At 39.7% G+C, this 72,089-nt stretch overlaps 2 protein-coding genes across 3 annotated transcripts; one reads left to right on the top strand and one right to left on the bottom strand.

Annotated features, from left to right (window-relative positions):
* The first annotated feature begins 11,486 nt into the window (after window positions 1-11,486).
* On the top strand, window positions 11,487-12,754 carry SMIM32 (small integral membrane protein 32). The gene has a single exon (XM_088134771.1). It carries the CDS (start codon window positions 12,087-12,089, stop codon window positions 12,465-12,467), a length of 381 nt encoding a protein of 126 aa, XP_087990897.1. The 5' UTR covers window positions 11,487-12,086; the 3' UTR covers window positions 12,468-12,754.
* Window positions 12,755-32,013: 19,259 nt separating this feature from the next.
* SMAD5 (SMAD family member 5) lies at window positions 32,014-44,905 on the bottom strand. 2 transcript variants are annotated; one of them, XM_007424731.3, is made up of 8 exons: window positions 44,803-44,902; window positions 43,867-43,980; window positions 42,015-42,536; window positions 40,705-40,956; window positions 39,966-40,085; window positions 38,657-38,878; window positions 37,227-37,483; window positions 32,014-36,424 (listed from the first exon to the last, which is right to left on the bottom strand). In XM_007424731.3, the coding sequence occupies exons 3-8, from the start codon at window positions 42,415-42,417 to the stop codon at window positions 36,281-36,283; spliced, it is 1,398 nt and encodes a 465-aa protein (XP_007424793.1). In that variant the 5' UTR covers window positions 42,418-42,536; window positions 43,867-43,980; window positions 44,803-44,902; the 3' UTR covers window positions 32,014-36,280. The 2 variants fall into 2 exon arrangements, with proteins under 2 accessions (XP_007424793.1, XP_007424794.1); XM_007424732.3 differs by lacking the exon at window positions 43,867-43,980 and having other exon boundaries at window positions 44,803-44,905.
* Window positions 44,906-72,089: the final 27,184 nt, after the last annotated feature.

Here is a 72,089-nt window from a genome sequence, read left to right as displayed (position 1 = left end):
ATGCTGTTTATTTGTTATCAACATCTCTTATCTCCCAGATGTGTTGAACTATGATTCTCACATCATTCCTAGCCAGAAATGCCAATGGCAACATTGACTGGGAATTGTGAAAGTTATAGTCCAACAACAGGTGGAAGAAGGACTGCACTGGCTATTTCTTAAGTTGGATATAGATGCTACAGCTTGCTGAATACAAAATAAATTTGAATAAATATTTGAATAAAAACATTCATAGGAATTCACACTTAGGAAAGACTTTATAATGGTTAGACTCCATGCAGATAAGAGTATCACAAATCAAGAAAATTCAGTTTTTTTTTTTACTTCCAACCATAGAATAAATTATTTATATAACCTTATTTATTTTCTATTTATTTGTTAAATGTACAGCCTGCTTTTCATGAGAACTACAGTACTCCTAAATTAAGGATCCAAATCAGAATCATCTCCCCCCACTAAAACCATAAAAGTACATAAGCTGTTATCTATTCATTTGCTACCTTTCTATCATTCATATTATCTCTTCTAAAGCAGCTCTAAAATCACAACATACTCATACTATTATAACAGTAATATTTAAACATGACACATCTAAAGCATCAGCAGAATGAAAGAGTCCTAGAATCCTTCAAAGGATGACTAGAATGAACAGAAATTAAAAATGCATTATCTGCTGAGGAAGAAAATTCCACTACTCCCTGGCCCCCACATCTTCAGTTGGGCTTTAAATGAACAGAGATAGGAAACTAATGTATCTGGTTTAGAAGGAATTGAAATGATCAGAATGCTGAACAACTACCTGTGTTCTTATTGTCAGGTCGGAAAAGGAAGGCAGTGTGATACATAATGTGATGCCAGTGGCTTCATCATCTGTCACATGCAACAACCTATTGGTGGCACATTCAGGTTGACTAGATGTATCCTCTTATTGCCATAGGCTCTTCATTCTGCACCTATCAAGATTATATCTTCTTCTTGGCAAAACATCAGTCAAACCCCAGAATAGATATGTGTTGGGCCTTTAAGGCTTTAACACCATCTATTAAAGAGGTAGAAATTCTTCTAATGACATACGTGGACCAAAGAGTTGCTTTGTATTACTTGGGCAGCTATATAAATGTGATAGATGATAGATAGATAGATAGATAGATAGATAGATAGATAGATAGATAGATAGATAGATAGATAGAATCCAATATTAATAACATGGCACTCTGGAGAAAAACTATCTTTTAGATGGAAGATGAATGATAGGTTGCTACTCCATGACACAGTAAAGAAGCAAAGTTCTTCTTCAAAGGAAATAGGACACCAGCAATCTCTTACGCTATCATTTGGGAAACAGGTAAAGCATATATAGGGGCCTTTTCATTAAGCTAGCAGCAAAACAAAAAGACAAATGATGAAAGAATTGCAAGAAACTAAACAATTGCATTTACTAGAAATGGAAGAACTACAAAAGAAAATAAAATTTGCCAAACAAAAAACTTTGAATGCGTAAATAAACCAGGAAACTTCCTAGCCTATCAGCTTAGAAAAAAGAAACACAGACAATATCAGCCATCAAAAAGGAACTAAATTGTTACGCTCAAGATCATAAATAATAGAAGAATTGGCAGTCTTTTTTAAAAAAATGATATTCCCTTGCTAATATTGATGAAGCTGCCATGAACAAATATATTGAAAAGTCTGTTTTCAAAGAATGTATTGACCAACAAAGACAAAGACAAAGTAAATCTATAACTATTCAAGAAACAAAAGAGGCCATTAAAAAAAAAAACAGACTTGGGAAAGCACCAGGTCCAGATGGGCTGACAGCTCAATATCAGGCTGAAGGAACATTCCGCCATATGTTGTACACATGTAAAACAAAAAACAAAAAAACCCAAAGTATTGGAAAGGCATGCACAGCACCATTCAGAAAATTTTAGGGGACAAATTCGAAATGAAACCACATTTGTTTTAACTAGGTATAATTCCAGAACACATCAACTAAAAATGCCACAACTTATTAAGATACATGCTTACAGCTATAAGGACAGACTTTGTACAATGCTGGAAAAAAGGGCTAGTAACGACAATATCTGATTAGAAACTTACTCTTGGAGAACATGCAGCAATGGTGACACTAACAGTACATATACATAACTGAGGTTTAACTAAACTTAAGCAAGTATGGCTTCTGTATATATTATGTATTATGCAGCAAGGTAAATACAAGCACTTAGAGCAGTGTTGCTCAACCTTGGCAACTTTAAGATGTGTGGACTTCAACTCCCAGAATTCCCCAGCCAGCATTAATTGTATAATTGTCCATCTGTAGATGATTTCTTCTTTAGAAAATACATTTTTGTCTTAAATAAAAATTAAAAAAGAAAAGAAAACCATAATAAAGCTGAAGAAGTTAATTGACTGGGGAAAAAAACGTCCAGCTCCACGCACATTGCATTACAGATGGGAAGTATCCAAGATACATGATCTGATCATTTTATACTTCTATAAAAAGTACTAAATCCAGAAATACTCCCAAGCTGTATGCCTGGTACAGTATTGTAACAGGAATGCATTTCCATTGAAGCCCAGATGAAGAAAAGTCTGAGATAATGATGAGGATAAGGATGATGAGGATGATGATTGCAATTATAATTTTTTGCAATTAATTTTTGCAAAAATTTTTGCAATTGATTGACAAAATCACCATCAGTCAATTGCAAAAGGCAGCTTTACTTGGAACAGCTTACATCCTGCGATGACACCTTTAATACCATCAAACAACATCTGCCTATCCCAGGTCCTTGGGAAGGACTCTATAGGTGGATAAAAATGCCAAACCCAGCCTAAACATCTGGCTGACTATGCAACCAACCATCATCATCATCATCATCATCATCATCATCATCATCATCATTATTATTATTATTATTATTATTATTATTATTATTATTATTTATGCCACCTGACTCCCAGTGACTCTCCTTCAAGTTGAGCTCAGCTCCTAGCACCTTCATGGAAATGTCCTTGCAATTCTCTTGGTAATAGTATGAAAGTAGTTGGCCACTGCCTTCTTCTGGAATGTTTTTCAGCTTACAGTCAAGATCATAACCCTACCCAGAGCAGTGTATTCCTCAGTTGTGCCCATATGGGGAGGATTTTCTAAAAAGTAAAACAGAATGCTCTTTTATAGCATCTTCTGGATCCTATCCTCTAAATAAGACTGAAACCAGTAAAAAAAAAACTAAGCCTCTGAACCCTAAATGAGAAAACAAGGCCAGAAGAAGATCATAACTCATGGTACCGGCTGCTACTGAGTGGTCCAGGAGAACTTACAGGGTTTCCAATGCCCCCCACCACCACCACTACCACCAAAAAAAAGGAAGGCCTCTTTAGCAAAAACATCTTCCAGGCTGCCTTACTCACAAGAAGGTTACAACTAAAAAGACAAGCAAGTGGCAAAAATTCACTCTCTTCATTTCTTCCATTCTGAATCGATGATCTCTGGTCTATTCCCTTCCACTGCTCGTGCAGAATATTAGCAATGTTAATCTTAATTGCCTTGACACTGGTTTCTATATGCTAAATTTTTCATTCAGTGAATTTTTGTAGTAACTTACATTAGAAATATCCATGGATTAATCCTGAAGGATTCAAAAATTCTGCAAATGAAGTGTACCTCTCATGTAGTTTGGGGTCCTTACTTATCAGGCTAGGCTGAGAAAAGTTTCTTTATCAGTTGCATAATATTACAACAAGCTTCTAAATTAGACAGTATGATTGCCAGCCAAGGAATTTCTGCAGACAATCTTGACGTGGTGCAAATAATGTACAGTACATGCCATCAATGTGCAAATTATGTAAGGAGCAGAGAAGTAGTAAGCAGTAATAAAAATTTTGGGATTCCTTAGATGATATTAGGATTGCTCATGGTATTGTAAACTCTTAGATTCAACACACCCACCTATGGCATTGTAAACTCTTAGATTCAACACACCACACCAACACAACACAACACAACACACCAACTATGGAGAAGGAGAAGGAGAAGGAGAAGGAGAAGGAGAAGGAGAAGGAGAAGGAGAAGGAGAAGGAGAAGGAGAAGGAGAAGGAGAAGGAGAAGGAGAAGGAGAAGGAGAAGGAGAAGGAGAAGGAGAATCCATTTGCTTCTGTGGGCTTCATTTGCATCTGAAGCTTTTTGGATGCATAAAGAGTTCTTGCTTTGTACCAAATCCCAAATAACCTTTTGTATTACACCTACTCAGACAAAATTTATTCAATAACTTTCCCATTGTTGAAGATATATTTGGCTGAAAAGCTGAGATAAAATGTGTTCTAAATAAAAGATTGCCACATTGGACTACATACAACTAGTTCTTGAGAGATTTGTATTTTTGTGGACTGGGCAAGAGGTTGATTCCAGGACTGCACACCTATACTCACTCTGTTCCACCCAAGTGATGCCTGTATAAGGCAGCATATATATAATTTACAACCCAGAAATTCTCTAATAATGCAATCCTCAAGAGTGAAGTCATATTTGAATGAAGATGGTGCTGTGTCTCATAACACTAATTGGATTCCAAGGACACTAAATGGACTGTACTCTAAGGATACAGATGATAGATAAATGGATAGATAATTTTTCTAACTTTTTTTGGACTACAATAAAAGTTTAACAATCCATTGAAAAACATTGGCAACACAAATGGTCACTTCTGCCTGTTGTTTATGATAGAGCAATTTCTGATAAACCACTTGCCGGCACATTCCATAATCTTCAAGGGTTTCCTAATACAATGTATATTCCAGTTTTTGCAATAGATCTGCTTGCAGGATAAACATGGATCACCACTTAGTTTATTATCCATATCATCAAGGCAGAGATGGGTCCATAAAACAGCAGGAAGATGGAAAGAACCATGCAGATCCTTCCTCTTTTCCATTCTTTCCCCTCCAAAAAGATGTTACTCACGTTGGCAACCATAACGAATTCCTCATGATGAGCAGAGGGTTTTTTCCTTTCTTTCTTTTTAATATACTCAAATGAAAAACCACTGATGCAATCCATTTAAGACTTCTTTTCATTGCTTATTTCGCTGGTGAAAAATGTTAACTTGCCCAAACTTAACATAAACACATTTTCTTCTCAAAGGAAAAAAAAAAAGTTCTAAAAACAACATTGCCTTCTCCCTCACTTTCATACCCATACACACAATAATTAACCCCACAATGTGAGGCACAAAACAATAATTTATTTGATTGACTGATTGAATGTTAAATATATAGGCCACCTGAGTCCATCACAACTCTGGGCAACATACAACATGAAACAATATAAAACAATATAATAGAAAACTATACAAAAACAAATGGGTGGAACAATAACATCTACTTGAGCAAATAAGTAGAACAAGGAGAACAAGGAGAACAAGGAGTTCTCACCCACTGTAGCCCAAGGCATGGGGGAAGACCCAGGTTTTAAGGGCTCATTTCAATAAGGTCAGAGTGGGAACATCATTCTGAAGGGCCGGCACAGTGACAGGGAAGGACCATTTCCTGGGTCCCATCAGGTGACACTTTTTAATTGATGGGACCTGGAGCATGGCAACTCTGCTGATTCACATAGGGTGGGCAGAAACTACAGAACACGGGGCCTCAAATAACCAGGCCCTATGCCATGAAGGGCTTTATAGGTGAAAGCCACTGAATTTCCCCTGCACACATTTTTAAGGTGAAGGCTCTGTCACTCAGGAATTTATCTCCCTTTTCCATAGTGCACCACTGAATTGAAAACAACTTTCCAGTGACCTCAGTTGAGTTGAAGGCATATGTTGGAAAGCATAGATAAGTGCATTTTTATCAATTATCCATTTTTTAAATCCACTTTTCATTATAATCCTAATCATCTCAAAGAGGCATAGAAAATAGAATTAAAAAATATTAAATTATCCAAAATCCACATCAAAACATCTTAAAATTGCAGCAGGCAGGCAGACAGGCATCATATTAAAACCAGGACAGTGAGAACAACAGTGAGATGTTCAGCAACTTAGAGTCAATTAAATATTAAACACGTTTTCAGCCAGTGCTGTATATTGTGTGTGTTCTCTATTTTCCTGAGCAGTGGGGATTCTAGAGCAGTAATGCTCATTATTTGTATGTGCATGAAGAGAGAAGGTGCTGGGGAACTAGATGGAGAGGGGGTATTTTGTTGCATTCATAAATATTTTCCTTCTAAAGTTAAGAGTTCAAATAATGTAAACAGAATTCCCATGAGGATTCCCACCCAGACATTAGATTAAAAGTTGGTTGCAATCTTGCTTTATTTTTTGTTGGATTCCAATAGGTTTTTGGGGAATTCCTGCAATGTGGTAATTGCTTTTATAATGTTATTGTATATAAGCTGCATCCAATATTAATTGACTGCCGCACCTCTCTTCACCTGGCAGTTCCCTGAATACCTCTCCGCATCTGGAATGGCTGGGTTATTTGGCTGCAGGTAGGAAGAGAAACGGTCTGCTAGATATTTCATGAATGCTGTCTGAGAGCCTATTATTTGTAGCTCCTCTTTCTAATCAGGCAGCACTCAAAGGTTAACTAACTAACTAACTAACTAACTAACTAACTAACTTAAGCTATGAATTCCATGTCCAGAAGTGAATCTCTCTGTGTTCAACAGGATTCACTCCTGTGAGTTGGAATGCTGCCTAAATGAATAAATGATTAATTGAGTATTCTCTGCTGCTCCCATGTGCTTATGAAATTTATTATCCCTTTCCATTTGCTGGATCCAGAAGCTACATTCACTGAGACAGACTCTTAAGATTATTCTTTTAAAGATATACTTTAAACCCTGGAGGTATAAAAGTGCCAACATAGGTTGGCTGTTCCTACTGAGAAGATGATGATCATATATATTTGCTTTGCTTTATCTTGAATCTTACATCTGGCTTGGAGGCTAGAAGACCTCAAATAAATAAACAAACAAACATTTATTTGTTTGTTTGTTTGTTTGTTTAAAAGATTTATATGGCTGCCTAACTTAAGCAACTGGGTGGCTCACAACAATATATATTTTTCCCACTCATCTGAAGGTAGAAATCATATTTCAATTAGTCAAGCCAAAAGCCTAGAGGGCTAAAGCTGAAGAGGTGCTCCTTGTCAAAGCTCAAAATCTGCCTCTCATCTTGGAATTGGCAAATAGCCAGTAGGATTAAAAATCCCCTTCTAAAGCCACCTTAAATGCTGCATTTTATGGGAGAAAATTCTGCATGTTGTAACCTGGGTCTTTTTGTGTACAGGCAGAGACAACATTATGGACAAATATTAGCTAAGATATTCCATTAAAACAATAGTGCCTACTGTCCCCTGAAAAATTAAGCATAATTTTAACTCTTATATCCAAACTTCTGCTAAATTAATAAAAATTCAAAGAAAGATGGGCTTTCAAAAATAAGACTATTTATTGTCAAGTAAGCTTTCTCCAATTAAGATGGGGTTTATTGGCTTTGCTCCAAATTGTGTCTGGCAAACATAAATGCATTTTATCAGCTGTTATATTATCACAAACAGCTCTTTGCTAAGAACATGCCAGAAAGAGATTAATACATCTATAACAACATATCGTACAGATGGGAAAGTTGTAATTTAACACTGTTTTTATCCCACAATGAGATTTAGTGGCTAAACCACAACAATTAGCAGTTCCTGCTCTAAATTGGTTATGTCTAAATTGTTATAGCTACAGGGCAAGTGAAGCACATGGGAGCAGAAGCTAGAAAGCTGTGCCAGCAAATGGGAGAATTAGTGGCTTGGTATGGGTGCTTTATCCACATAGCCTGATTTACTGCCATGATTGTGAAGGAAATGTTCCTGGAGTGTGTATACACATCATGGCTTTAACATGACATAGTTTTATTTGGGGAGGGAGGTGCAATCGAAGCAAGTCTTCCAACAGTCAGGGGGCAGCAGTTGACTGACTGTTTCTTTAGAGAACTACAAAGGACAAGTTATTTTTCCTTCCCGTGCTTAGGAAACAGCACAGAAACTTTTCACTCAGAAGAACTCCACAGTGTGGCATGGCATCATATAGTTCAGAGACATCCACAGGGGGGTGTCAAAAGAGTGAAAAGGCCAGCCACACAACTAAACCCCGCCCCTTTTTTACATGCAACACATGGGCTTTAACACAGGGTCACATCTGCCCTTTTGACTTTTTTGACACCTGCCCTCTCCCCCCATCTCCAGTGAATGCCCATGACTGCTGCTTTAAGTTTTATGTCTGTAGTGGTTATTCATGTTTTAAAAATATAATACTTTAACTACAATAACTACATTATTTTAAATAATGTGTCCTGTGTCCTCTTCTGTCCTCATTTTTTTTTGGCTGGAAGGTGAAAATGTCATCAACTACTGAAACCTTGGGGTTTGTCCAAAGGGCAGCTGCCTGTAGGTCCTAATTCAATTATTCCTATAGTTCAGCAAAGATCTGCAAATCTTTGGCGGGGGGGGGTGTTTTTAGAAATTTGGGGCTACCTTATTTTTTTATTATTTATTGAAATAACTTTTCTGCAACTGCTTCCTAGAAACTAAGAGTGAATTGCTGTAGACTGCTTTTCATGCCCCGAGAATAAAATCCTCAATTGTAAGATTCCCCCCACCCAAGACATGGAAGAAAAGCAGCTGACATTAATTCCCCCCTCCCCATTGCTCAGGTAATAATCAGTAAATTGAGAGGCAGTATGATGTAGTGGTTATGGTGGTAGACTAGGAGCAAGGAGACCCAGGTTCTAGTTGATCCTCAGCCACAGAAGCTCCCTGGGTGGTGATGGGCCCATCTTCCTCTTTCAGCCCAATCTACCCCACAGGGTCATTGTGGTGTGAGAAAGTAGGAGGAGGGAGCACTGTGTATGCCACCATGCGCTCCTGTACAAAAAGCAGGATACAAATCTAACAAATAAAGAAAAATGATTAAATAAATGGTAACAGTACTCCAATCAGTTGTAAGACTAAGTGTGTAGTATCAGATCATTTGAGAAGAAGATGCCAGCACAGTAGTAGCAAAAAGAAGAGGAAGAAAGGGGTTCTCCCCCCACTCACCCCCCCAATGGCAATGAGGCTCAAATAAGCTGAACTTTAAAGCTATATATAGTAGGTCTGTCTGTGATCAGGGCATTGGATGCACACAGAATTCATATAGCAATGTGATTTCCTGCTCTTTTGCACCTTCCCATATGCCTGCATGGCCTAAACCTGCCCCCTTTGAGAGCAGATTAGGGAATTTGGATCACTTTGTGTCACAGGGATATAAAAAGTTGGACTTGCTGCAAATTGACCTCCTTCCAGCCCCTTCACAAGGCTCTGAGTTTGCTTGTTCCTTGATGCTTTTTGTACTGGGTCTTTTAATTTGGAAGCCTGACAACAGTGCTTCTTCATTTATAAACTCTGTAAGCTGCTCCATTAACTGTTTGTGCTGAAGAGCAGGGTATATTTAAGTTGAAATAAACAGGGAGGAGCAGCATTATTAAACCAAGAAAGCCCTTGGAAATATTCAAAGGACTATAAGTCTCTTATGTGTTATATTCTTGATAGCAATGTTGTGTGGTTACATCATATTATCTTGGTTTTAAGGAGTGGAATTGAAGCTCAGACTGTAACATGGCTAAAGATACTAGTGAGTTTGTGGCAAAGGCGCAACCATACTCCATCATTTCTGTTAGAAGAATGGCAAGCAAGCAAGAGGAGAAAGGGGTGGAAGAGAAAGCAATGTGCTGTGTAAGGTGATGTGTAAGGGCATAAAGAGGCACATTGTTCCCTCTGTCCCACCTACCACGGGTGGATCAGCAATCAGACAAGATTCAAATTAGGGACTTCCACATTCAGTCATTTAGCCTTCCTGTGCTACCCCAGCTTTCATTCATCTTTCCTTTATCTTCTCCATCTTATTTAATTCACATTTCTTCTAATCATGAGTCAGAAAAACCATGGCTGGAATCTCAGCTCTGCTCTGGACTCCCTCCAGAGCCTTAGGCAAGCCACCATCTCTCATGAACTGCACTGCCTTGGAGGGTTCTCAGTAAGATCACTGAGATAATGTGTGCAAAGAAGCATGAGACATTAGGTAATATCAGTTATTATTTGAGATTTAGCAGGCCTTGAGTTGGGGTGGAAGCCCGCCCTCCCTCCCTTCCTTCCTTCCTTCCTTCCTTCCTTCCTTCCTTCCTTCCTTCCTTCCTTCCTTCCTTCCTTCCTTCCTTCCTTCCTTCCTTCCTTCCTTTCCCCTTAACCTTTCACTACCCTTTCCTTCTTAGAGAGAAATTATTTGGCCCAAGGGTATAAAATAGGCAACCAGCAGCCTCTTCCAGAGGAGGTGGAGACAAAAATGGGGGGGGGGGGTTATTTGCCTTTGACAGAGCTGCTGACTTTTACAAGGTCAAGGGGGTCCTTTCCCCCTTGCAAATCCATTTCTCCCCTTCCTGAAATCCTTGCCCAAGCACACACATCCAATGCTATACCAAGCCTTGTGTGGTCTTTATCCATGAGGAGCTGCCCCCCACCCCCCACTGCCTGCTTTTCTGTCCAGCATCCACCAGTTCATTGTGGAGGCAGTTCTACCACACTGAGTCTCAGTTTCATAGTGTGGCCTTCCTTGATCTGATTTCTTCTAACGGGTGCCATTTCAACATCCCTGGGGAACGCCATTGGGGAAGGCCTCCCGCACAGGAAGAGGATGGTGAAGGGGGCTTGGTTTTCCCCTCAGCACCCCATCAAGGGAAAGAAATGTGTCCTGGGGGCTCTGTCCTCCTCCACCCCACCGCTTTCATTTGCCTGGACTTTCGTTGCAGTGTTTGACAGCCCTAATGACACGGCGAGGCTGCGAATGGGCACAGGGCTGGGGAAAAGAGAGAGAGAGAGAGAGAGAGAGAGAGAGAGGCGGAGAGGGAGCAACGGGGGAAAAGGCAATTTGAGAGAGGATTAGCCCCCTCATGGTCGGGCTGCAAAGGGCTCTGGGATCCGTGGGAAAGAAACCGGGTTCGGCGTCTCCCGCAGGGGGTCCCATGCCCATAAGCAAAGTCTAAAGAGGAGAGGCGAAGTCTCCGCTGCAGTTTGCCTGCGTCTGGGGCGCAGGGAGCTGATTGATTTCTCTTCTCGCTCCAGTCCCGAAGCCACAACCCTCGGGGATTTATCTCGCCCATCGCTGCCTCTCACCACCAAGTCCTGCAAGATGCCACGGGCTCCAGAAAGAGGCGACGCCGCCGCCTGCAAACCTTCTCTCCTGAGCAACGCAAGAGGGTGAAGTGGCGCTGCTGCAGTTTCAGCTTCTGCTGAGGGGGGGGGGGGAGAAAGGCGAGGCGGGGGGTCACGCTGGAGTCTTGGGGGTCGATTCCCTCCTGCCACGGGAAGAACCCCCGCTCCCTCGACCCCCGCTGGCTTATCCAGCCGTCGGAGGAGAAAGCAGTTCGGGAGCTCGGGTCTTCCTTCGAGCAGGACCAGCAGAGAGCAGGAACCCACTAATGCGACGCAGAGGCGGTCATTTCCGAAGAAAGACGGGGCTCGCCTCCGGAGAGTCAGCCAAACGCCAAGGAAGACGGGGCACCTTTTGATGGACGCGAATTTTCCCCAGCCTTGGAGACGGGGCGCCTCTCCTTGAGAAGCCTCGGGGATTCTGTGGTGGCTTCCCTCCAAAGCAAGTGAGTGCCCGCCTGCCGACCTCTTTCCTTTTTTGCTTTCTTTGCCTTTTTGTGGGGATCTAATCCTTAGGAGGGGGTTCTGGGGTTCCTTTTCCAGAGCAAGCCGAGTTGCCTGGCCAAAGTTCCCAACTTTTAGGACCCCTCTGCTTCTCCACGCAACCAACCGGTCTGCCAGAAAATCCGAGTGAGACAAAGGGGCATCTTCAAAGGGCCAGGACAGGAACTCCTTAATTCTTCTGGCCTGAAAAGCCTCCCTAGGTGGCTGATGCCATCGATGCCATCTCTGAATAATACTTTTTAAGGGAAGAACCCAACCTTCTTCTTAATTCTGAAGGCAACTCTCTTCTCGCTTACATAGAAGAATCCCTTCTTTGCCATACACAGACACACAGACACACACACATGCACACATCCTACTTTGTGTTCCTGTATAAGCCACAAGGAAAATATTTAAGGAGGAAAATGTATGGAGAACTTCTCAATTCAACCACTGCAACTGATCCCCACCTGATCATTCAGACCAACACTCCCTATCCAGGGAGCACCCACAGACCTATCAGCTCTTCAGCTTTTTACATGTCCACAGCCAGAGTGTTAAAAGAAGGTGAGATCAATAAGCCAGACCTGGTGACATATGTTGTCCTTTTCTTCTTCCTGCTTCTGGCTGTCACAATCATTGTACTTTTTATTAACTGCCAGCTGAAACATTCTTTTTTCGCCACTCTGCCTTATGACAGATCCCTGCGAGAAGCTAGGAGCCCATGGAAAACACAGGCTGTCTGATCTTCAGCAGTAGGAGGGGAGGGGGGAAAGGTTAAGCTAAACTAAGCTAAGCTATGTTATGACCAGGATCTCATGAACTCTCTTGTGTAATTTGCCATGGGGTAAAGCCATCTATGTACACATGATGATTTTCTCTTCAACAACTAACTTCAACATTAATGAACTGAAAGAGACCTATTTCACATACACACTTACTTTTGTGTGTGTGTGTGTGTGTGCAAGATAACTACAAAAAGATGTAAATAAAAAGAATGTGTATGGATTTCCATGAGTCAGTTATTATCAACAGTCATATATGGATCAGGGTGTGTACGATACATGATTTCAGACTTCGCATTAAAAGTATGGATACAAATTTCAGCAGTTCCTCTTACTATACAGCAATGCTTGCGTTGACAAAAGTATGCAGTCAATCTCTGATGCACTCTAGCCAGTCTTTGCATGGTTTATTTGTATGCTTGTGTACATATTTAAACAATGCTATTAAGCACCCTGTGCTGATGAAATTGGGATGTCCCCCTTTCCTGAAATCTTTGCCTTTCATCCTGAGATGTAGACATCATAATTTAGCGGAAGATACTAAAAAAAAAAGAAAGAAAATTCTGAAATCTCAGGTGCGGCTGAGTGTCTGCTTTGGTTCTATTAAGAAGTATGATTAAATCTTGTTTTATAATGGGATTCCTTTGCGATAATTAAATTGTTACTGCTGTTGCTCTGCTTATGATCCCCAAAAATATTGAATGTGGTCGCTTGCACCCAGGAAGCAGAACCGCTGAAATAATGACACTGACACGTTGTAAAGCCATGACAAAGTCCCATAAACTTTGTCATGGCTTTAGACATGTCAGAAGTATCCTCTAATCTCTGAACCCAGTTTCACAATGTTCTGCAGCTTGATTCCTTTCTCCATTGCGTTCTCTCCTCCATCCTCAAGCTAGGACCCTTTCCCCACTGCTCAGCTGGAATGCGATCTGTCCTTCCTGAGTCAGCAGAAAACTATACTGGTATCAAAGCGTCTGATTCTGGATGGCTGATCCTTCCCCTGCCTCTGACATCCCCCCATCATGCTGGGTGATAAAGTCTGAGAGATTTTACCTTGTTGTAGTCACAATAAGTGGGGAAATTCTACCTGAATACTAGAACAGCTAAAGGCAACTCAAGGCTGGGTCATACATGGAGCAGGGACAAGATCCAGGCAATAGAGACAGAGTAGGGCTGTGCATGGGATGCAGCAGAAAACTGAAATTGTCCAAGCATGTCTTGGGGAAAGGCCATTAATCGGTGTTATTGTCTATTTCAGTGTGTGGCTAACTGATTAACTTAATTATAAAATGAAATAAAAGAAATGATTCGTACAAGTAACGCAATTGTATTTAAACATCTACAGTGGAAGAAAATACAGCACTCTTCAATCTGAGCACTTGTATGTGCAACTGTTTACTCAGAACTTGAATTCAGTGGGGTCTACATATCAGCAAGTGGGCACAGAATAATAAATGCAGGACTTGAATTAATGTGGGGGTGGGTAGCAACAAGCTAAAGAATCCATTACATTACAAATACAGAGAGGTGGAACTAGCTTAGGTTAAGCCATCATCATAAGACTTTAAAATCAGAAATATGTAAAAAATATAAACCTGGCTGTTTGGATCAGTTTTTTTAAACTTTCAAAATTAAAGCACGTTTATTAACCCTACCATCTATTTTTAATCAATTGTGGTTTTCCTGCAACTACTGAGAATTGGGAGATATGTTATTCAATTGCCCTTGCCAATTATGTGCTTTTATTCCTTCCCATTACTAAGGTCCATGACTTCCTTTTAAAAAAGTAACTTGAGTATTCAGGATTTCTAATGGCAATTTCAAGAATTAAAGAGCAGTTCTGCACTTGAGTGTCTTGCTGTCACTAATCAAAGTTCCTTGGCAAATCACAGTTATGGAGGGGCCTATCTTAGCGCATCAGCACAGCTTTCACTGGTGTCAGTTCAGCTGTTGCAGTGTGGATACAACTTATCTGAAGTGCATGCCACTGAGCAGTAACAAACATAAAATAGTCTTGCTTTGTTGAACTACTGAGGGAAACTGAGTCATAACGCTGACTATATTGTGGCATCCAGAATTGTGAAAGCTAGGGTTAATCCAAATAGCAGGCCACAAAGGTGGGCATTCAGGCAGATAAGTAATGCTGCTAAGATCCCCATGGACAATGATCCATGTTTCTGAATTTAAAAAATAAGGGAGAAATCAATTAAACATAACTTCTCTCCAAGTCCATGCTTCTATGGTCAGTAACTTCAGCTTCTATGTACCATTTGATTGAAAATGTCATACAGTTTGGTGTTGATCAAATGGGAAGGATTCAGAGGAAAGCAGACTTCTGTAGAGCTGTTGGTATCTATAAAGGATTCATTTTGGTATTGTCCTAAGTAGAACATTCTAGGAGAAATGAATATGTTGAACATTCTGGAAAGCTGCCTTTGAGATTTGTTATCAATGAGTTAGAGAAATATATTGTCGAAGGCTTTCACGGCCGGCATACGATGGCTGGTGTGGGTCTTCTGGGCTGTGTGGCCGTGTTCTTGAAGTTTTGTTTCCTAATGTTTCGCCAGCACCTGTGACCGGCATCTTCAGAGTGCAGGAGCACAGACAGGAGCAGTTCTCTCTGTGCCCAGGGTGATGTGACCCTTTTTGTGGATATTTAGTCACATCACCCTGGGTCACATCACCCTGGGCACAGAGAGAACTGCTCCTGTCTGTGCTCCTGCACTCTGAAGATGCCGGTCACAGGTGCTGGCGAAACATTAGGAAACAAAACTTCAAGAACACGGCCACACAGCCCGGAAGACCCACACCAGCCATAGTTAGAGAAATACTTGATTGTGCACAACAACTGGATCATGCATGGAGTGGGGAGAAGATCCCATTCCGGAAAGGTAAAAATTAAAGCATATATGTCATTCCCATATGCTAATGTTGGGGCTACATACATCTTGGCAGTTGCAAAATCAGGCCAAATATTGAGGGAGGGAGGGAGGGAGGGAGGAAGGGAGGGAGGGAGGGAGGACTACTCTTGTCAATTTAATATTGGTTTAACTCCCAATGTATTTGTCTGCAGAGAAAGTCAATTAAATCACACCAGTTAATACAACATCTGGTCTCTGATCTAAACTGGTTTATACTGGTGCCATTACGAACATTACTTTAATATTTTTTCTATAATAGTAGTATTTTAAAACCAAATTAATAATCTACATTCCTATTCAGAGCTACATTAAAAATAGCTATTTTATTTCAAGGTCTGGACAGCTTGTTATCATGCCTTTATAAAAGAAGGTAGTACAGTATATTAGTTAGTTCCCTTGCCCACCTGTTCAGCTTTATCTACCCTTGTGTGCTTTTTCCTCCTTTCCTTCTTGTGCTCAGACCCGTTCCGGGAGAGGATTTTGACAGCATCTTTGAAGCTTCCCTTCATCCTTGAAATCACCAAGGTCACAAAAGGAGAGAATTACCGCTTTCATATCCTACCTGCAGTCCTCCCAACAAACCTGGGAAATCAGTGCATAAATAGATTGGCTTTTTTTTTTTTCAACAGGCAAGATTAGTCTTTGTATATATTTTTGCAATGGCCAAATTCATATAAATGCAAAGTTACATAGTGTGAAAGAAATGTAGGATGCACTAGTGTGATAAACAGAACAAAATAAATGTACACGTGGCCCTCATCAAGAACAGATTCTGATAATTGTTTATCACATTCCAGTAGAATATAAAGATTGAGATTTTGGACCTGAATCTAGGGAAACTATTATTCAAGTCATCACCTAACCATAGTTCACTGGGTGATATGACTTTGCAGCAGATAGTTTTTCATCCTAATTTCTCTCACAGAGTTGTTGTGCGGACAAAATTAAGGAAAGCCCCATGTATACAACCTTGAGCTAGAAAAAAGATGGGACATAAAAAATACTTGTAATAGTGATGCTGAAATCCATTTAAAAGGTGATTCTTGGTGAGATTTGTAGAAATCTACATTGCTTTTGCCGAAAACCATTTTTTGCTATATTCTCACTTTATCATGTACAAGAAATATGACTGTTTCATGAAATGCTTTTAAAAATGAGTTCCCATCCTGGGAAAGCTACTCTAAATGAAATAAAGATAATAATAATCCAGGCAGGCTGAGAATGCAGCAGGATCTTCCACAATCCAAAAAGAATTAAGGATTTCTTGCAAAGGAAATGACATCCCAAGAAGTTAGCATTAAGAATATGCAAAAATCTCTAGGAAAGCTATATGTGTTTTCTGTAAGGAAAATTAATGCTCACTGTAGACAGTTTGCAGATTGCAGGGCACATGCAAACACATGCACACTCCCCACAGATGCCAGGTATTTAGGAATATTGAGGGAATGAATCATGAATGGTAACATTTCACCGATCTGTGGAAGTAGGACGCAATAGAATTATATATCCAATTTCCCTCAAATTGGCAACATCTGGATATACCTCTAAATGCAGAGTTTGCAATCAGTCCCACTTAAAGCTGGAATAATTCCTGGTGCCTTTGGGAATCTTAATGTAATAAAGTACAGTCCAATAACTGTAATTGCAATTGGTTAACAAGACCTTTTCATGAGTAGGTCTTTCCCCTATTAGCTATGACTGATGTAATGTCACCCACAGTCAGTGGATCATAATGCAGGCAGTGACATTTTCTCACTGTTAATTCACTAGCCTGAGACTAGATTATCCAAGCATTCATTTGTCTTCCTCTGCATTCTTTGATTTATGAAAACAGTATGTTTCCACATTATAAACATACCCTTGCTTAAGTTTACATGAGCCTTAGGTCATACAGAAAGCACCCAGTTTTACTGTTGCTTCTGATGTAACTACTGTATTTCTTGCTATGTAAAGGAACAACTCTTGAAATGCCAATGACTGCAGATAAACATGGAGGTAAATCGATCATTTTCTGTGAAGAGTAGCCCTTGGTTTTTCAAAGTAGATCACCAATTTATCTACTAAACCCTGTTTTTTTTTTTCTACAAAATTCCGAAACAGAAAAACATAAGAATTGAAAAGTCCTCTTTCTAACCAAAGATGACCATATCAATGTTATGAAATAATTCTTGCAGGAATCTGTATTGAATTATTGAAATTAGCAACATAAATCAGAGCAAGTTGCTACAGGAATGTAGCTTTTGATGGAACCAGTAGAAATGCAGATGGAGTATGTTCAAACATACAATTGACCTGTGTATTCTGCATTTTGCCAGGCAATGGCAAACCACTTCTGAAACATTGCCAAGAAAATTGCAGAGACTTGTCCAGGGAGTTACCAGGAATCACACTTACCCAAAGGAACCAAAAAAAGAAAAAAAAAGAAAGAAAGAAAAAAGAAAAAGGAGTTGAAGGTAGACATTAGCAAAATATCGGGATTGCAGCATGTTGTCCCACAACATAATTTTCCTGATTTAAGAGGCAGGATTTATGTGTCTTCCACCAGTCTCCATCAGAGCTACAGACTTTCACAGCTTTTCAAATCAAGGAGGTGCTTATGTTACTTTTAGATTCAATTTTTTTTCTGCTCTGATTGCACAAGAATGGGACACAATCACAAAACAACAATTTTACATTTGTAGGCATGTCACACGTATTCCCTTCTCAGTCGTCTAGTATGCAATTATTGGGACCCCAAATCAGTGGCAGGATATATGCCTTGCTGCTTTGCCTCATCTGTTAATGAGCTATGATAGCAAGACTTGGAAAGCTAGTTAAAGCAGATATACTAGATAAATGGAATCCATTCTTCCCAACTTTGTGTCTTCCAGTTGGTTTGAGATTATAATTGAGTTCTCTGCCATTGGTCATGCTAATTGGAGAAGTCCAGAAATAGCTATCCCAACCCACCTGGAGGTCATCAATTTGGGAAAGTTGTTCTCACTGGATTCTATGAATAATTTTATCCAGCCACTAATATAGGAATTCTTGGATCCTGGGAACTATAATGCCATCTTAATGCAAGGGAAACCATATCCTACTTCATAGGATCTTTGATATATAAGTATTTATCCCTTCCTCTAATATCCTTTTAAGAAAAAAAAAGTTTTAGGAAAGTAATTTCCTAAACTATAATGCCATCTTAATGCAAGGGAAACCAATCCTACTTCATAGGATCTTTGATATATAAGTATTTATCCCTTTCTCTAATATCCTTTTAAGAAAAAAAAGTTTTAGGAAAGTAATTTTGTAAATATGGCAATGAATGTTTAAAATATAAATTGTCAAAAAAAGGGGGGGGGCAGTGTTTCCAAGCCTTCCAAATTCTACAAAAGCAAATTTCAGTTACTAGCAGCTGGAGAGATTGAACCAGATGTAAAGTTCCGCTTTCCTGCAGAGACACATTGTACAGTGGGACATGGTATTTATATAGGAGTGGGCGGCCCCACTGAAACATAGGGGGAGTTTAAATATTCTCCATTACAACACCCAGCAGTGCTCAGTTGGATGCTTTTTTGATGAAGGACTTCCTTTAATGATCCTTTTAAAAGTGAATCTATTTAGATACCTAGTTATTTGTGCTTTGAAATCTCAAAGACGTCAGCCTTTAATGAAAAAAATAACATTGGTAGCAGTGCTCATGGTTCATTCTTGAATGCCAAGGCAAGGTTCTGGCATTTTGAAATTGAAACCTAAGGCAGAACTTTGTTTGGACCCTTGATACATGATGACGTTTAGGTAATGTTCAAATTGAAACTAGACTCCTCCAAACTACCAAATCTGCATCTTGAACTTCTGATGAATTCCATGTGTCATGTCATCATCAGTTCTCTTAATTGCTAAAGTACAATTTGCTTCCACCTGTAAGCTTCTTCAAAGTTTGTGATGTGTTCATTATTAGCAGCAACACAAGCTGTTCACCTACATGTATGAACTTGCATATGTATACATGTACAAACAGAGAGGGACAAAGGAATGTTTTCCTTTGAAGCGTAGAATCCATACTCAGATTCTGGCACTGCACATCAACTGAGTGGAGAACAGCTTTTTGTAAAATGCAGAATAACTTAATGATTCAAGTCCAAAAGTTACAGACTTTTAATACACACAGAGACAAACATTTTTGTAAAGAGAAAACATTTTGGTTAGTTTGCCCATCTTCTATCATGTTTCTAATAGTTGTAACACAAAGAAATATGGAGACTGGAGAAGTTAACATTTGCAAAATGAACAGGATGGAAATGGCAGGCTGGAAGGAAGCTCAAACAGTGATGAACATAAAAGAGCATTGGGGAAGAAACGATTTAGAACAGAGGTGCACAAGTTATGTTCTAAAGTCAGCATGCAACGTTAAACAGTCCATTCCCCAAATTGCCATCAAATGTGGCAGGAGGAAAAAAATCCATGAGAAGTAATTAAGTTGCTTTGGCATTCTTGAGTATTATGATATATGTACCCAGCCAGTGGAAGACATATCCAAAAGCAAATCTAATTTAATTTCTAAAGAACAGTCTTAGAGACAAGGTGAACTCCTGCTCAATTTCAGATCTCATACCCACAAATATGCTGAATGTCCAGCAGACAGAGAAAATAACTGAAGCCTAGATAAATAGGATTCCAAATAAGGGTATGCTGTGGCCACAAGATTCAGAAAATAGTTTGATATGCCTGGGACTGATTTCAAGAACCTATGATCTGACATAGCTGTTTTTATGGAAATCAACAAATGTCTGTTTTTCTTCTGTTTGGCAAAACTGGAAGAAATCTAGCATTCCCTTTGAGAGGAAATAGCTTGCCAAATGTCAAGCAAATGTACACACCTTACATTTTGACTTTTAAAAAGGATTTTCTGATAACTTTTTAAATGTCTTGATATAACTGGTTGAAATCTGCAGGCAAACTTTGAGAGAAATGTATCTGCCAAGTTCAGAGTTTTTGTGTAAGAGCAGCATCTGTAATTAGAAACGCTGATCAAAATCATCCTTGTTTTTGTGAGCAATTCACATACAACATAAAGGTGATCCTAGGTAAGAAAGCTGTAAAATTGCAGAAAGATTGATGCAGAGGAAGGAAGGACTTCAAATTGGAGTGAGGGGATGATTTGCTTTGTCTGTCTCTCTCTCTCTCCTACTTCTCATATTTTATACTTTATTTCTGGCAAATTATATTTAAATTGCACTAATTATGGACATGGCCTTAGGTAAGAAACCTGCAAAAATTCAGAAGACTATGTGCAAGGATTAGGCAGTTAAGATTAAATGAAAAACAGTGGAAGATAATTTTGTCTTCTACTCCATTGGCACCAAAGTCACAGAAAGTGCAATAGGAAATGAATGGGTAATGACTGTGGAGGATGCTGCAACAGAGGCAGGAGTTGCACAAACATCATTTTCCAAATAATGAGCCAAGGCTACATGCTCAAAAGCTGCACAGCCTCCATAAAAACCTCTCTTAGGACTCTTGTTTCTAGGAGAAAAAAGTAGGAAAGAGCACCGAACACTGGAACTTCAATATCTCTCTTACTGAACATTGTGTTTGGCTACCCCCAGTACAGTGATTTACTAAAGTCTATTAGTCACAGAGAAGTACCCCACTCCCCCATACGCTTCCCTTGAGATTTTCCTAATACGGTGAACTTCTGGAGAAATACATCCTTTTTTATGGATTTATATATGCCCCTCTGAATCAACAGATCAGTACAAAGCACCACAAAGTTAGACTGAGATACACTTCAGAGGAGCCCACTTTGATTTGGACTTTTGTCTAGCCTTTCTAAATTTGTTTGGTTTTGAATTCACAGTCCAGTCAAGACTGATTCAAATACCTATTTCAAACGTCAGAGTCCAACAGAAAGAGTTTCATGAAAAGACAAGCAGCTACTGATAAGCAAAACACAACATATCACAAGAAACTTTGGTCTGATGATTCTATCAGTATGAAAATACTTCACGACTGAACCATTTTCCCCTCTGCCAAAATACTGGATCGGATAATTTGTAAGTATTGTCTTTAATATACAGGTTGTGATTTACTAGGCAGGCAATTGTGTGTCCTGTTAACTCAGCAGAAGCACACAATTGTCAAAAGCTAATAATGGAAATCAAACTTTGCCCTTTACCTTTTTTTTTTTTTTTTGCATTATTGAAACTACAGTAGAAAGTTTTCATCAGCTGGCACAGAACAAGGCATAATTTAGGATAACCATTCTGGGCAGGATCTTAACCACCTTCTCCATAAATCATCTGGCTGCCAGCAATGAACAACTGAAGGCAGAATAAAGCGTAGAAGTCAATTGTTGATGTTTGCATTGTAGGAAAGATTGGCCTCTGAAGCTCCCTTCAGTTCTTCACTAATGAATTTGGATGTGAAACTTTCACCATTTAATATTTGCTTTCAATATTTGACAAGACTATTTTTTTAAAAAAGATTACTTGATATTCTGTAGGTCATGAATATAATGGGGGGGGGGGAGACACAACACAGAAGCATTTTCCTTGTAGCTTAATATCCTCTGACAATGGAATCTTTTCTCTTAGTGCCAGTTGAGCTTTGTGAAACTGTAAACACACTAAATTAATAATTATCTGGTTATCTTCAACTAATTGTTGCCTATAAAGCAACATCCCATGGGCCATATGATTATCCTCTCCAAGGTCAGAGAGAGAGAGAATGGTAGCTGCTGCTGCTAGGAAATGCTTAAAAATAAGCATGGCAGGGCTGGAAGGAACACGGAATCTGAAAGTGTCAAGTCTCCTGTTCCTTATAAACCATCCCCCTGACCTGGAGATGTTTTTAGGCTGGGTTCTCAAGTGAAGCACTTCCACACAAGGATCCTGCACCAGCTAGAAAGCAATTCTGGACCTCTCTGTTCCTGTCAGATCAGCAAAAATGGGAGGGAACTCTTACCTCATTGCTTTCAGCTCTGGAGCTTCAAATGCTGGATCTTGCAATAGCCCAGATAAAACAAGGAGGAATGAAACTGACAAATATTTTTGCCAGTTGAGACAGTGTGCAAAGTGCCATCCCGCTGTTCTTTCTTTACCCTTTGTGTTGTGTGTGGGTGAAGGATTTTTATTGCTGCAAAATCTGCAGAAGTTTGGAATAATGATCTCCGGTTCTAGTTTCTGGTATTAGGGGAGGCAATCACAGATCACCTTCAAACTGTTTTCAAGGGTTTGGGGAATGAAAGTATGTCCTGATTGCATTTTTCATGATCACGCTGAACTTTCTATCCTTCAACATGTCAGAGCAGTCTGACTGGGGTGTGTGATCCTCATACTGTTTCAGGCAGAGCATTTTGTGTTAAATTCCCTCCCATTCCCACTTAAAGTATTGTTCATTCTTGTCCCATTTCTCTTGATATTCCCTATGATTTTGGATATTTATTTTTCTGTTAACTCAGAATTTTGAAGCCAGGAATGAGGAGGTCAGACTTTGGCCATATTGGCTGGGAATTATGAGAGTTAAGGTCCAACATATCTAAAGATCAGAAGGTTGGGAAATATATTCAGGAGAAACTGAAATCCTTTTGATTACATATACCAAGTTCTTTAGTACCATATTTTGTTTTAGATTTTTTATCCCACCTTTATTATTTTTATAAATAACTCAAGGCAGCAAATATACCTAACACTCCTTCCTTCCACAACAACCCTGTGAGGTGAGTTGGGCTGACAGAGAGTGACTGGCCCAAAGTCACCCAGCCGGCTTTCATGCCTGAGGCGGGACTAGAACTCACTGTCTCCTGCTTTCTAGCTTGGTGCCTTTACCACTAGACTAAACTGGCTCTCCCACACCGAGACATTTTTTCCCCCCACATACAGACATATTTTTTCTACCTTGTGACAACCACACACAGACATCTTTTCAAAGAAAAAAAAAAAAGAAGAAATAGTTGTGTTTAGGTAGCATAGGGCTTTTTGTTTTTATTTATTTATTTTTTATTTATTTATTTATTTATTTAGCAGACTTGTCCCCGCCCATCTCCCCCCGCAACGATGATCCATGTACATATAAAAAAATAATCTTTCCAGTGGAGTCTGCTATTTAGCATTATTTGATAGCTATTTTATATGGTCAGTTATCATTTGTATTCAGTTAATAATTCTTAATAAACCAAATTACACTTTTAATACAATTCCATTACAATTCTTAATTATTTCTGTACATTCTGAACTTTAGTATTGTTGGTCACACAATCAGCCAGATGTTTAGACTGGATTTGGCATTTTTATCCACCTATCAAATCCTTCCCAAGGACTCGATAGGTTCTTTGGTGGTGTTAAAGGTATCATCGCAGGATGAAAGCTGTTCCAAGTAAAGCTGCCTTTTGTAATTGACTGATGGTGATTTTGTCAATGCCGATGGTCTTCAAGTGGTACTCCAGATGTTTTGGGATTGCACCTAAGGCCCCTATAACTATTGGTACTATCTTTGCTTTCTTTTGTCATAGTTGTTCTATTTCTGTTTGCAGGTCTTTGTATTTTGTGATTTTCTCCAGTTCTTCCTCTTCTATTCTGCTGTCTCCAGGTATTGCAGTGTCCACTATCCAGACTTTTTTGTCTTTCTTATCAACAATTGTTATGTCTGGGGTGTTGTGTGGCAGGTGCTTGTCTGTTTGAATTCTAAAGTCCCAGAGCACTTTAGCTTCTTCATTTTCTATTACTTTGTCTGTTTTGTGGTTCCATCAGTTCTTGCTTGCAGGCAAGTGGTATTTCTTACAGGTATTCCAATGCACCATTCTTGCTACTTTGTCATGCCGTTGTTTGTAGTCAGTTTGTGCGATCTTCTTGCAGCAGCTAACTAGGTGATCCACTGTTTCTTCAGCTTCTTTGAAGAGGCGGCATTTGCTGTCTGTCATTGTCTTCTCAATTCTGGGTTTGTATGCATTTGTTCTTAAGGCTTGGTCTTGTGCAGCCAGAATTAGCCCCTCTGTCTCTTTCTTCAACTTTCCTGCCTATAGCCATTGCCTGTTCTTGTTGTTATCTGCTTTGCCTGCTAGTTGTTTTGTGTACTGGCTATGTAATACTTTGCCTTGCCATGTCTCTTTTCTATTCTTCATTTGGTCTTTCTTGTAGGCCAGTTTGGTCTCTTCAGTAAGCCTTCATGGTGTACTAGCTTCAGTGCATCTTCTTCACTGTCCCTCAGACATTCTTCTAATACCCTTTTTTCTTCTTCAACTGTCTGGTGTACTTGCAACATTCCATCATCATCATCATCATCATCATCATCATCATCATCATCATCATCATCATGCCTTTAAGTCAGTGTTGACTGCTTGGACACGTCCCTGCAGTTTTCTTGGCAAGATTTCAGAAGTGGTTTGCCATTGCCTTCTTCCTAGGGCTGAAAGAGAGTGGCCCAAGGTCACACAGCTGGCTTTGTGCCTAATGGGGGACTAGAACTCCCGGTTTCTAGCCTGATGCCATAACCACTACACCAAACTGGCTCTCATTGTGAACTGTATAGCCACATAAACTCTCTAGCCTCTTGACTGTTAAACTTATTTCCAGTCCATGTCTTTCATTCACTCCTATAAAACCATAGAAAGTTTTTTGAATAATCTCATTTTGTCATCTCATTCCTATTCATCATTCATACTTTAATTTTAATTAAACTTGCTGGATTTAATTAAGTAAGACTACCAGATATGGGCTGTAAAACTCCAGACCACCATTAAGTGGCAGCATAGAGATACAGAAAATTCAAACTATTTGGTGCCACTAGTGGTCAGCCAGGGTTTGCAGTTTAGACCCACTGGTCTACTACAAAGGGCAGTGGGTTTAAACAAATTTATCTTCACAGAAAAACATTAAGCTTTATTCACAACTACTGAATTATGAGTTAAAGATTTATAGCCATTATAATCTGATTTGGATAAAATTATCACTAAAATTGATGGAATATTTGACTAGATTCAAACGGATCATCATTTATGCAACCTTTTAAAAAAGCCTTTTCTCACAATAGTCTCTTCTGTATTATAGTGCAGGAAAGTGGTTAGTGATATAGCATGATCATCATCTAGATGTTTATCTCAGTGAGTTCCCAAAACTACATTAATATATTTCTTTGAATTCAAACTCTAAAATACTTCAAACTAAAACATCTTTGCTACTTTTAATTAGGGAAGCCATATCTGGGCTCCAAAAATACATGATTTATGCATCATTTTCCTGCCAACCAGCTATGGTAGCCCTAGTTCAATCCTCATCCTATATCCTTCAGCATGGAATCACAGAGTTGGAAGGGGCCCTTGAGTGATCAAATCTAACTACCTGCTCAGTGCAGGAATCCAAATTAAAGAATCCACAACAAATATCTGTCCAGCTTCTGCTTAAACACATCTGGGAGGAGGGGTGGTAGTGTCACCATTTCTCTAAGTAATTGGCTCAAGTCAAACTGCTCTTATGGTTAGAAAATATTCCAATTTTGTGTCATCTGCAAATGTGATAATCACTCCTTTCACTTTCTAATCCACATCTTTAATAAAAAATGACTGAACCTTGTAGGTTGATGGGGCCATCAATATTCACTGATGAATATTCCCCGACTATGATTTTTCGGGCCAGCTACGTATCCATTTAATTATCATGCCATCCAACCCACACCTAATCAGATTGTTTATCAGAGCATCATGGAATGCTTTGCTGAAATCAATACAGTGGTACCTCAGGTTACGAATGCCTCTGCTAACGAACTTTTTGGGTTGCGACCACCTCCGGCTGCAAAAATTTACCTCGGGTTACGAACCGGATCCGCGGCCATTTTCCGCCATGACACGTGATCCGCGGCCATTTTCCGCCCGTTCCACATGGTCCGCGGCCGTTTTTCTGCCCGTGCCACGTGGTCCGTGGCCATTTTTCTGCCCCTTGCCGTGTGGTCTGTGGCTGTTTTTCCATCCTGCCACATGGTCTGCGGCCGTTTTTCCGTCCTGCCACGTGGTCCGCAGCCGTTTTTCCACCCCTGACGCGTGGTCCGCGGACACCGGAACGGATTAACGGTAATTACATTGAACCTTATGGGAAAATTTGCTTCAGGTTGCGACCAAATCAGGTTGCGACCAGAGTCACGGAACGGATTAAGATCGTAACCCGAAGTACCACTGTATTGATTATGTCTTCAGAATTCCCACAATCTGAGAGGCAAGTTACTGAATAAAAACGAAATAAGGCTACTCTCCTTAACTCTCCTCTAAATTACATAAAGCATGTATACTCCAGGACTCCAACTGTTGGTCCTCAGTGGATCAAGAGTTCTTGAGAAGAAAGGGAAAGACATGATTTTAACTGATTCCTTCTCTTGCCTGAAAACAATTCTACCTCAAGAAAATCTACTCTGAAGAGAATGACACATTACATTGTAATTTTTTGTTTTATATTATTATATTTTGACTGATTATTCATTTTGTAGGTGAATCTGCTTGTCTGGAAGTATGCACTTATGTAATGGAACATTCACTCATATTAGCAATGGAATTCCAGTTTAAACAGCTTGAGAAATTTTTAGGATTCTATTTTTGCTGATGAACTAATACAACACCTTATTTAGCATTAAAAAATTGGAGATGAAATTATTTTCTGATTTCCTCCTTAAGATCATAGTACAGTGCTATAAGTAGAGCACTGCTTGATCATTACTCATTCCAACAGTTTCTGAAGAGCATATGCCAACATATTTGTTCCACAGATAAGCATGCTATTTTTGAAACTAAAAATATTTCAGATTTTCAAGCAAGCTGAGTAATTAAAGAACCTTCCCAAGAATTAAAATGAAAGCGGCCATATCTTCTTGAAATTAATAAAACTTTGATGAATATTATACTTTGATGAATGCAATGGGAAACAATGACTTACATGTAGGAAGTCTTACATGTAGGAAGAACTTACATGTACACAAGTAACGGTGTGAAAGGACTGACATTTTTCTTTCCCATCCTCTTGTTAAGGGAATAGAACTTTTCCCTTTTTCTCAAACACAGAACTCTGTTTCTAAAATCTCTTCTAAATTCTTGAACTGGCTGACTAATTTTTAGTTGCTTTAACATTAAAAAGAAAGAGGAAGATAAGAGTAAAACCACTCAGCTACGCTCAGATGCAGTTCTGTAACTATTTCTCAAATCAGTTTTCATCGATTACAAGTGCTAAAACCCTCCTGGTTACAGTTCCAGACAAAAGTGAGAAGGAATCTGTTCCTCCATTGGGTTACCAATTTTATATGAAGAATAGTCATATGCTATCTTTCATTCGGAGACCTGCCTTCATTCATAAATTATTCTGGTTGACATATGTAGCAGAATGGGTTAAGAAATGGAGTGGCAGAATTCTCAAGTAGAAGAATCAACAGTATTACTTGAAGATACAAGGGACAGGAGAAAAGAGTTGCACTGAACATACTGTACTACTTTCTGGAAGTTGAAAACTATTGAAGCATGACAATACTAAGCATTCATTCATTCATTCATTCATTCATTCATTCATTCATTCATTCATTCATTCAATTTTTTAAGCATGGGGAAATTTGAAAGGAGCATTCTCTCTTGTTTCCTGAAGGGGTACAATCCTGACTGATGTTCAGGCCAAAGCACTAGTGATGTACCTATACCTCTATAAGATATTAAATCATTTCTGACCACAGATTCATTAAGGGTAAGAGGACTCTCTCTTGTGACTTCTGGGTGAATTCAGAGTTGGCTTCAAACTATAAAGCCTTATAAGGCTTGGCACTGAGGTATTTACAGAGCTGTATCATCAACATGGCAGCAGCCCATCCCATCCATTCAATGCACACACACCATCAGAATCTCCTGGTGATCCCTCAAGTTTTAAAGGAAAAGGGGTGAAAGCCTCCATGCGTTATTTCTCCATTGAAGCCAACATAGCCTCCCGCTTACAGTTGAATTGGCCCTTGAGTACTGGCCCTCCTGAAGCTGTTGGAGACTGAACTCTTCTGGAGGGTGTTTGGAGAATGAGAATTGTCACAATTCTGCTTAAAGTACAACAAACAAACAAACAAGACAAAACCTGTGATAAATGCAACTTCATATAATCTTAATCGTTTCTCAAAACAAGTCCTTCTGTATAAATATATACCAGTGGAAAAATTGCAAGTGGTCTTATTTGACTTAACTTGTTGAATTTTTTTTTCCTGAAATCTGTGTTTCAAGAACTGTAGCTTTTTACTATTTGGGAGCAATTGTGGCTGTTTTCCATTCACATGTTAGGAACACCAATATGGGGAAGACTCCTCTAGACAACTTCATGTTAAAGCTAAGACCCAGCTGGGTGGCAGCACCTAGCCAACCTGGTTATGTGGAAGAGAAACCACCAGGAAACTCAACCACAAACCAATAGCAATCCAGAAGGCAGCAGTGGCCAACCACTTCCACATTGTTGTCCAGAAACTACATAGATGGGTCCACGTAGTCCTTAGGAATCAAGTTCTACTTGAAGATTTTTCTTTTTATTAAATCTAAGCACTAACAAGCATTAAGACATTAAAAAGATGTACTATACAGTTACAAAGGCAATTTCTGTCACATATTGTTTTCTAAGGGGGGATCATTTATAAATCAATTCAAGAGACCTATTTTTAAACTTATCAACAATATGTTGTTGTTTTTAAGATCCAGAAACTGAAGTCCTAAATAAGCATTAAATAGTACAATGTAATGGCTGAGGTGCTGGATTGAGAAGACCTTGGTTCAAGTCTCCATGCAACTTCCAGGTTCATTTGGTGACTTCAGTCCAGTTACTCTCTCTCACCCCAACTTACTTCATAAGGTAATTTGTTTGGGGGAGTAAATTAGGGGAGGACTTCACATATCCAGATAAAAGATGGGATACAAAAGCAAGAAATAAGTAAGATTTAGTTAAAGTAAAAAGAATGTACTTCAGTATAAAGATCAATTTCACCCGAGATCAGGGTAACTGAAGGTCCAAGATGAAGCACATTTACAATACTTGGAAATGTATGATCAGTTAGCCAAATACACATTTTGGTTCTGATCAAAACTACTGGACACCATGTTTTTGGAATACAAGCAGAGATATGCAGATATTTACTACCCCAAGCAGTAATAGACTAATGGGACAGATGTGCAGATGACAGAGATTTGCTGGTAGATCTTGGTGTAATTTGCAAATTATATTTGCAGTATCTGAAACTCTTGCCAATGGTTGCAAAATCTTCCTCTACCCCAACCCTAAGTTAGACTCCTATACAGAAGAAAAAAAAGAGATTTGAATCCTTAGGTAAGAGGACTGTAGGTTTAGTTCTGATATGGGGAAAAAAATATTGCCATGCTGTCTGAGGTATCCTGATTCTCAATTCTAAGTATAAAGAAACCCCATTTTGTATCCAATTCTGTTTTACCTTTGCTTTTTTTTAAAAAAAGAGTAGGTCTGAGTTGAAGTTGTGTCTGACCAACGCTTCAATAAGGCATATTAGCCCTAATATCCTATGGCTCTTGACTGAAATAAATGAGAGCTCTTTTCTTTAAATGAACTCAGAAGGATCAGGTGATAATAAACTTCATCACTTTAGGTTCCCTTGATGAGATACACTGACAGAAAATGTCCAGTTTCTTTCTAGGACAACTTAGGGATTAGAGCAAAACATTAGGATAACTACCTCCATGGCAAACTAGGCTTCCCACAGGTATGGGAAGAGGCAAATTGGCTGGCTGCAATGTCCCAGTAAAAGAACAGAATGAGACTTCCAAGTGTTATATGCCAGGAACCAGTTTAGTAAAGCATTTAATGCAGCTTCAAGCCAAACAAGTTTCTATGAATAAAGCAATAAATCAATGACTTTACTTTAGACTTCTCCCAAAGTTTTGACATTTTTCTTCCCCAAACTCTTCTGGGGACAATTCAAATAGCTTGGCCCAGGAAATAATGGCAACAGCATTTGATCTATCTGGCCATATAATACGTAGGTTACGCACATGTACATGTTTGCCAACGGCTCCAGCGATGATCAAATATCATGTTTTGTTCTCTAACAGGCTGTAATAAAACCAATCCTTTAAAGCCTTTGGTGCACCAATCAATTCTTAATTCCTACCTTTGTCTGTTTCCACTGTCTATTCCATGGTCTCAACTGAAGCACATGAATATACATATGCTGACAAATCTACTCAAATACTGATGAATAAAAAGAGGGTTCAATTCTTCACAGCTGAGAAAAAATAAATAAAAATACATTAAGATGAAGAGTAACTTTCAGAAAGGTACTTCTTAAACCTACAGCAGCTCCAAGATTCTACTTACACTGAGCTTGAAGTTCATTTCAAAAGAACTTTGTTTCATTTATAACAACAACCTATTAACACAGTCAAGATCAAATGCAGAGACGCTCAAAGACTGAAATTAAAATGTATTGTTGGAGTGATGTGTCTTACAAAGTAAACAGTACAGTTACATCTGTAATATATGCTACTATAATAATAATTAAATAGCAAGGAGAGGTATATTTAAAGAGTATAAACCACCCTCCGAATTCAGACTACACTTTCTCAAAGGTATTAAAAAGCCACATGAAGAGTCACATTAGCTATTAATGAAATACATTTGAATGATTTTATTAAAAAATACCCAGCAACAATTCAGGTAACAAAAAACACTTAACTTTTTCTTATTCCATAAGATAGTTTAAGCAAGGAGGAGCTTGAAAAAATGTTTTTCCAGTTACAGAGCCTATAAGAGGCAAGAAGCAAGTAATTATCAATAACACTATGAAACAGCCATGGTTAAAAAAAATGAAGTGACAACACTTGTAACATAGTTTTACCAACCATTATTTTATATAGATTATTAGTCTGAGCTTTAAAAAAATTCTCTGAGACAAAAGTAATTAAAATTCCTGAGTCAGGCATTCATTTTCCAAGGTGTTAGGAAAATGAAACAAAAGTATTTAAGATATCTTCTAATAACTTTTATGGCACACTTTGGTCTTTCAGCAGACTTGTAATTCAATCAGGTGCAGCAATATTGATCTGCAATTTACTTAATTCAATTTTGCAGCAAACTAAATTAATATAGAATCTAGAGAGGAAGTGCCTAATACACTCTTAATAACCACAAAAAATATTACGGAGAATGGGGAAAACAAACCCTTTAGCATAGGTGCACCTCATAGAGCATTGCTCCTCTCTACCCCTCATCTCTTATAAAGATGGCTAAGAGAGGCTCCTATAGAAATACAGTGCTATACAGTACAAAAAGGAATGAGAATATCCACCTGTTTTACTCAAAGCAAATAGTAACTTAAAAAGAAAGATTGTGATTCGGACTAAATCTGAACAAACTGTCTAGTTTTATCCTTATATCATCATGTAAACATAATAATTTCTGGTTTACTGTAAAGCAACTTACCTCCCTGGTTTATAGGGCTAAATTTGTTAACATTAAATACCTTCTGACTATAGATGCACACAGTCTAAGCAAAAGCTACCAAAGGAAAGATAAAAAATGAAAAACCCAAATTGTGCATACCCAACTCACTGGAAGGGGAAGAGTAAGATACAACAAAAAAGACAAGAGTGTTGCAATAGTGTTTAATACATTTGTCCCAGCAGAGAAATAAGGGAAAATCAGATATTAGCTTATTGCTGTAATACAGTCCAAAAATATACATTTGCTACAAGACTACATATATTCTGATGGCAATAATTTGGTTGAAACTGCATGCAAAGTCACATAATAACTTCTGCTGCCCACAATTCAAGATACATCAAAAAGTACATTTTGTTCTGGTACCTGAAGATACATAAATGGCTTAAGCAGTAAAAAAGGGCTTTTATCCAGATTAAACATTTCAGAAAAACTGCAGGTGAGTTATCACTTCAATGGGTGTTATCAGATGTTACTACCTGTATTACTGACTTACAGTGAAATCAATTGCAATCCAAAAACATTTAGGGTTTCTCTGTTGCTCCCTCTCACACACATTGTGTTGCAACCTTCTGCTATCTGGCTTTCCAGAAATTACAGTATTCCTAGCCAGCATGAGTTCCTAGAAATTCCAATTGGAAGCTGCAATATTAGGAAACTGGCGCAATTCATCTGGCACTCATTCATTTAACTAGGAATTCTGTCCTTAGCTAACAGGATATTCAATAAAAGCAAGGAGTAAGCAACAGCTTAAAAGACAGCAAAACAGTATCTCTACTTCTCCCATTCAAAGCAAGTAACCCTGGAGTAAGCTGTTGCTTTTTAGAAGTCCAGCAGAAACTAATAATACCTATACAATGGAGCACCGTAAGATGAATGTTCAAATTTTAACTTTGTTTTCAAAAGATCTTTTCTCATAACATGTACACAATTTTATTCTTTATCCTTGAAGAACCTTCATCATCTACTTCTCTCAAGATATTTGAGTCCAAGGCCAAATATGAAGGATACATTTTCTTCACCCAGGGTCTATTGATATCCTGATTCACAGCAATTTAGATGGCTTTAAAAAAGGATCAGACAAAATGATTACACAGAAGACTTAACAGCTACTAACCATGTGACTTATATAGAATCAGAGATAGCACAGTTCTAAATGCCAGTTGCTGGAGAATCATAGCAGAAGGCTATTGCTCTATTCTGCTTACAGACTAATACAATCATCTGGTTGATTGCTATGGGAATAAGACGGGCAAGATAGGCCTTAATTTTACAGTGCTCTATTCTTACATTCCTAAGATAATACCACCATGTATGACAAATTGCATCTCCTCTGGTCAGGAGTCACAAGTTTAAAACTGTTAACTATAAATTAAAATTATTAAAATATTTTTCTAGAATTTAGAACTAGTCTTCAAAATTATCACCATAGAATACACAAGGAAATGGTATTTCAAATAGCAGGATTACTGAAATGCAAAAACTATCAACCAAGATTACTAATATTTATATGGTAAGAGTACCAATCTCCTTGCCATGTGGCCACTTAACTTTCTTTTACATTCCAAACAAGCCAACTTTAGTCTCATGTCATCTGTTTTCCCATATTAGAATCCCTTTAGTCTACTGAACTCTCAGAAACTGAGGAATTTTTATTAAATTCAGGGACCCTAAATATACACTCATTTAACTTAAGAGTTACCTTGAAAGAATTGCCACATCATGTAAGTGGGCAATAATTGGTTTGGAAAAGGCTCTTGGGATTGTAATGGATATGTCAAATAAAAATAACAACTCAATGTGCAATTACTATGAAAAAGACAAATTCCATGCCAGGCATATTACAAAATGAACAGAAATTAAATTGCCAATATCTTAATATTGCCACACTTTGTCTAACAGTTCTTATCACCACACTTAAACCTCTTTCATATTAGGTTTAACAGAACTGAAGCTGAATGAGAATTCAGGAAAGATCACATAGAAGACACAGTTAAAATTATGAAATTCACAATTCTAAATAGCTGCCAATTTGGTTGGCTTTTAGACAAATTCATGGATGGTAAGGCCACCAATGGCACTAATTGTGGTAACTAGGTATTACCTTCAATCAAAACAAAACAAAATGAAACAAAACCACAGCATGCCTCTTAATGTTAGTTGTTTAAGAATACATGCAGGAGAGGCCTTTGATCTGACCCAGGGTAGGTCTTCCCAATCTACCTTCTTCTCCATCATTTTATACAACTTTATTTTTCCTTAGTTTCTGCTTTCTCTAAAGGACTCTATCATGGGTTATTTATATAAGGCATCCTCTTCCAGATACAATCTTAGGAGTTCCAAACTTAAACAAATATATCAAGGTAAGCATGTAAGAACTCTCAATCAAAATTGGGTAAAAGATGTGTGTTGGGTAAAAAATGTGCCAACATATACTTTGGATTTGAGCATTTTCTTGATTATCCTAGTAAGTGGGAAGCTAAAGCATCAAGAGTGAAGGACAAAACCCTCTATAGAGTGTATAAGGCTTTCCTCCCAGCCACACTGGATAAGACTCTGCTACTACAGTACTATTTCTCCTTAAAGAAAAATAAAGCTAATATTATCAAGATGCTGAGGCCATTATTTATTCAATTCTATGTTGTAAGAAATTCACCTTTAATTGCTAGCATTGAAGGGGCAACATAAAAATAGTAGTTTAAAAAAAATAACCAAGAGCTACTTCTGGCATAGATTACCTTCTCTTAGTTTCCCAAGGAAGCAAATTAAAACTCACAACAGTACAAGTATTTTTGGAGGGGTGAAAACCTCCAACAATTTATCACTGAAAACTGAAATTTCAAGAAAAGATTATTTAAAGCCAGAGTTTCAAAAAAATTACTAGTTGCATAGATGAGTGTCAGACAAATGGATTTAGGGTAATTTCATCTTCATTGTAACTTAAGTTAAACTTTACTTTAACTTGTAATGGCTGTTGACTCAAACATATTGTCTCTTTAGTACAAAGAACCAAAATATTGCTGAGTGGAGACAAATAACTCTTAATAGCTAAAATACCTTTATCTCCAAGACATACTATTCATCCGTACTTTGTTAAGCCCACCCATTGGCTTAGTCAGAACAATTCTAAATATGATCCAGATGTTAGATTGTCAGCTGTTCTGTTAAATTATACAGGAGTGCCTGTCTGCATAAATGATTAAGATTCATGAACTGTATACCGGCAGTATACATCCTAATTTTAAAAACTTGCTTCATGTATTCAATATACACCTTTAGCAGGAGTTCTCTATTAGCCCGCTGCAAAGGGAAGTGGGGGGTGGAGAAAGATAAAGATGTCAAAAAAGGGGGATGATAACAAAAGAGACAATTTGCAGTGTCACCCACCAATAGCGTCCATGAGATTACTCCTGAAAGAACATAGCCCTTGCCAAAAATAAAGGTTTGTTTTACATCATATAGCTTGCAGTCACCCACATGACAATATTCTCATAAATCATTATGAGAATGAGCTTCCCCAGCAATCAAATAGCAAGTGTTTTACAACATTACTTTCAATCTCCTGAAAACAGAAGTAATATTTAAAGGAACAAATTAATACTGAAAATTAACAACTGTAGATTTTTAGGAAGCCTTCAGGCTATTTCCTACCAAATGCAAAATAAAATGTAAAACACAATGCATAACCTTTCAATGTAATATACAGCATTTTAGTGTTTTGTATTCAAATAAATGTGGACTGCCTCAAACAGTGCACACCCTGGATAAAATGTTAAGAACAATTATTAAGCACCAGTCCTACACATTCATCTGGATCTCCCTGGACTTCCTTCTGAGTACAGGACTACATTGTGAAGGCAACATTTAACTGTCATGAAAGTAACTTTGCTATTGCTTAAAGGAGAGCCTGCTCTAATGCATTTTGATATCACTATCTGTAACAGGTGCTTGTCAACATGTACGTACTGAAGTCATATTATTCAAGCTAAAGGCAATCTTAGGTATAATAAAGCTAGTCTGTCTGTGGATTTATATCATCCACACAACGATACAGCAATATTAAAAACTGGTGGTAAGTTGGAGCTATATATATTCAGCAAACAAGACAGTGTTATTCATTCCATAATGTCATTCAAGAATGTGTCCTTAGAAAACATGTTAAAATACTTCCAGTGGAATCAAAAGATGTTCAAATATGTATAGTTCAGGTAAATGAATTTCTGCATTTTCAGTTTCCTCCAAACTGGACAGTCTTAATACAAAGTGAAAAGGAAAATGATGGTAAAACAATGGAATTGGTCATTGGTAGAAGAAGAAAGCTAACTTATGGTGTATTCTTACAGAATCCACACTGGAAGCTTCTGGAAAATTAGAAAATGTTCACTAAAATTATGGTTGCTGAAGAAATACTTTGGCACTATGAAACAGAAGAAATAGGATTAAGTGGAGAGCCCATTTGGGTAAGTACTTTATCCAGCCACTGAAGAGGCCCATGAAGATGGATTTCTATCCAACATGGGGTGCTTGTAACATCTTGTCGGTGGTATTCTGCTCCCCATCCCTACAAAAAGTGATACATATTTAACTAGATTAGAATTATACACTGAACAACTGATTAATACAACAATTTCTATTTTTATAAAAGGGTTGTCATTAAATTCTTAAAGTAGTCCAGATACAAGAACTAAGAGAATATATGGTTTGAAGAATGTCAGCTCCATGCTTATCTCCATTCCACTCAACAAAAACCTGTCCTTGAGCCATCAATCCCTAATCTGATGTCATCTAGTCTTTTTTGGACTACAACCCATATTCTTTTTACCTATGATGGGCACAAGGTAGGGGATGGCTCCCTCAAACCTAACCCACTGTCCTCTCCTCATCAACGTGTGAGTTAGGATTTCCTACATACATAAAATACTAGACCAGAAGTGGGGAACCAGATGTTGCAAAACTACAACTTGGCAGAAATCCCAGTCAACATGACCAATCATAAATGGTACTGGAATTGTGATTAACCCCTGAAAAGATACAGATTCATACCCCATTTTTCTTGTGAGGGAGAGGGAATAATATTATTTAGTAGGCCAATAGAAAGAAGCCTATAATCCTCATCCTTATTTCATCTTGCAAATGAATAAAGAAGAAAGGCATCTATCCAACTGGTACCTACTTATAAATCATTCACATCAACAAAAGAATAATAAATCTGAGATGCTGAATTAGCTCTGAGGATTTGCTAATTAAATATAGTAATCTACCCAAAACCTGTTCATATGTTAAAATTGCAGTCGTGCTTAATACAGTCCAAATATATTTCAAACACATACAATATGGTAAGTAACAAATATGTCACATCTTACCTTTACAAAACTCATTCGAATTGTGCACATTTTGGTGAGCTCATACACTGCCTCAAACCCATGATTGACTGACTGAGCTAGAAGTTGAGCGAATTCCTGATTGTTAAAAATTTTAAGACTACAGCCACTGGGAATCTTGCATACAGTTGTAGGGTGAAATCCATGATGGTAATTACAATTCCTACTTTGTACGAATATGCTGCTGTCACTCAGGCATTCTGCATAGACTTCCCCACCAACATAGTACAGATGAACGCCTGGGGGAAGGGAAAAAAAACACTAAATATTTAACACAGTTAACTTGCAAAAATGATTATAGCGTCTTCCTTTCAGCTGTTAGGAAGTCTAGCCAAATTTCTATTTGAAAGGATTCCCACTGTTTCCAGTTGTTTAAATATGTCAAGTGTATAATTTCAAACACCAAGTATCTTAACCACTAGATGTCCTCCTCTTCCTTCACTATAGTACATGATAGGATTCTTCAATAAATAAATGATAAACTGATTTTTTTTTAATGTCTCATCAATTGGGCTTGATGTGCAAGCAGAGTGGTATGGAAGACAGCCTTTAGGATTTTAAAAGTCATCACCAACACTTTGAATTGTACCTGGGAAAAACTTGCATGCCCTGTAGAACAAATTAGAGTCCTGCCAGTTAGCATTCATCATTATGCTCACTGCTGCATTCTGGGCCCAATGTCATTTTGAACAACTCTTCAGATAGTCACAAGAAAAGTACATTGTAATAAAATCCAATCTAGAATTAAGACATATCTCACTATGGCAAGTCTGGTAACAAACCAACTGACGCAGGTAAAAAACCAACTGACACTTAACAAAGTTGCCTCCTGAGATTCCAAGTGCAAAGCTATATCCAGAAGCACCTACAAACCACAAACTGATTTTTCAGGAAGATGCTATACCCTGAACTGGGCTGCACTCTGCCAGATCATCCTTTGTAACACAATACTATTCAAGTATATTATGGAACATGCAATCCTATCACCTGCTTTTTCCTTAATTTGTCTTTTCCAAACTTGAGCCAGGAAGTTTATAATGGCCATTTTTAGCCATCTCTCTCCCCTTTACCTCTTAATTTTTATTTTCAGTATGACTTGTTATGACAAAGTCAGGATATCTATACAAATAATTGAAATGTATACACTGAGTACAAGAGATTAGAAAATAGTTTACCATTTGTTTACCACTAAATCTACAATGGTAAAACTCTTAATAGAAAATTGTAGATGCAATGTTTCATTTATAAAGTTGCAAAAATGTCAAGTTGGCATTTGTTTTCAAGCTGAATCATTCAGATTTATAGTATTTTTTATGTGGTGTAACAATATTCAAAACTGCATAATTTTATTTAATTTATCCAAACTGCAACACAGACAACTTACAATCATATAAAGTACACTTAAGAATTACCTTTTCCAATGTGTCTCCGGGTGTTCTCAATTGTTGAGTTGCGATTAACATTGGAAAGCAAGCCTAAGCAGAATCTGTTTTTGTTGTTAGAAGGATCTGTAAATCCATCTACTAAGATACTAGTAGAAGATGCATGAAAAGCCTCCCCAACACGATTGTTTAATTCATAATATACAATTGAACACCAGTGCTTGGGTTCTTCATAGGCCACAGGATGAACATCTACGAACAAACATGAAATACCTGTAATAATTCCAGCATCTACAGCCTCTTCTCTACAGTATTTAGCATTCATGCATTCCTTATTGCTGGAAAAAAAAAAAACTTCAGGTATATTCCTGCAGACATCTTCTCAGTAGTTTGTGCCATCAAAAGCAGACTACAGACTATAAAGACCACAGTGTTACTCCAGGCCCTTGAATTCATCAGTGGGTTATATATGCATAAATTGAAAGATCAACAGCAAAACTTCTTTAAAATATTCTAACTGTAATTGAACTATTTATTCCTTTAGCTAAAATTCAAATTGTGTAATAAACATTTTTTCTAAAGATTTTCACTTACCAAGAAAAACAATAAATACAGAATTAAAGATGTTACTTTACATGGTTGGCATGTTCAATATATGCTGAAACATTCAATAGAGGCAGCTATTCTTTTAAAGAACAAGTCTATAGTTAAATGACTTCCATAAAAAAAGTTCCATTTCTCTCAAAAATAGTTTTAAGCCATTACTATTAGAGCAAATGAAAGGTATTTATTTTGTCTTGTTATCCTTTTCCAAATTCCAACTGACTATTCTCCTTGGCATAACCTTGAACCTTCTCTTGTCAACAGTGTGCAACACACAAATATATGCTCTGGAATGCAGGTTTCAATTTCTTATGTATGGGAATCAACAGTGTATAACCCTCAAAATTTTCCTCTAGCTTCCATTTAAATACAGGTCTCAGTGCAACTTGTATTTTAAAACAAAGCACTCTCAGGTTTGTATTTCCCTCACCCTTTTTAAATCCATGATTCAGGTGAAAGGGTAAAATGCTGATCAGATGACATTATGCTCCTCTTTCTGGTCAACAAACTCCCTATTTCGCTAACAACCAAATTCTTAAATTTAACAAGCTGATCCCAAGTAGATAAGTCCGAAGACAGTATTAGATGCTGCACTTCAAAAACTATTACCTCCAGCAGGAAGAATAAAAGGTGTGATGATAATTTATCTTCTTCTATCGTAACTGTAATTGGCAAATTATCAAAAAGTGTCAAAATATTAGCAAATTTATCAAGTACAGTACATCGTTTACCTCACCTCTGCTCGAAACATTGGGCATTATCTGAGGAATTATACTATTGCTTGTATCCATAGACTGGGAAGTATCTTGACCCATTTGGTCTTCAGGAGGCATATAGGCAGGGGGTGGTGTATCTGCTATAAATAAAAATTTTTGAAATTTGAGCAACATTAGTACATTTATCTAGAACTAGTAGAGCTTTTATTTTTTTCATCTATAATCACTACTTGTCATTTGTCATCTTCTGCCTCTTCCTATTTTGGTTTGGAATCTAACAATGTTCTATCGTGAAAATGTTCTCTTCATTCTCAGTTGATGTTTCCATGGGCCTCATTCTCTTCTTCTGCCACAGTCACGTATGTCACAATCTCTCTGCTCCATCTAGCTGAAGCCGTTTCATTTTCTAGTGATTAGGAAGAAGTACCGTCAGATTCTCGGACTGAGATAAACTTGGAAGCTGTTTCCTTGATATTAATGGGCTCCAGCTCAAAGTGAATGTAGGACAACCTGTAAAATGTTGTTTCTAATTTTGCCACTTATTTTACTAGTTACTGCTACTATTTCTGCTTTCAATTTATTCTCAGAACCTCTACAAGCTTCTCTCCTCCTTCATATCTCTTTGCTTCTACATCCCAACCAATGTCTATGTAATTAACATGAGTAAAAATACAGCATAACCTATATGTTTTTCTAATTTCATCTGGCTTTATAATACAAGTTCTACTTTCCAATGTTTCTCATACAAGTAGTCTTTACCTGGTAGCTGAAATGGGCTAGATGGCCCAGAACTAGCTGGAGAATTTGGATAAGTACTGCTGCCTGGAGATGGTGGATATGGACTATTTGGAGACATGGGAAATGGAGTGCTGTTGGGCTGCTGGAACGAATCCGGAAAGGTAGCATTGTGCGGCATATGTGGCTCATTGTGAGTTAAGTTTCTGAACTGAACCAAAAGGCTATGCTGTGGATTAAATTCACTGTGCCTTGGCACCAAGACTGGAGGTAAAACTGAAAAACAAGCAAACATATTAAAATAACCTTGAAGATCCACACAAAATCATTAGCTCTTGAGGAGTAAAAGATGCAGAGAAAGAAGCACATGCCAGAAATCCCAAAATAATTAGTTATACAAACCACAGGAATGTACAACCTGATGCCCCAAGGCATATGTTGTCCCACAAAGTCTTGAGGCCCCCAAATTTCCTCCCGAAATTGTTGCTCAATTATAATGTTTAATGTAACAGGAAGTGAAAATTATTAAAAGCGTGAGAATTATATCTACTGATGTTTACGCTGAATCGAGTTGTGGTTTTGCCCTGGACTCCCCCCCTCCCAATTTTTTCTTTTTTGGAATTCTACCCAAGTTCCCCACCGAAGCTCTTGGCTTCAAAAAACGGCAAGCACTATGAAGGGCATGAATGACCAATCCATTTGCAACTGAACTACAACAAACTGCACAGAACTCTAAATAATGCAACACAAAGCTCTTCTGGGTTAACCAAGGCTACTGCACAAGATGCCTGAACAACTGTTACGTTAAATAATGGAGCATATGGAATAGAAATATTTTAGGAAATATTTTCCTGACTTTGCACAATTACTTGATGTATGATTATTGAAAAAAGCTAAAATATTACCATGGAAATTAACAATACAGTTATCAAATCTTTCTCTCTTATCGGTAAGAGTATTCAAAAATTTGTTTCAAACAGCATAAAATTCAGGGGGAAACAATCAAAGGCAGGGTTCACATAACTTATTAGGTTACTATGTGGCTTTGTTTTGTTTTAGACCCACCTTTAAAGCAATGGATGGGCCCTATCAGCATGGTTTGTAAACCATGGTTTATAGGATGGCTGCATGATCTATGGACAAGGCTATTATGAGCTTCTCAACAAGCTATGATTAAAACAAACCATGAATTGATGCAATGTGTGACTGTAGTCCAGAAAGTATCAATATTCCCCAGATGCAATTCACATGTACCAATCTATCCCTCCCATTTTCAGTATGCTACTCCTCACCAAGTCAGCTACTTTTTGGTGGGTAAAGGCATTCAAACACACCTGGGCTCTCCACCCTTTTGTAGTGATATGGATTGATGCAAACTTCTTTCTGTTTAGATCCAAAAGGAAATTCACAAATGTCCAACGGCTTCAGCTCATGATGACTCTGCAAGTCAGGCCAACGCCACACACGGCAGTAGATAACGTGGGGAAGGCCTTTGCGGTGTGAAACTTGAAGTCGCCCATCTAACGAACGAGGAATAGTAACACATTTGCTGGGCTGTCCAGGACTACTTAGTGCTTTTTCCAGCTCCTCCATAGCTCCTTTTTTCTTCTTTAGTTTTTTTACCAAAGCATCAACTGCTTTTTCTGCCCATTTTTCTTCTTCATCACCTTGTTTCCAGCCCAACAAGCGCTTTACAGCTGGGCTAGTAAAAGAGAACAGACTGGCCATTGAGGTCATTTGACAAGTTTTAAAGCAATTTTTAGAACAAAACTGCTTATTCTCAGACACAAAAACAACTCTGCAACTGTGGCAGCAGTTGATTTCTTTTTAATCCAAGGAAGTGATTTTTTTTAGACCTATAAGAAAAATTACAGAACATTAGTTGATGCTAGCTTACCAGAGAAATGAAGGCAAAGACAGAGAATAATTGGATAGTTTTAAACCTAATTACGTTTAAATGCCACACAATGCATATTCATTAACTGCCTTTTAATGTGAACCCATTTTCATGCCATGGGGATCACACTTAAAAGAGAAAACAATTGGTGGCAGTAACAAAGGAAGTCCTTTGAGCCAAAACTCCTTCTATCATTCATAGATTAAGGCTAATCATTTGATCAAATGGGGGGGAAAGCTTGGATTTTTTTTATAAAGATGTATAAAAAGATGAAGCTTATTTTAAATTTCAACCAATTTATAACATGTCCAGTTATTGAAATGTTTAGTGTGTCTTAAGAGAAGATGCATATCTATTAAGAGATCAGTGGAAACACTCTAGTGATTTCTATAATAAATGTGGTTAATGTATGCAAGAAACATTTAATAGGATTATTTTAGAAACTGATAGCAATTCGGCACTATATACACAAGAGATTCTGTGATTCAGTTCTGGTACTGAAAAGCTATTGTAGGCTTCTGAGTCCCGAGCCCTACTGTTCCTTTTCCTGGCTGTTGACCCATCATGAACACTCATGTTGTGATTATGGTCATAAGAAGAGAATTTATGTCTTTTGAAGAGAAGGAACAACAGTGCCAGCAGCAGTTAAGTAGGTGAGCATACTCTGACAGAGGAACCACTGAGGTCCCTTGCCACGGAACACTGCTCAGACCCCGAGAGAGTCAATCTGGTTTGCTGCAGGATAGAAGTGAAATAAATAAATAAAATATATAGAGAGATAAGAAAACACCATAGAATAAATGGCAAGAATTGGTTCATGGCTTCAGAATGTTATTATTGCTGAGAGTAACAAACACCCCCTTTTCTGTTACTAACAAGGTCCATCTGCAACTCTCTTTAAAAAATAAAAAGGAGTAAGGATGACAAACGGAACTAATGTGCTGTGGCAACATGTTGATAAGACCTCATAAAATCCCTGAAGAATACTCAACAAGTACAGACATAGACAATAGGCAGCTGGCAAAAAGCAGCACTAAACAAAGAGAAAGGATGTCAATAACAAGTCAGTTCCGTTCCTGCTACAGAAACTGCCAAATACTGACTTTGGGGTTTCTGATAAAACTACAGCAAGTCAAAACAGCTAGCCCACCCTCCCACATTTTCAGCCCATCAAACCCGTGGTACTGAGGGCCAGAAAGCTGCCTGCTGGCCCTGCCAATTCTCAAAAGATGCTGCTTCCAGAAAACCCACTGGCTGGGTACGAGAATGTGCCTGGCAAGCACAGCTACCTGTTTTTTCAGCTGAGGGAAGACAGCGGCGGGCAATGTGAGCAGCGACAGGCAACAGTTTGTTACCATCTGCATTCGACATCTCTCTCGATGGGGTGACGGAAGGCTGCACGACTAAACAAGAAAAATCACATAAAGTGCAGTCCAGCGATAGCAATCACACGTGTGCCTTCCCTCCTCTTGCTAGGAAACTATCAGGATGCCACAGGTGCTGACTTGGTACTCTCTGTATTATCATAACAGGGCTGAGCTGACAAAGCATATTTCCTCATTCAGAATCCTAGCTCTGTATGTGCTCCCCAAGAGGCAATAAGAGACTTAGGGCTGTTTTCCCTCGAAAGGCAAGTTAATCTGTGCTTGAAACGTATAAATGGAAGAGTACAAATATTTACATGTCTGAACAGACCTGGACCCAGCGAACTAAAGTTCCCTGCATATGGCAAGTTAGCCACAGTGGGAGACTGAGCTCGCTGGTGTTTCGGGGCAGAACCCTGTTCCCGCACGGGGCCACTCAGCTGAAGTACAGAGCCCGTCAGCTGCTGACTGAGGGATGGCCACAAAAGGCAGGTTGCATGGCCTTGCAATACTAATGCTTTAAAAAGACATTCTGCAATATCGATCCTTGTCAGGTCGCCCGCAAGCCTGGGCCAGGCCCAAGCCAGGAAATCTCGGGCTCCAGCCCCGGCTTCCAGTCCGGCGCGCGGCAGAGTTTCGTGGCGGGGGGAGCTGCTGCTACGAAGGTCCCCACCCCCACCCTGGCTTGCAAGGCGAAGAAGCGCCTAGCGCGATGCGGACGCCCGCTCTACCCCCAGCGGCGCTCGCTTGCAAAAGGCGGGCGGCTCGGGCGGAACGCCCCCCGCCGCCACCTCCCCACCCAGCAAGGCACGGAGGGCACCCTCCTCCTCTGCCCCCCGCGTTTCCAACGGGTCTACCTACCGCTTGACGCGCGGCTGGCGGCCGAAGGTGGAAGCTGTAACCCCGGCCAGTGGACCGACGGAGCCGCGGAGGAGGGAGAAAGGGGCGGATCCAGGCATGTCAGTCGACCCGAGCGCACACGTGACGGGCCATAAGGCGAAATGCAGCTGGTTGAGCCCATGCGTCACTCAGGCGCCCCGAGCTTGTGATTTGCAAAAGAAAGGGAGGAAGGCGGGATGGAGCGCGCGCTTGGGCTCCGGGGGCTGGAGGGGAGGAGCGCAGGCCTGGGCTCTTCGTGCAGAGTTGCGTTCGCCGTGTAGCTCGCGCTTTGTTCCCAGCCTTTGGCATGGCCGGACGGCTGCCCCAGTGATTTCTTTCCGGCGCGGAGGCTCAGGAGCGAAGGAACGCTTCGGTTTCTTCGCGATTGTGACGCGGATTCAGATACTTCCGCTCCCTAATACGACTTTTTCCCGGGCCTCCGCGACTTCCTTCTCTAAATGTAAAGCCGTACTGAATGCAAGGATGCCTCTGTGTAGAGGGGTGGAGTATGAATATTCACATTGGCGGATTTTTTTTTTTGTTGTTGCACAATTTTGGAACTAAATTGGAAGAGCGGAGTTCTGTCGAGGCCTGTGAAACTCTGCTGGCGACCATATGCTGGGATGGATAGGGGAATGAATGCTTAGATCCCACACCACAATGCTTGACAGAATGGAGACCGTCCCCTCCCCTTTCCTCCAAAAAGAGAATCGGGAGGCATTTGTCACCCATCGTTATTGTGCATCACCATGAGCAATAATCCCCCCCCCCTCGTTCCAGTTTTTTATCACAGAGACTCGCTTGTACAAATTTAATCAGCAAATAAACATCGCTGGCAACTTGTCACGATTCAGAATAGCTGTTGATGCTTTTCTGTTGTATTTTGGGGGGAAACATCATGCAGGCAATAAAATTTGCTGAAATACAGTATTACTAGAGGAAGCAATGAACGTTTAGCACGAAACCATCTCCAGTTTAGCTCTTATTCTTTCCTGCGTTATCTGTCTCTAAACAGAACTGCACAGAACCAGTGGAAATGTTCTGTCTTCATGCATAGGCATACTTAGGTGCCACGAGGAAGCTCTCAAAACAGTTGCCCTGAATCTTCCAAGATAAATGACATTTCAAACATTGAGCAGCAAGTTGAAAGGTGTGTTTTGCAAGGTGCCCTCCAATAGGGCTGCACAGTCCTTTTCCTGAACAGAAATCTGGCATTTCAATTAAAGTGAATTTCTTGTGTCAGCTTTATATTACACTGCATCTAACCCAAGGGTGGATAGTCCTCTGGATGATTTTCAGGAAATCCATGATTTTTGACCCCCGGTAGTTAGTAGCAGTAACAACAAATCTTTAAACCCCCTTCAAATTAGTCTGCTGAAATAATATTTAGGAAATAGATCTTCATGGGAAGGTATTTGTATATAAGCTGTACTGAAAACAAAACTTTAGGCTGAGCATGTATATGTCCTGCAATTTGTTATAAGTCCATTCCAGTATAATGCCTATGTTTGATTATCACGCTCTGCTACAGTTAGTTATGATAGGAGCAGCCTATATGCTTTGTACAATAAATACATACAGTTAAATACTAGATTTATGAAATTTTCACTTTTATGCACTTCACCACTCTTGTTCTTCATAAAGAAACTGGCATTTTTTTCAATGAACATCATGAACAAAACATATTCTGAAATAACAAGAATAATGCCAGTAGTGGTACAGACTTTGGCAGCTAATGTGTTGGATGCATCATTATGAGAGAGAAAAAAAAGGAAATCAATAAAATATTTTTATTTAAGCTGGCTCAGTTTTAGAAAAGTATTCTGTCAAGGGCCTCTAAAAACAAGAACAATGCAAAAGAACCCTCTAGTAAATATACACTATCACAGAAGTGATGGTGATGGACAAATAAGCCCTCTTCCATGCTCCCACTACCATATATAGGCCCTTGAGTGTGCTTTCTCCATTGACATCAGCTGCCAGAACTGCAAGAGGTATAGCTGTATATGCCACACAGTTGGGAAAATGGAAGCTTATCATTCATTCTGACTAGAAGATGTGCTGGTCATGGGTTTGTGGCCCGGCAAGACCTAGTACCACAGGAAACAAAAATGTCAAGGAAAGCCCAAGAAGAATTCAAGCTTTTGCATATGCCTTGCGAACTCCATTTCAACCAACTCTGTAGCCCAGGCCACAGGTACAGATAACAATGGTTATCATTTGAACCAGAGGCTATACTAGTTGTCTAAGGATCTTGTGGGCCTTATGAGAAGTTGCTGGTAGTTCCAGAATCAATCATGGTCTGGATTCTTAGGGCTGGGAAACTGAAGTGTGACTGGTACTACCAGTTGTTGACTGTGTATCAGTTCAAGGGCTGGGACTGCATGGAGGGCATTGTTTCCATAGTTCAGGAACCTCTCTAGACCAGGCACCACCCTTTTCCCCAGATAAGAAAATATAGCTTCTTGGCTGGGTATGTGGAAGCCCATTGTCCTTGGTCACTGCAGTACAATTGCACACTCGGACCTTGCTTTGCTTTCTCTTCAGGCAAAGCACTTTAGTGGCCCCACTAAATCTGGATGATGTTTCTGGAGTTTTCTGCAGTGAGAGTTTGAGGCCATGTTGTATCCTGGAAGAGAATGAATGGAGACTTGCTTGGCACTGGTCCAGATGCATATCAGTTTTTGAGCACTGATTAAGATTTGCAAAGTGGAGGGGCATTCAACTCTGGGTAACTCATCCAGCTTTCCATCTGCATGCCTCCTGAAACTAGCCCATCTGAGCAACTTAATTCTACTATAATTCTTGTGCCAAAAGCCAGTCTCGCATACTGCAAAGTCTGCAGGACACAGATAAATTGCACTGAACCAAAAAAGCATGACTCTGGCCAAGAGCACCATCAAATTTCTCAGGTACAGTATTGAGACAGGATATTTAGGACATAGTGTTGCAGCCTGTATTGCCAATTGGCTAGCTGACCATTCTGTTGTTCAATTTCAGCTAGCAGCTGCTCTCTTCTGAAGTTAAGGTAGGACTCCTTTCATGATGGTTGGCAAACAGTCTGTCCTGATGCCAGCTATTAAAAGTACAGAAGGTTAGACTTAGATAAAATATCTTTATGGTTCTTACCACAGTGCAGGCATGTGAGTCAGGGGAAACAAATGAGCTTCACAGAAGTTCTACGTAGACAAATACAATAATTGTTGACAGTAATCTTACCAATTCAGAGGTCATCCAGGTATTAAAAAACCCAACACACATTCAGGAGGGCCCAAGGTTGGAAAGTAGTTTGGCAACAGAAGTTTGACTCACAAGATCTTTTATGGCATGCCTGTTTTCTTGAGTCATGCCTCTTCCTTCTGAGGGACTTCATTGAACACCTTTGTTCTCCTCATTTGATTTTTCTACACGTGCAAGGACTGAGGATCTTTCCAGCCTAGGCTCTGAATCAGCTTCTGCAACAAGTGACTGATCACCTGACTGCTCCAGAACTGCAAGCTCATCCTCCCAACAGGTCCTGCTCTTTCTGACCCTTATCTACATCTACCTGAGAGCCTGCTGGTTCCTGAGCTGCATGGTTAGAACCTGTTACATCCTGGTCCTTCAATTTAAAGTCTGACTCATCAATCCAGCCTATAACACCCAACCAGTTCAACACTCTCTACAGGACGTGGTTTATCCTTGACAATGGGGTGAATCTCACCCCACTAACTTCTTGTTCACTTCTTATCCCCCAAACCATATTCAGAATATCCATTGCAATAGGAATTGGGCCTATAATGTTCTGAGACAGCCCTATGGTTATGGTGGTCATAAAGTCCCGAGTTGAATTTAAATAAGCAATCTTACCATGGATATTGAAGTATCCCATAAGAACTGTCTGGGGAGGAGGGGGATAGGGTATGTATGTGTTTCAGTCCAAAGATTTTGTCATTGGTGTATTGCTAGCTCTGATTAACAATACAATAGCAAGAAGATCCTTGTTCTTGTCTGCAACCAGCATTTGATTAAAAAAACTCTGCAGTCAACTTCCACATGAATTGACTTTCTGGGAGTGTCATGGTCTGACTGCTGAAGCACGGTCAATTTCCAGAGCACTTGGTAGGTAAATGCAGTCCATGTGTCTGAGAAGATGGAGTCAAGCACCCACTGAGAATGTCCTTGGGTTCGAAGTGGGCATCAAGGAGACGGGCAGGGCATGAGGAGGGTGGATAGGGCAGGGCAGGAAGCATTAGGCAAGGAAACAGGAATGCCTTTTCACATGGAGTGACTGGGAAGGAGAGTATGATATGTGCAAAGAGTTGAAGGAGAACAAAGTCACAGTTGGAGAGTATACTGAAGGCTTTGGATTTGCTGAGGAAGGAATTGAAGCTGAGATCACAAACAAATTGAAGTTGAAAAGTATAACAGGAATCAAAGCATGAAGCACAGAGCCATATACTGAAGCTGCTTCAGTGACTGAAGTGGCAGTGTTGAAATCCCCTCCCAGCCGTGTATGCACAGTTGCAGTTCCATTTGCTCAGGCAGCACCACCGATGAGGCACCAGCCTGCCAGCTCCAGGTATGGAGCCACTTGCTTGTGAGTTACCTACATTTGCAGGCCGTAGAGACCTCATGAGGTGGTCGGGATCATCTTCCACAGCATCTGGCACCCACATCAGTCAGGGAGGTCCATGCTGGTGGAGGAGGGGCCTGGTGGCATTGGATCTCGGGAAATGACAGGCTCACTAGTGTCCTCCATGCCCTGATCTACTGGTGTCTACAAGTGGTTGTGACAGTGAGACAGTTATAACTTAGACAGATCACTGGATTCTCCCCAACCTTCCTGGCTTTTTCTACTTACGTGATGATGTACTAAATATCTGACTGGGCAAAAGTGAGTCAGGTCTCCCCTGCTCCCCCCATACACATCCCTATTCAGTAAGCCAGTTCCCAGTAATGCAAACTAGATCAGACCTTTCATCCATAATTCACACTGACCTAGTATTGAACAACACTATCAGGTGGGAGACGAACTTGGCATGGTAATCCAGACTTGCTGATGGAAGGGTGGGACCAAGTAAGGAATAGCCATCAGCTGTCTCACCTGTTTATATCCCTCTAATGTCCTACTCCCTACCCTGATGACTGCCACACTCCTGGTCTCCCTCTCTAGCTCCCTTTTACCTAGGCACATTGCACCAAGGACTAGCCATTTCATCTTCTCCCTACCTGCCCATCTGCTGTGCCATGTTCCCAAGCAACAAAGCAGAAGATTTTATTGAACGGCCTCAGAATGACAGCCCAACTTTTTTCCCCCAAGTCCCTTTCCTCTGTTGCTTTCTTTCGGCAAGGCCCTCTGAAGGGCTGGCAGTACTTGCTCTCCTGGACCTTTCTTCTAGGTGAACTTTCCATCTGTCATCCTTTAGATTTCCACAGAAAGGGGGCAGTTGTATCCTTTTAGTGTTTGAGCAGAATAGGGCACCCTCATTCCCTCAGTTTTCCCCCAAGGTGGGTTGTCTCCTTCTGCTGGTGACCTGCTCTTTGTCTAACAAGGACTCCACAATAAGGTTCAGCTGCAGACCATTAATTGTTTCTGTCTGGCCTTAAAAAAAATTGTTCTCCTTAGCTGGTATGTGAAGTATTTCTCTGCCCATAGATTAACTTACCTTGATAAGCTAAATAATTCTCTTGGCTGGTGCAACAGGCCGTCAAATCACAGGCTGCCTCAGCTCATCCTGATTTATTTTGAGGATTAAGTTATAATAAATTATAAAGGATTATAAAACAGAAAAAAAGACTAGGTTCATACTTATTAAAACAATAACTGGCTTGCAGAAACATGCATTCAAATTCTTCATTCTAAAGGTCATGCAAATAAGTAATACCAATTTCATTTACTTTCTTCATTTTCTAAAATTAAATTAGACTTAGGATCCCCGTTATGTTCTCTGGAGTCAATAATAAATTTGAAAAGTCAGAGGCAACAAAGATATCAGGCAAAAGACTGCAAATAATAAATGTTTATGTTATTCAAACTGCCAAAAGCCAGCCTGGGTAAATCAGACTTACGTTTAGTGCAACAGACCAGTCCCATTATGTTTCCAGAAAATGTAGGTTGGCGGGAATATTCTATAAAGAGCCTGTTGATCACAGCTTCTAATATGAGTCAACCCTGTTATTGTCCCCACCAAGAACATTTGGAGAGAAAAGAATGGGTACTGGCTGGACTTTATTCCAGCTGGATTCTGCTTGGAATCCTCCAGAGCAAAATGTCCAATTCTGTTCCCATCAGGGACATCTGCAGTCAAGATGGTGGTTGATGGCTGCCCTCCAGACTGTAGGCACACACATTCAAATCTCTAATTATTTGAATCAGAAATGTTCATCCCCATTAAAGGTAGTGCTGCATTAATTGCTTGACAAAACCTGATGCTTTTTTTGGTCAGAAATTAAGAGGCTTAGATTTCTTGTATCCAATTTTTCTTTTTTTGGCACGAATTAACCTTCTCTGTCACCATAACTCTGTCTTTTACTTTTTAAGAACTTGGAATAGAAAAGCCTTTAGCTTTAAAGTAAAGATTAAAACATGAGAACTAAAAAAACTTATGTTTTAAAAAAATATTGTTAAAATAATGAAATACAAAAAAGAAGAAAAATAGAAAAAGAAAAAAATGCTTATGAAAAAATTTGATAACATCAACATTTATAACTAAAATGTGTGTAGGCTAATAATAATTTGCTTGAATGATCAAGAACAAGAATAAAGTATGTTAACTTTCAAAGATGAAATAATAAATTTTAAAATCAAATCACCCTTCAAGGGGAGGCCTACTATGACTGAATGATAAATTGCAACTCAGACAGTAGGTAGTTAGGTAGGTATTTATAGAAATCCCCCCCCATATAATTAAAAACAGAAAATTAACAAAGAATAATTTTAGCCTAACACAATTCAAAATCTTGACCAAATCTGCAGTGTTTCCTTTTGCAAGGAATCAGTCTAATTAATTCTGTATTGGTCCATAATCAGGCAAGCACAGTTCAGCAATAAGGTCTCTTTTTGTATTATTTTAATTGGAGGGACTCCTGGTGCAGTTTTATCTTCTCAAAGAATTATTCCCTTCCTGAAAAATTACTACCATCGCCTTCCTTTCCTTCACGTGCTGCGTTATCTTGCCAGAGAATAAGTAGCTCATCTAGCCTTATTTATATTTTGTTCGTGATTTATGGTCCAGAGGCTTTTTAAGGCTACTTTCTGCATTTGAATCTCTCTTCAGCTCTGTCTGTGCCAACTGGGAGAGAAGAAGCTTGTCATGGCTTTTTAAAACAATTTGATTCTGTCTTTAGCAGGACTTGCTCCTGATTCACAGTGGGAATTTACTTCTGCATTTTGCGAAACAAGGCTCAAGTATTTTTAGACTTTCATCATATTTTGCGACTCAGTTCTCTAAAAACAGGGCATAGAAATGGTTGCACTGAGAAATATTCTGATCAATGTATTCTAATCAATGTATGTCTGTGTCTGTGTATACACATGTATGTATGTTTGCATGCAAAATGAAATAATATGCAAAATACAGCACATTGTGATTGCAGGAGTTTCATACATGTAAATGATGAATCAATCTTCTTTAAACATTTTCTTCTGAAATGGAAAATTGGAAAAAAATGAAAACCTGAGAGTATTCAAAATTATTCAGCCCATCTACAATTTGTGCAAGAAAAGCTGGAATACAAAAAGGCTTGCATTTAGTTGAAAACCTACTTTAGAATTTTCAGGTCCTGGATTGATTCTGCTCCAAATCTTGTATAATTTTGTGTGTTTCTGTGGCCCTGTAATTGTTTTGTTCAGCATAAGCTTTGCAAATAGAAGTCTTGTTATATATTTACTGCATCTGTATCTCTGTCTTCTGGGAACTGAAGGCAATGCGTGTAAGGGTCTCCTCTCAATTAATTTTATTTTTCTCCGCAACAGCAAGCTGTGCGCTGTTTGAAGTGAAAGACAATGGCCGGCCAAAATCATCCAACAAGCTCCATTATTAAGTTATATTTTTAATCTGACTCTCTCCGATCATTTCCCTGGTTGTTTTATTACATGGTAAATTTTTGTTAAATTTGCCATACAGTACTTTTTCTTGAAATAAAGCATTCCTCTTAATATCAATATCTAAGCGTAGACAGTAATAGTAACAAAAATAACAACAAAACAACGGTTATGGGTGTGCCAAATGGCCTTTATGCAAAATAATGACAGAAAGAACACAGGGATTGATTAAAAGCTTGGGTTATCAAGGAAAATTGATGCTTTTTGTTAGTTAAAAGTATCAATTTTCCTTGATAATCCAAGCTTTTAAGCTTGATCATCATTATAGTCTTGGCAGCATAATCCAATATGGAATTGTGTCCCATTTGTTTGCATCCTGTGATAAAACAGTTGTGACATATAGGTATTCAACCACAATAGGGACTAGAATTTAGGTTGCTAAGCAATTTGGTTGTTAAGTGAATCGGAGCTGATTTTACAACAGTTGTTAATTGAATCACTGTGGTTGTTAAGTGAATCAAATGGCCATTAAGTGAATCAAGTGGTTGTTAAGCGAATCCAGCTTCCCCAATGGACTTTTTTGCCAGAATTTGCTTAATGATCACATGATTCACTTAACGACCATGTGATTCACTTAATGACCATGGTGATTCGATTAACGACCACTGTAAAAACGGTCACAAAGCACGATCACATGACTGTGGGGATCGTAAAGCATCTTTCCCAGGGCTGTGGTAACTCTGGACTGTCGTTAAATGAACGGTCGTTAAGCAAGGACTAGCTGTAATATAGCAGTATATTAAATAAATACAGGTAGTTCTCGCTTAAGGACCCTAATTGGGACCAGAATTTCCATCGTTAAGCAAAGTGGTCATTAGGCAAAACATTATGTGACTGCACTGCTTAGTGATGGCAGTTCAGTAGTCCCATTTTTTTTAAAGATTTTTTTATCCTGCCTTTATTATTTTTTAAAAATAACTCAAGGTGGCGAACATACCTAATACTTCTTTCTCCTCCTATTTTCCCCACAACAACAACCCTGTGAGGTGAGTTGGGCTGAATGAGAGTGACTGGCCCAAAGTCACCCAGCCAGCTTTCATGCCTAAGGCAGGACTAGAAATCAGTCTCCTGCCTTCTAGCCTGGAACCTTAACCACTAGATCAAACTGGTCATTAGGTCAGGACCACACCGTTGTTAGGTGAGGACCTCACACTTCTCCTGCCCTGCCGTGCTGACCTCCACTTCAACTCCTCCAACCCGCCTATCTCCACCCTGGTCTCTGCTCTTTTGGCCACCCTGCACTCTGCCACCCCTGCCGCCCCTCCCATCCTGAACTCCACCCTGCACTCTGCCTTGCACCTCCACTGCCCTCCACTCCATCACCCCTGCCGCCCCCTTCTTCACTGCCCCTAGCTGACTTTTGCCATCTTCTTCCTCTCACTGCTGAGGAGGCACACTCAGCCCGGCCCTTTGCAAGGCAGCTGCTGGCGGTGTGAAGCCTTTTTGGGGTCTCTTTAGCCAGAAGCTGCCTAACGAAGGGCCAGCAGCTGCTTAGACCAGGCACACCTTGTCAGCAGCGAAGGGAAGAAGACAGTGAAGGTTCAGCGAGGGGCAGTGGAAGAAGCAGGGGCAGTGGAGTGTAGGACAGTCAAAGGGCAGAGATAGAGGGGAGAAAGGCTGGCGGGGGAGTTGAAGCGCACCCTGAGGTCATAAATGTGGGCAGGCTGCCAAGTACCCAAATTTTGATCACATGACTGCACGGGCATTGCAACGGCTGTAATTTTGAGGACAGGTCATAAATACCATTCATTCAGCACTGTCATAACTTTGAAGGGTCACTGAACAAATGGTTCTTAAGCAAGGACTACCTGTATTAGCAGAATGTAATTGAATGAGAAAAACAACTAATTTACAGTACAGTTACAACACCACCTCCCCCCAGAGATAAGGACAGCACCCTCTCTCCTAGGGTTCTGGAAAGCTCTGAAAACCTGGCTTTAGTCCCAGGCCTGGGGTTGATGTTTATTATCTGTTTCAGGCCCCTGTTTAGTTTTGTTGATTTTGTTATTTATTAGATCATTTTAGTCTGGGCTGTCCATCCGATTTAATGTTTTTAGCTGTTTTTGGGGAGGGGGGTTCTAGTTTTGTACACCATGCAGTGTCCATTCGAGTAGGGCGGCCCATTAATTAATAAATAATAAAGTATGACATTCCAAGAAAGACTCATAAAATCACAGAGTTGGAGAGGTGAGAAGGGCAGATGAATCATCCGGTCTAATTCCCTGCAATTAAACCATCCATGAAAGGTGGCTATCCAACCTCTTCTCAAAAAAAAAAAAAAAAAAGCAAAGAGGCGAAGAAAAAAGATAAAGTCATAGTGACCCATCAGTTCTGAAAACTGCACAGCTATCCAACCTAAGGGTGTGTTCAGGAGAGCGGTATCGTTTTCAAACACCTTGGGAAAAGTACAGCTTTCAAAGCCAAGTGATGAAATCCAAGAGGCCACATTAATATTCAGAAGAGTTATAAACTATAATTATTGTAGCAGCACTCTACACGCCACTTCAGCAGTTCCAAATTGGAATGTGGGTAGGGTTTGGTTGTTTGTACTTGCAGGAAAACATGTGATGGTTGATTTTGTTTATTGATATGTCTGTACAATTTGCTAAGCAACCCTCAATAGCTTTGACCTGGACAACAGCTAAATTTTCTGAATTCCTTTGAACAATGTCCTCTAGCCTGGGCTTTGCTCAGAGATGGGGCATAAGGAATCGGGAAGAATGGCCACACTTTAAAAAGATGAGCAGTCTGATTACAAGGGGCTGCACTTTTCTTTTTGTTTTTGTGAGATACTTTGCCATTCGTTTTGAAACCAAGACTTCTCTTTCCTTCTCCAGACCTCTTTTCCTGCACACTGTAGTTTTCCAGAGGAATGAAGCTAGGTGGCCCAGCAAGGAAGACTGAAGTAGATACACACCTTCTGTGATGCCTTGCCAGGACGCACACCCAGGCATTAATGGAATGACAGCCTACCCGCTCCAAAATCTGCTGGTCCAGTTCCAGGATCAGCAGCTGCTGAATAACCGGAGAAGACATGCTTGGGATTGTATTCACCCACAATAAGTGGCTGTAGACCTGCAGCCAAATCCATCGACTTGGTCAAACGTTGGCCATGTTGTACTCTGCTCAAGAAATTAATTTGCTCTGCAGCAATGGTTTCCCTGTCTTTCAAGGTTTATGACCTAACCAAAGCACAAACAAACGGGTCAAGGCTCAAAAAAACTTGAATGGCTCAGCAGAGACTTTAAGTGCCCATGGAAGGTGCAGACATAGGGTGCCCAAATAGCTGAATTATTGTTGTGGGCCAATTTTTAAAATTCGGGATAGAGAGCCAGAAGTAAAACTAGCCCTCCTTCTCAGAAAGCACAGATCGCTCGGAAGAATGTCTCTGATGTTTATGGTTTGTGGAGATCAGTGCAGGGTGTGGCCCAAAGCTGAACAGCTCCTCTTTCATGATCAGATCCAATGCGCTCACCTTTGGTTGGGTGCCAACACTATCTAATTATGAACTGCATTTTAGTTTAAGTGCCCAACTTCATATTTTTATGTTTCTCAAACCAGCGAATCTGTCCCACTTAAAGAATCTAGCTTATTAACCCAATTTCCCAAATTACTTCATTGCCTGTTCTTGTTAACCGTTGGTTTCCTCTTGGTCTGTTGGTTTCTCCAGAACAATATATTCTGTGAAATCATGTAATTCATCCAGGCAAGTTGTGTATGGTCCCTTACCTAAATGCTTAGGCTGGGTAGCCTCTTTAGAGTCAAGGGAGATGGGCAACATTAAACTATTGCTTGCATGTGATACCCTAGGAGTGATAAAAATAAGTGGGGGAGAGGGCAGTGTTTTCCATTAAAAAGTTTATGGGGGAAAGATTTAAGAAGCCATTCTCTACTTCTACTTCAAAATTACATCCTCCAGAACTGCACTGTGGGGGAAGATGGAAAAAATAGAAGGAAAAAAATATCACATAGAACATGAACTAAACTGGAATCAGCAAGCAGTTTGGGCTGGTGATCATATTTTAAGTTATGGAAGCATGTAGTGGGTATTCTTACAAAATGGATACAGTGGCATTGGCAGGGGTGGGGGGTCACTGTAAAAATTGAAACCGCCAAAGTAGTACCAAGAGGTTCCCAGGCTGGGAAGAACCATTATGTAATGCTGTCTCAGTCACTGTACTTCAGTAAGCAATCAACTGTTGTATTTAAGACTTTATTTTTGTTGCAGTAAAGATTCTAATCTGGTGTCATGTCTGAATTTTCTGCCAAGTCAAGCCCAGCAGGATTAAGTGTCTGGAGAGCTGTGATTTACTACCAAGCCCTAGTGGCCTAGGCAAAATGGATCCCAGAGTAGCCCCAATCCATTCTAAGACACCCATTTACCAGAAGACAACTGGTGAAATTGCTCATGCTTCACAATTAGATTTATTTTTCTAACTCAAAAGGTATTTTTAAAAATAGGAATAACAATCAGATATCTTTGGGCATCTGTTTCTGTGTAAAAGTTGGCAAGTTCACCGTACAATGAGGTATTTATTTATTTCAATTGATTTCTATGGTAGCCATCTCACAAATACAATTCTGGGCAACTAACAAAATGTCAAAACCATACGGACAGTGAAATAAGAAGAAAAACTAAAGACAAGGACAACAATATACTATGGCAATCAAGGAAACCGGCAACCAACCACCTGGGCTCAACTAACTTTCTAATCCCCATAGCTGGGAAAATAAGCCAGGTCTTAATGGCATTCCAAAAGGCCAACAGGGTCAGAGCTAACCTAATGTCAGATGTATGATATTCCAGAAGGTAGGCACTGTGGCAGAAAAGGCACACTTCCTGGATTCTACAAGATGCACTCTCTAAATGATGGGACCTGGAGTGATGGGACCTGACCCCTCCTACCAGATCTAATGGAATGGGTAGAGACAATTGTAAATAGGTGGTTCTCCTCCTTCCTGCAGGTCAGTTCTAGTTGGTGTTGATAGGGAGAAACCCAGTCTATATTACTTTTGTGTGGGGTTCCTTAAGGCTCAACACTCTTCCTGCTCCTATTAAGCATCTAGCGACATCGATTTGTTGATGATACTCAGATTTCTCTGTCCCGTGCTGACCAAGTGATGCCTCACTGTCTGAAAGCTGTGGAAGTCTGGATGGGGAAGAATAGGCTTCAATTCAATCCTAGCAAGACTGACTGGCCGTGGGTAGGAGAACTTCCAGATGCTTGGGATTTGCCATCTTTAGTTCTGGATGGGGTTGCACTGCCGTGACCAGGATAGCTTTTGCACAGCTTCATGTTGTTGCCAGTTGCACCCCTTCCTGTATCAGAAGGCACCATGCATGGCCACTTACGCATTGCTCACCTGCACTGGCTCCTAATAAGCCTGTGGGTACAATTCAAGGAACTAGTTGTCACCTATAAAACATGGGGCTGGGTCAGGTCCATGGCTATCAAGATGGTCATGAACTCCTGAGTTATCTCTGACTCCGTCCCCAGAGAAGGCAGGTTATAGTCCCTAAGTCTATAAGCTTGGGGAATTCCACCACCAATCCAGCCACACAGTGAAGAAGCTTAGGCAGGGACTTGCTACACAGCAGGGAGGCTGGTACAGTAGCAGCAATCCCTCCTGATCCCTCAAACAAGATCTCACATCCAGTCACCTGAGGGGCAGTGCCTCCAAACACCATCCGAGAGTCCCAGATGTCCAAAGCTATTCCCCCACCACTGCCCTGGGGTCTTGGCTGATGTCACACCTGAAATCTAGCTAGGCACATTTCTGAGAGGACAGTGCTTTCCTCCACATCCAGCCAGGCCTCATTAATACACCCCAGGTCAGCCATGATTAAATCACAGTTGAAGGAGTCTTTATTCCAGATTGACTTAGTATTTAGTAGCAGCAGCTGAAAGCCTAGGTCTCTGAAGGTCTGATTATTCTAGACTTAGGTCATACACAGGAGAGCAAAGGAACAACAAAAGCAGAGGCAGATTCATAAGGAGAATCAAAGACAGTGCAGTAACCATAGCCAGCAATTCATTGGACTGGGAGACATATCTAAGTCAGTCAAGAGAGGGAAGTCCATAATCAGATCAAGTATCAAAATGAGGTAAGCTAGTACAAGTGGTCTGGAGACATGACACCAATGAGCACCAATGAATTTTGCCTCATGTTGAACTATATTAAACTAGCTGTGCCAATAGGAAAACTCAACTCATTTTTCTCTTGTCCTTCTCCCCTGCTGCAACTTCCCAGACCCTTTCAAAGGCTATCTGAGGGCTCTCTTGAGCAGCATGGCCTATCTTGGAATCAGTGCTCCTGGTGGAATGAAACTAAACAAGGGCAGTTGGAAATAATTTTGAGAATGGTTGGGAGATGCTTGTCACACTCCAGCTTAGTTTCTCCTCCACTAGAAAGTGGGGAAAGTGACTGGTATTTCTTAGAGAAAAATTATTAGCATTTGAATAGAATGATGTATATTGTTCTGATTGCCACTGTTATCAAAAATATGTTGATCTTTTGTTTCCTTGCTACCCTTTTGTAGAAGGAAAATGTTTCCACATTAGCATCTCTTTATTGTTTTGCTTTCTGAAAATATCAAATATGAAAATTATATATTATTGATTATGTGTCATAAACTAACAAAAAAACAAAATCCAAATACTTGGTCAATCATTCTTTGTCAGCAAAAGTCCAGTATGGGCAGCCAGATATAACTATTTTCCTCTTTTAGTCCTGGTCAAACAAGCCAACCTTATAAACTTTCCCTGAATTTTTAAAATTATTCTTTAACACCTTCAAAAGTCCCAGAGGTAATTTGCTGATCATCTGTGTATCTAAACAAAAATCCTTCAGAACTTTAACAGATTTCTTTTGCATGTCCATTAGATAAAGTTTTGTTTGTCACTTCTAAAAAAATCTTTCCAAACCTTAGCAGAGCTCTTTTGCATATCCTGAAGAAAAAAATTATCCAAATCAATTTCCTGCTTTGATATCTGTTCATCTCCTTTAGGGGATAAATCATCTATCAGATACATTTGCATTACATTTAAGTCCTCCTTCAGATTAATTTCATAAACATCCATTACAACTTATTCTTGTTTTACAATTTCATTAAAGCATGTTCTGCCCAGTTTCTCAAGCAGTTGATCCATTCTATCCAGTAACTTGGCTGAGAGGTATTTAAAAGTTTGCACTAAGGATCTCTGCTCCATTTTCTTTGCCTCTGGCTCCCTGGAATGTCCAACCTTCAAGGTCTCCTTATCATAAAGAAACAAAAGCAATCACTATTTTCCCATGAGAAGATATCTTCTAATAAATTCAAAACTATAATTCCAAATTTCTCTGGCCCCTTAATCCATTATTAACCTTCCAAAATCCATATACTAAGCACTCTTTTGCTGCATAGTCCAAAAAAAATCATGTATTTTCAAAAAGTTGAAGATCAAATTTATACTATCGTCTTTTAAGGAGGCAGAGAGTCACCCAATGAATACAGTAAAACCTTGCCAGTCCAAAGAGTCTTAATCTCTCCAATATACAACACGTAAAAAATTAATCCAAAGAAGTGATTAAGGTTCCATCAAGCTTAGTGTCCATAAGGCTGCTTTGTGGGTGTGAGCTTGATGTAATCCCGACTCCCAGCCACTCCACTCATAAGCCGACCATAAAACAACAGTTTCCACAGTCTACTCATGAGTAGTGGCTGTCTGGAATCAAGTGGATGATCTCAATGTTCTCTCCTTTGATCTGGAGAGATTATGCCAGCCTGGATCCAACATCCAGCCGCAATTTCCCTTGCAAAAACTGCCTTGCTAGCCAGCAAGCCAGTAAGACAGCACTCATAAGAAGTCCTCCATAGATAAATTTTCTCCATGACAATATCCCATACCCTGTTCTTGCAAATCTCCCAGTGGTATGCTCATTGCCACCATAACTGAGTCCATCCACCTTGCTGCTGGTCATCCTCTTCTTCTCTTTCCTTCTACCTTTCCCAGCATTAGAGCCCGTTTCAGAGAGCTGGGCCTTCGCATAATGTGTCCAAGGTAGGATAATTTGAGCCTGGTCATTTGTGCCTTGAGTGAGAACTCTGGGTCGATTGATGATCTATCGGTTTGCTTACTTGGCTGTCCATGGTATTCTTAGGAGTCTTCTCTAACACCAAAGTTCAAAGCCATCAATACTCTTCCTATCCTGCTTCTTTGAAGTCCAACTTTTGTTTCCATAGAATGTCACAGGAAATACCATGGCTTGCACAATTCTAATCTTTGTAGGTATAGACACATCACAACAATTGAATATCTTTTCCAAGGCCTTCATGGCTGCTCTACCAAGTGCTAGTCTGTGGCATATTTTTTGACTGTTTGTTCCTTTACTCTTGATAGTTGAATCTAAAAGGCAGAAGCTATTCACCACTTTGATTTCTTTATTGTCAGTTCTAAGGCTGGTTGTTTTACCTGTTCTCATTAGTTTGGTCTTCTTTATATTTAATTTTAGTTCCATTTTTTCACTGTGCTCTTTGACTTTTAGATCCTTTACATTTTTGGCTATCAGGATAGCACAGGCTATTGATGTTTCTTCCTCCAATTTTAAAACCATGCTTATCTTCCAATCCCGCTTCCTTAATATGTATTCTGCATATAGGTAGAATAAATAAGGGGAGAGTATGCAGCCTTGTCACACTTGAAACATCTTTCCTAACTTGGAACCAGTCTGTTTTGCCATCTTCTGTCCATACTATGGCTTCCTGACCTGTATATAAGCTTCTCATGAGGACAATGAGATGTTCTGGGTTTCCCATTTTTCTGAGCACTTTCCACAGCTTGACATGATTGACACAAAGGCTTTTCTATAATCAATGGAGCACATACTAACTACTTTTTGGTATTCTTTGGCATTTTCAATTCTTCAGCAGGCATCAGCAATACTGTCTCATATTCCTTGGCCTTTTCTAAAGCCAGCTTGAATATCTTTTTCCATGTAGGGCTCTAATCTATGCATTATTTTGCTAGTGTGTGAAATTAAGGATATTGTACGATAGTTTGCACACTCTGTTAAGTCTCCTTTTTTTGGTATTGGAATGTAGATTGACCTCTTCCAATCAGTTGGCCACTGTGTCATTCTCCAGATTTACAGACATAGTTGGTTAGAATCTTGACTGAGTCTTCTTCTGTTGCTTGCCATATTTCAGTGGGTATTGCATCAGTTCCTGTAGCCTTCTGACTTGGTAATGACCAGAGTGCTGAGCTAACTTCATCTTCTAGTACTTGAAGTTATTGTAAGTAAGGAATATCTTCTAAGGTATCTTGGATGTTGATATCTCTACTGTACAGTGTTTTAATATACTCCTTCCATTTTCCTTTGATCTCCTTTGAATCGGTTACTATCTGTCCATTGGCATCCTTTAGCATAGCAATTCAAAGTTGGAACTCCTTCTGAGTTCAGAGATCTTTTGAAAGACATCTTGTTTTTCCATGTCAGTTTCCATTTTCAATGTCTTTACAGATGTTGTTGTAATACTGCTTCTTGTCTCTTCTAACAGCTCTCTGAATCTCTTTGTTAAATTCCTTTCTGAGATTTTTGTCTTTCTTGGCTTTGGCTTCTCTTCCTTTCTTGGCAATTTCCATGGTTTGTTCTGACATCCAGTTTGCTTTCTTCTCTTTCTTCATTTGTGGTAGTCTCTTTTCACATTCATCCTTAACAACTTCTTTAACTTCATTCCATAATTCCACTGGTTCTCTACCTATGAAGTTCAGGACTTCAAAGTGATTCCTGATGTTCTCCTTGAACATGGTGGATATATATTCAAGATCATTTTTTGGAAAACTACTGGTTTCTTTTTCTTCTTTAGCTTAACTTGGAGCTTGTACATGAGCAGTTTGTGATCTGTTCCACAGTCAGCACCTGGCCATGTCTTTGATGCTATAATTGAGCTCCTCCCCCTCATTTTAGCAATAATATAGTCAACTTGATTTCTACATCTGGTGATGTCCATGTATAGAGACATCATTTTGGTTGTCTGCAGACAGTGTTAGCTATGAAGAAATCATTGGAGTGGCAGAAATTGATAAATTGATCTCCTTCATTTTTGTTTCCTAAACCATAGAATCCAATTATATTTTCCTCTTTCATGTTTCCAACTTTGGTATTCCAGTCTCCAGTCATAATCAGCATATCTTGCTTGCACGTGTTGTCAATTTCAAATTGAACTTAATCATAGAAGTCATCAACCTCCTCTTCTTCTGCATTGGTGGTTGGAGCATAAACTTGAACAATTGTCATATTAAATGGTTGTCCATGAAGTCTAATCAATATTATTTGGTCATTGATTGCATTGTAGCCAAGTACTGTTCTTGCTATATCTTTCCTAACTATAAATGCAATGCCATTCCTTCTTTTTCATGTCTTCAGTAATAAACGGTGTGATCTTCTGACTGAAAGTGTCCACTCCCAGTCCATCTCAGCTCACTGATACCTAAGATGACAATTTGTAGTTGTTTCATTTCATCTTCACTCTGTTGAGCTTTCCCGTGTTTATGCTTCTTACGTTCCATGTCCCTACTGTAATTCTGTCTTTGCAGCTTCAGATTTTCTTTTCCTGCATGGCAACATTAGCAACTATATGTCCCGAAGGCTGTACCATAGCCACATCATAAACACCACTAATGCTCCAAAAGATCCTCAGTTCTTCCTCAGTAGCATGTTGAATGCCATCTGACCTGAGGGACCCATCATCCAGCACTGTATTGTCAATCATTTTATATTTTCTATCCATGTGGTTTTCTTGGTAAAATACAGAAGTGATTTACCATTGCCTTCTCCCAAGCAATATGAAATTATGCCTTTGCCCTCGTCACTAAAGTGATTGTCTGCCTCTGGCATCTTCCTGTATCACTGCTGCCCAATATAGCTGCCTGATTGCTTTAGCTGGGCAGCTGGGAATGACCTCCATGCCTTGGGTGACCCTGCTGGGAATATATACTCTCTGCATACTCTCCCAACATTCTTCACTCATCCCTCCCAGGAACACCTCCCTACCACGATGAGGCAGCACAGCAGGACGTGAAAGGTATATACTATTGCTGAACTCTAAAAACAATGTCATATTAGTAATATGTGAATGTGTACATCTTCTGTCCCCTCCTACAATTTTTCTGACTCAGATTAGCCCTTCCAGTAAAACAGATATTCTAACCATCCACCAATCAGCATGCAGTTATGAAACACCTCTTCTAAATTCTCCGGTATGCCCTGCCTTATTTATTGGGTTACTCCTTCCTTCAACAACCTGAGAACAAAAGTTACTTTGGTCCAATCACTGAAAAATTCCATTGCCTGCCATGATTCACACTGGATAGTGAAAATCAGGATTTGATCTTGCACCTCTGGCTCCCAGAAGATTGAAGTAACAGGAGTCTGGGACAACTTATGGGGCTGCATCCAGTTGAAGTAAGCCTTGTCCAAGATGCTGCACTAGCTGTATTGTGGCATTGTGCAGGTTCATTTATTTGTGTATTTGCCTACTGTTGTTGCTGCAATAATCCCTTGGCAACTTGTTCTGCCCACAGTGAGGTGCCTCAAGGATCTGTCCCCATATGCTAGAAGGCAAGGTCCAGTGCCTCACTGATAAGAAAACAGTAAGGCTTTCAAGACTGATATCAGCACTTTGAGGTAGACAAGGTCCACAACAAGCAGCAGGGGGCCCCAGAATGTTCTTTATAATATAATTGTTCTCTCCCAGGCCAAACACACACAAACACATGTGAGAGGTGGTTGCAAGTTGTTGGTCCTTTACAACAAGTGCCCATACAGCGGGGAGTGCACAAGTAGGAAAGAAGAGCCAAAAGTCAAAAAAGCTTGCCTTACTAAAGTGCCAAAGTTTCCAAGTCTAAAGCAGTAGGCAAAAGAACAAAGTCTGAGGGTCAAAGCATCACAGAAAGATCATCAGCTGGTCTAGGATCCAAAGTCAAAGTCACAGGATTCAAAAGTCAAGATTGGAGGCCCTCAAATGGGTTAGCAAAGGGTTGTTTCCAATGAAGAGGTCTGGGCTTGCTGCTCTACTTAAGTAGAGCCAGTGCTGGTGTTGCTCATTACAGGAGGGCAGGACTCCTTGTGAGGAGCCTTGCAGAGCACCTTTGCTCTGTTCTCTGCATGGCGAGCCCTTGCGCTGGGTGGAGGCAGCAGCTCAGACTCCTCCTCTTTGAAGACTGAAGGCAGCTGTGACTGTTGATTACCAGAAGGTCCCACCTCAACTGCCTGCAGGTCCTCAGGCAGCAGTTCATCTGCTAATTGTAGAGCAGGCTGCTCATTGTTGGTCCCTCATCTGAGTCTGGGCTTGCCATGACAATAATAACAGAATCTTGAAAGCCTGTCAGTTTTGAAGCAGCTGACAGTTTTTCTCTACTCCATCTGAACCCAAACAAAATCAAGGTACGGTTCTTTTGAGTTTTTTCTAATGCTATCTTTTTTCCCAGGCCTGAGTAATCTTTTCTGAACCTTAATAGTTTATAGGTAGTCCTTAACTTATGACCATTAGCTCAGTGACTGCTCGAAGTTATGATGGTGCTGAACAAATGATGGTTACAACTGGCCCTCGGAGTTATGGCTGTCCCAGCAACCCTGTGGTCACATGATTGTGATCTGGGCACTTGGCAACCTGTTTGTGCTTATGACTAGTTGCCAAGCACCCTGTGATCACATGAACACCATTTGCAACCTTCCCTGCCAGTTTCCCCAGAAAGTCAATGGGGAAGCTGGCAAGAAAATTTGCAAGTCACTGGGATAAGTCTCCCCCACCCACGCACCCTCCCTAGCCCCTCTGCGCTTGAGCTGCACCAGCCACTCATGAACCCCTGTGAGCCCCCAACCCACACCGCACCCCCACATACCCTTTCTGACCTACATGGCACCTCTTGCGCACCCCCACACACCCTCCCCAACCCGCACAGCACCTCTCGCACAACCCCTTGCAGCCTTGTACACCCTCCCTGACCCTTCCCTGTAACCCTATGGACCCCTCACTCCCTCCCCCACCCAGCAGCAGCCACTTATCTGCCTGCTGGCCTGGGACTTGAAACTTCCTGCTGGCTTCCCCACTGACTTTGGTTGTAGGAAGCCAACTGGAAATTGCCTTGCCTAGTGATCGTGGGACTCAGTTAACAACAGCAACTGGAACTACAGGGATTGCTGTCACTAAATGATGCAGTCGCACTTTTTGACTGCATCACTTAGCTACAGAAATTCTGGTCCCAATTGTTGTCGTAAGTCGAGGACTACCTGTATCTATCCCTTTCCCATTCCCAAGGCTAGGTTTACTTTGCCATCACTGTCCTGAATCTGTCCCATGTTAAATCTGTACAGGCAGCACCATTAATCAGCCTTGTTGCTAAGGCCCATTAAAGCTTGGCCTCAGTGACAGCACAATTTACGTCACTGTTCTTTTCAGGCAACTCAGGGACAGGAGAAATACATGTTGGTGTGGCTGTGAGAAAGAGTCCTTAGTTTCTAATCCTTGCGCCATTATGCATGCTCTTGTTTGAACATGCTTCAATTTTGCAGTGTCTCTCTTAAAATGTGGTGCCCACAACTGACAACAGTACTCCAGTACAGACCATTAGTGTTGTGTATAAATAGACAGATGTCCTGTGACCTAGACACTGTGCTTCAGTTAATGCAGCCGACATTTGTATACATATTGTAAACAACCCTTTTATGCTTCCCGTTCATGTTCATCTTGTAATCTATGAAGACATTAGATCTTTTTCACATCTCAAATTTTATGGTTTCATCTTTTGACTGATTGTTTGTTATGTATTCTTGTGTTTGTTTATTCCTTTTCCTTTTTACTGATGTTTTATTTTATGAGATCGTTAGGCACCTAGAGCCTCCTGGGACTGGGCAGCATACCCATAAAATAAATGAATAAATAAATTTTGCTGTTCCCAAACCTGGTTTCTTTCATTGTCTTCTTCTTACGACTTTGGTTTTTGGAACTGAATGCCAGATGTTACTGAGTTTCATACTGTTGATTTTGGCCAAGCGCTAAGAGGAGTTTTTTGAACTTTGAGGCTTTCTTCCATGTGTTTGTTTTATATCACCTGCAGATCAAAAAAGCAGCCCATTTACATACCTGTCCAGGTCGTATATAAATATAGGACACAGGGACCAAGACAGAGCTGTATAATATTCCACTCAAGAAGACTTGCTAGGTTAATGCAGAGCCACACAGGGGTATTCACTGGGTACAGTTCTTAACTAGTTCTTGATCCATATAACAGCAGTTGCAACCACTCCACATGTTATCTCGTCAATAATATTAGCCTGCTGCACCAAAACCCCAAAGACTTCTCAGGCACTTATTAAAGATTAATTTATTATGTAAACTTTTGTGGACTGAAACGACTTGATCATACCGGATTGATGAAAGATATGCTAGCTCATAGAAGCAGGTAACAGAACACAGATAAGGTGCAACAAGACTCTGTGCTGTTGTATTTGTGGCAGGATGTTCCATACCACATTCTCTGCAATGGTGCCATAGCTTTGGAATGCTTCGCCGAGAAGACATGCCTGGTAACCACATTGGGGTCATTATTATTTATATGCCACATTCCACATTGACTCAGAGAGCACATGTTAAAAACCTGGGAAAGCATTTTAAAGCCATTTGTAAATATTTTAAAATGTGACTGCACTTTGAATGCTGAGTTATTTAATTTAGGCTGGTTCATTGTCTTTGGTTTTTAATATTTGCAGCTGTGGCACAGTGCCCTGAAATTCTGGAAGATGTATGGGTAATTATATAAAATCCTTCAATGCAAGGACAACGCATACTGCCCTAGTTCTGATCCCTATTTATCTTATTCTTTTCGCTTTCCATACATGACACTGGTGTCTAGGAATACAGCACTTGCCTCTGATTATGAGCGTGCCACACCCTGCTTCCTCCCAAGGGAGTTGTGATGGCAGAATGTTTGGGGGATCCAGCTGTTTGTTCTTCTTTGATGGCATTTGTTTCTGGAAATTAGAGCAAGATTTCTTTTGCCTTCTAAATTAGTCCCATTTTATAGCACTCTTTAACTACTTCCTCAGGAAATTTCAACAGGCATGTTGGCAGGCATTGATTCCAGGCAGAAACTATCTCATCAGGAAGCTTAAAAGGTAAGGATGTATTGTAATTATCTCTCTTGTAAGCTGGCAAGCTGGTGAGAGGCCCACTACCGGCTAAACTGCACACTGAGGTTGTAATAACAGCTAATGCTCTAATTGATGCAGTTAGGGCTTTTAAAACATTTTCATTGTAATTAGGAGTCTGGAACCCAAAGATGTTCTATTAGGTTTGTGAAACACATGATCAAGGGGAGCAGTCATTAAATGCCCCATTCAACCCTAGTGCTCTCAGCAATGGAATTAGGCAATTAAATCTTCAAGTTTAATTCCATTTATCTTAGGTTTATGAAGCATGGCATATGCTAGCAGAATATTATAATCAAGAGAGAAAATGTTTAAAGAAAACATTTTACTCTTTTTTATTAGAACATAAAAGCAAAGCAATGTATATAGTGGCTATGAATAAGAGAGGGGAAAGGGAGACTTACAATATGCATTTCCACTGGGACTTCATTTTGTGAGAATGCTTCCTCTTCATAGTTCCAGGCTTGATCTTTTCCAAAATGCTCCATTCCTCCATACCATATCCATTTTTTTCCTCCAATTCAACATTTTTTTTTTTCTACTGAGGATGCTCAATCATTATGGAACTGTTTGGGGAAGATGGATTAGTGCTATTATTTCTGCCTACATTGTGTAGCTCTCTCATCTCTTCTAGTGGCCCATTCCAGCTCCAATTCTCTTGATGTTCACTAATATTATATTAAACCAGTGACGTGGATAGGTGAAGAATTCTCTTTCACATACAGAGAAAATTAGAGTGTCATACAGTTCTAACTGTAAAGGGAATTAGAATCACCATCAGCTCTAAGAAAAATGAATTGTTTGAGGTTTTCTAACTTTCTTTTTCTCCTGTCATAATTTAAGTGTCAAGTGAAGTGAAGTTCTTTCAGAATTTCATGATTTGTTTCCTTACTAGCAATGTGATTTTTTAAAAAACATAATATTTTGGATGTCTTGATTCAGTAATCCTCCTGATTAAGCTTTCTTGAGCTAAGACAGCATAGAAATGTTTTCAGTAACTTCCTCCAAATGTTCACCATAGTGTTGATTTATCACTGGCATTTGGGGGCCAAAATTATTTACTTTGTATTGGAATTAAGTGTGGGAAACTAATTAAGTTTCCAACCTTTGAATCAGATAACCTAACCAGACACTACTGAGAGCACATAGTTTGGCTGATGCTAGGCTCTTCATCCGTAGCAGCCACACAGTGATGAGCAGGGGCCTTTTCAAGCAGCATTTGACATTGCTGCATGCCTTCTATTCTCCATTTTAGTTTCCGCAAGTCCAGTACCTGATAACATTGTCAAAGATTGAATATCAGATAAACTAACACCTAGCAAGCAATCAAACATTCTCTCTGGACCTCTTCCAAAATGCTGCCAAAAGTGTTCCTTTTCCCCACAAATACTGCAATGAAGTTGAGGTGGCAGACCAGGAGGTAGTCGACAAAGTGGTGTAAGAGAATATGGGCAGGCAACACCTGGTAGGGATAGCTTAATCGGCACCATACTGGAATTCTAATCTAGGTTGTGTCAGACTTAAATTGGAAGCACCAACACGGAATGTCCAAGTGCCTGATTCCAGCTTTGTCCAACCTCAGTGTTCTGTTTTGGAAGTTGCAATAGAAGAAAGCCACCAAGTTTTCACTGTCTGTTTGCAACATGACAGGTTTCAGGTTTTAATCTGGGTGATCATTTAATAGGCATTGGCATTTTAAAGTTGTGAGGTTCATCCTTCGGGATTCACAATCCATCAGCTTATCAGAATCGAACACATCATAAAAAGTAATATGAGATTGCTCTCAAGTTTAAATGTGAGAGCTAGGTATAGACTAAGCCGACTTTATTATGGCCATAGACCAGTGGCTAGATATAAGCTGAAATACACCTCCCTGCATTTAATCATTAGCATTCAATTTATTGAGGAATAATAATATTTACCTTTTTAGAAACTTTTGGAAAATTGCAGCAAAGAAGAGGCTTGCAAATAGGATTTGAAGTGGTAATGTCAACAGAAGCACAAATCCAACCAACATATTTATGAATATATTGCTTTTTGTCCTATAAAGCCTAAAAATACTTTCCAAGCAGCATCCTGATCAATAAGGCTTTGGAAACAGACAAGAACAAGTACCTTAGTTTGCAGCCCCTGGGTCCCTGAGAAAAACCTTAAGGTGCGATGGAAGCTGGAGGGCATTTTGGTATTTTCTCCTATTTGCAGACACTGCCCTGTCACCTGTACTCAGTGCAGTCATGATGCCAAATGGAAGTGTGCATGTATTGCCCTTGGGATACAGGAGATTACTCCAGGGTGTCCCATAGTCCTCCTTTGCCTTTTGTTTGGTTTTTTGTTTCACTTTCCTTATCTCAAGAGAGTAACAACTGTTGCTCATTAAAAAGGAAAAAAAAGTAGGTAGGGGCTGGTGATTACCAGCAGAAGACTATTTATAACCTGTTGAACAATAGCTGACCTTGGACAACTACAAATGCTTGGACAGCCTAGCATTCTTACTGCCTTGGAGTATTGTGTTCCCACCCAACAGCCTGGGGCTGGCTTTCCCACTTGTGGTTGCCAAGATGCTGCACTGTGGGTGGAGGCACGAGAAGAAAGCATAAACCATACAGGGAGGTTAAGGCAAGTTGCTCGGGTTTTCTGCAGTGAGTTCAGGAAGCGTTTTATTTGCCTTCTCCCTGGAGTGTAAAAATATTGGCCACTGCTCTTTTTCAGATCCTTAATTGTTAGTGTTTGGCTTTTTCTTGCTATTTAAAGTAGTAAGTGCACGGTTTCTACTTCTGACTGAGTCTATTTTCTGTTTATGCATTTCATTTCGCTCCTTTCTGTTTAAAACTACTACTAGCACATGTGTAACAAATCATACAGGTATAAGCACTGCTTTCTTCTCTCCCTCCCTCTCTCCCTCGTGTGTGCATGCACACACCCACACTCATCCACACACACTTTAGCTCTCAAAAAAGCAGGAGAGGAGAAAAATGATGCACAATTTGTTTTGTTACAGCTTCCAGTTGCATTACACTTATTTATTTGTTACACACATCACACACAGACACGTATGGCCATATGTCCACATATATTCTTAAATGCATAAGGAATGCATGTGGTGACATTAGAAGTGTATTGGTTGGGGAGGTTAATGGCTATGTATTTTAATGCCCAGATGCTGCTGCATTGTTGACCAAAAATCTGTTAGGAAAAGAGCATGTTGAGATGATTTGGTCTTTTAGAGAGAATGGAAAGAATTGAATCAGGAAACAAAACAATACATGAAGGAAAAGTGAATGGATCCAGAGAAAGGGGAAGACTGAGAAACAAATTGTGTTTGGATGGATTGGATGAAATCCTGAAAAAAAAAGAAATGAAAACTTTAAGGAATAAAAAGCAACATATTTGAATTGGCGCATGGAGGTGGTGTAAGCAAAAGATCATTTGAAGGGTAAAAAAGTACAGAAGGGTATAACGAATGCTATGGATGTAAGTTAGATTTAGCCATATTTTCTTTCTTTTTTCGTGTCTCTTTAATTTCCTTTACTTCCTATTTCTTACTCCCTTTCTGTACTATGAACTTTGAAAGAGAGTAGTGTAATAGTTGTGTACAGTATGTATATCCCACATTTCCTTCAGCCTGTAGAAATATCCCAAAAGAATGCCTTACCCTTTTATCTGAATTTTGGTCGCACTCTAATATAGCTTACATTGGTTAATCTATGTAGAGACAGTGAAGACAGCAGGCAAATCACTTGCAGGTATGATGAACTATACAGTACTTGCTACAAACAATGATTTTTAAAGCCCTTGTTACATCAGTGTTCTTCATCTCTTTTCCCTCCCACTATTCCAAACAATATTCCAAATATTTCATACATCTGCTTGTCCACTTGTGATAATGATGGTGAAGAAGAACATTCTCTGCTCTGTTGGTTATATGTGTCTATATAAACACGTGCACCTTCTGTTTATAAGACAACATTGAAGAAAGGAAGTGGTTCGTGAGCCA

Source organism: Python bivittatus, unplaced genomic scaffold (genome assembly GCF_059951505.1).
Source record: "Python bivittatus isolate LINGU-HERP-01145 unplaced genomic scaffold, Pbiv_v1 ctg000080_np1212, whole genome shotgun sequence".
Taxonomy (NCBI): Eukaryota; Metazoa; Chordata; class Lepidosauria; order Squamata; family Pythonidae; genus Python; species Python bivittatus.
Note: the sequence above shows the minus strand (reverse complement) of the source record. Positions and strands in the feature narration are given on the sequence as shown.

Bases quoted from the DNA above. Each gene is read 5' to 3' on its own strand.
- SMAD5 (XM_007424732.3), bottom strand. From the start codon at position 42,417: ATGACCTCAATGGCCAGTCTGTTCTCTTTTACTAGCCCAGCTGTAAAG. The intron at 40,957-42,014 runs GTGTGTTTGAAT...CTTGTTTTTCAG, and splicing joins CAAAAGGGTGGAGAGCCCAG to TTTTACCTCCAGTCTTGGTG. The intron at 37,484-38,656 runs GTAATTCTTAAG...CCCTTCCCCCAG, and splicing joins CCGGAGACACATTGGAAAAG to GCGTTCATCTGTACTATGTT.
- SMIM32 (XM_088134771.1), top strand. From the start codon at position 12,087: ATGCACACATCCTACTTTGTGTTCCTGTATAAGCCACAAGGAAAATAT.